We start from the raw sequence: 72089 nt of genomic DNA on the forward strand, positions 1-72089 counted from the left end.
TTGTACACCTTCCATTTCTCTCTGTTGATTCCTTCGGGTACCGTATCGGTGAATGCCTGAGTCAGCTATCCTAATGGAAACACCAAACAATTGAGAACACTGCGGCAGTACCTGTTATGCAAGACATGCTATGGATATGCAAATGCAATGACATGTTTATCAAATCCAAAAGGTATTCTACCCCCTTGGTTCCAGTCTCTCATCAGATAAAATATCCCTTTTAAAAAGTACCAGAAAAACCCTGACTAGAATCAAGAAGAAGATATAAACCCCACAGAAATGGATAAACATGTGTTAAATGATATGAATGCTGAATGATGTGATGCAATGATGTGAATGCAATGCAATGGCATGGAAATCAGGATTGCAGGATCCGCTTGAACATCTGTCAGGTTGCACTGTCTGAAGAGAAACCCACTAAAGAATATAATACAAGATCAAAGCTTTGCTCCAGGAAACCGGGTTGGTTGGAGGTTAAGGTTTCCTGAATTTAGCCCGCCCCTCACTGGTAGGTTCTAAGAACAGAAGTTCGTCAGCTTCAGCCCTTCAGTCGCGAATAATACGTTTACCACTGAAGGTTTGGCATTATTACGGGACAAAAGACCTTCATTGACTCCCCTCAACAGGACATCCTAAAGCAAGTTCCCAGTCTCGGGGTCCTCGGATTGAGCAGCGAGAATGCGCCCACCAGAGCTAACATAATCACGTCTCGGAGGAGAGGCCTCGACTGAGTTCTCGGGAAATGGTCACCAGAGTCGACGATTTCTAGAGGAACATCCTGCCGTTACGGAACACCCGTAGGACATAATATATCCAAAAGAAACCTCGTCTGGGTGTGGTTCTTCACGAACGACTTAACGTATCAACACGCCACGCAAGCCTCATGATTATCCACTCTAAAACCTGTGTGTACACTCAAGCCTGGGTAATGGGCTTATCTCTCATAGAACACCCCATCCCAACAAACAAACAAACAGATCCAACAGATACAACAGATGCATGCAAGCAGGTAAGTAAATAAATGTACAAAAGCATGAACACCCAATAAACAAGAAAACACACAAGCTAGGAGGGACTCGCTTAGGGAAGATGGACCAGCAAGAGGTCAACTTCTTAGTGTCCCCAGCAGAGTCGCCAGCTGTCGCAACCTGAAAAATACAGTGCGCGAAAAAACAACCGGCGAAAGAAAATGACAGAAGAGTCGCCACCGTGCGTTATTCATCCCAAAGGAGGGAAAGGAAACGCTCGAAGTAAACTTGAAAAAGGAAAGGACAAGACGGGGTCTCGCAACCAAATCTTGGGTTCGGGAGTCGGTTATGCGAAGGGAAGGTATTAGCACCCCTACGCGTCGGTAGTACTCTACGGGATCCACTTTTGTAGTTCTTGTCTAAAGGGTGTGAGTTTATCTTGTGTTGTTTACCAAAAAAGGTTAAATGAAAATGACTCGCGCGGATGTCGCATCCACTGCATACGTATCTCATCTGAATATGAGAATCAGAGTCTTCGTAGCTCGGCTGACCTATGGGTTGGGGGGATGTGTGCTCGCTAAGACATCGCGTCTTATGCCTACGTATCTCATCTAGAATGAGAATCAGAGCAAGCCGTAGTTCGGCTAACTACGGTGTTATGGAGTGGGTTTTGGACGAACGACGTTACTACGCAATCTACCGGATGCTCGACCTTTGGAGACTTACTCACCTGTAGTAGAAGGAGTAAACGTGTGTTTAGGAGAAGAAAAATCAATGAAGGGTTAGGGTTTGGTGAACTCATGCAAAAAGGCAGTCCTTGACGAAGGAACCTGTAAAAAAAAAACACACAAAAACATTGCCTCCTATCGAGGTCTTCCAGCTAGGAAAGCAGTAAAATGCGGGAAAAATATAAAAGTACCACGCGGATAAAGATCCGAAGTAACAACAGTTAGAGGAATGGGAAACCCAGGGATCCTTCCAAGCTAAACACCATCAAAGAAAGTGAGTCAGTACAGGTAATCGGAATGAAACTTCCAGGGGGTATCCCACAAATAAAGTGGAAAACCACGCAAGTTATACCTGCAAAAGTCATGTGAGCCCTCACAAAAACTCAACAAACAGGTTAGAGACAAAAAAATAGGGTAATCAAGGGTTGCCCCCAAATCAAAATGTAACCACATGAATCATGCCATTAAAATTCACAAAAAAGACATGCATCAAAAGGGTATCAAATTCACCCATAATAACTCATACATTTAGAGCATTCAAATTAAAGGCATAAAGATGATGGATATATGGCAAACCTAATTGGAGAGCTTGATTGAAATTGAGTTGCACCCGTGAGGTTTACAAAACAATCTTTAGGGTTTATGTGAGGCAGAGGTGATTCTGTGCAGTTGAGTTCCCTTCAGGGTTTGGAGGCTGCTCTGAACTCTGTTAGCTCTTCTCTCACTATCTTTTTCCTCAGGGTAATAGGAATAGAATCAATCTTTGTTTCACTGAAACTCGAGTATTTATAGCCTAATATTGATAGCTTAGTGGGCTTTTGAGAGAGGTCCAAGTCTGAGATTTTTTTTCTTTTATTTATTTATTTATTATTATTTTTATTTATTTATTTATTTATTTATTTATTTTTTATTTTTTTTATAAATAAAGCTTCTTGGATCTAATTCTGATTGACATGATGAAATGCAATGTATCTAATGTTAAATGACCTAAAAATGAATGCATGCATGAGGTGTAAAGCGTATGCTTCCAGGAAAAATGAAGGGTAAATTTTGGGGTATTACAGATACCAGATGCCAATCTATGGACTTATACTAGTCTCACAAAACAAAGAAACATGGATACCAGATGTCAATCAATGGACTTATACTAGTCTCCTACCATATCACAGGAAACAAACTGCCAATCAATGGACTTATGTTTGACTCCTCAATGGACAAAACAAAAGGTCACAAAGAAATGAGCAATGTTTATGAAATGATATACAAGTAACGAAGATACATGCACAAAGGCACACTCAAGCAAATATGCACAGATGAATCAAGTAAGCAAACAAACAAGTCAATTAGCACACACTATACACAATCAATTAGGCTCAATCAGGGTTAGGCTTTACAGCCAACTGGAATAGGGTATTTTGAGCTCTTAACCCTAACATTGAGAGTTAGGGTGAAGCAGATGAAATGGAGATGAGGGGTGTGCCTCATAGCTCTTATCCCTGGTCAGGGAGAGCTTTGATCAATGGAAAGTGTGGGAGTTCAGAAAGTAGGAACTCTTCTCCACAAATGATTGACTCTATAAGATCTTGGGTTCTTATTCACAATGCATCAACACATGGTGTGAGCAAGGTGAATGACACACTGAGTAGCAGAAGATGGATTACACATCTCTTTTATCTGCCAATTGCCTCTTAAGAGGACTTTACCTGCTTGGCACAAAGTTAAACAAACACAAGCATTGCCTCTTAAGGAGGGCTTTAGACAGGTGCCTGTCAAAGTAACATGGCAGGTCTTCCAGACTACATGAAGATTAGGGATTATACCTAAGTGGTTAAGCAACCAAGCAAAGCAAAGTTCAAATGAACTTAAAGCAACTTAGGTACCTGTGGAAACAACTAAACAAATCAGCACAATGCTCAGACAAACAGATAACAGTCAATAAGCAACAGATAATCCTAATGTACAATATGTGTAAACCATAAGGCAAAACTCAAATGAGTTAGCATCAACCTACAAAACACACAATGTTAGTAATCAAAAGCAAATATCAATATTCACATGATGAAGCATCATCAACTATGGAACTTGGATGCTTAAACCTGAAATCAAAGATCAAATGTAAGCAACAAACCACTAGGTCAAAGCCTAGGGTCAAAGATTGAGAAAAAATTCAAAACAGGGACTGAAATTTAACACAAAGTAACTTCAAACACATATTGACACATCCTAAAAAGGCTCACATCAAAATCAATCATCAAAGGCATTTCATGATCAAAAGAAGTTCAAGGCAATTTCAAAGCTCATATGTGACCATCATGAATGAAAAATTCAAATCAAAACAGAAATGATTCAAATAAATCTGGAAAAATTCATGAACATTCAAGACATCTAACATGATCAACATACAAAAAATCAGAAGCATCCAAGATCATTTAGCATGGAAATTAAATGGTACAAGTTGGACAATCAAAGGTGTGACACAAATTGTCACACCAAGTTAACACAAGCATAAAACAGAAATGGTAATTGAGAAAAATGTCAAACCAAAACCAAAATGTCCAGCAATGTGTCTAGAATCAACATGCAAAATTTCACATTCATTGGATTAAAAACAAGCATTTCACAAAGAGATAAGCAAGGCAAGGTCACAATTAGACATATGATCACATAACCTAGCACCAAATAATATCCAGCCAAGCACTATTTTGGAAATTATCATGATAAAAAACTAGATAGAACAAGGATCAAGATGCAAAAAATTGGAGATGAATTGATGCATTTTTCCATTTATTATGATTTTTCTAAGTTGAGGAAAAAATTAAAAATCAAAATAGACATGGCATTGGAAAATAGGAGGGAAAACATAAAAATGATGAAGCATTTGAAATAATCCCCTCGCTGGGAATCGAACTCAGTGTGAGTTCAAAATGAAATGCACGCCTCATAGTGAAACACGGTCATTTCATTAAACGACGTGGAGGTCAGCGCTTGGTCAAACAGCATGGACCAATGAAAATGCAAGCATGGCGAAGACGTGGATCAATCAACAACAAACCCTAGGCCAGCATGGAAGAACCAGGAAAAGCGTGGCCAATGCAGCAAAATCGTGGCCTGAACATGAACTTCATCTTCTTCATGAGGAAGAAGATGAATAGTGAACAATCTTCATGCGTTTCCAGAATATTTTTCCAGAAAATCAAAACGAGGACATCAACATGTTGCATTTTTCATGGAGATCATGGATCAAACAAGAACTAAGCCTAATTCCATGTATTAAGAGAGAATCGAACAAGATAAAGTTCATGCATGAAACTTGAATTAACCCTAACTCAGTCAATAGTGCATCAAATTACATGATTCTTTCACCAGATTCATCAGGAGAACAAGATCTACAATAATATAGCAATGGATTTCAGAATTAAAAGATTCGAATTATGACCTCTTGAAGTGCAGAGCCTTTGAATTCACACGATCCACAGCTTTGAAGTGTTCAAATCCACTCTACAATGCTTGAAATGAAGTTTAATGAAGCAATTGAAGCTTGAATGGTACTAGATCTAGCTCAAAACAGAAACTCCATTGTCATCTTCATGAACTTCCACCACTTGATCCTTGCACGAATTCTACAAAACAGCACTTGATCTACACTAAATCCAAGCTAGGGAACAAGAATATGAAGTCAAAATGCAATGCTATTTGGAAGAAAATTGAATTATGAATGAGAGAAAAATTTGAAGTGAGAGAGAATTTGGATCTTGAAATGTGAAAATATGATTAACCTCTTCAATTCTGTTAGGGTTTAGGTATTTATATGAAGTCCTAATCACTTTGCTAATCCATAATTAGTTTGATTAATGATAATAAGGTGTTTTGCAAAAATATCCAAATTTGCATGGTGCATGTACCATTTACACGTGAACAGTACCAATTGCTTCATCATTTTCACTTAAAATCATTTTTTAAAACCAATGGCAATGGTAGAAAGTCCATACAATGCACCATTTTTGAATTTTGCAATTTCCCTCCAAAAAAGGCATGGATTAACAAGTGATTATGTGATGAGATTTTATGTAATGTGATGCATGATTTGGAAATTAGAGGTCAAGAGGAGAATATTGCAAAAAGAACCACTCATTTTGGAGCTTTGAATCAAAAGATATGGCCATTTGAAGTCCCATGCATACTTGGCAATGATTTGATCATATCTCCTCAACCACACATCATATGCTCATGATCTTTGACATTTTGGAAATGGGAGAGAAAGATCTACAACTTTCATGTTCAACAAAATTTCATTTGAAGCTTTTTTGATAATGTAATATTGAGTTGAAGTTGGTCCAAAACCCTTCCATTTTTGGAAAGTTCAAATTATGGGTCACTTTCTATTTTGGGAAATTTTTGACTGGACCTCAAATTCTTCAATGTGGGTGTTTGAAATGTCAAATGAGACTTGTTTGAACATGAATTAAGTATTTCCAATCACTTCCCACCTCCAAATCCACAGTTGACTTTGCAGTTGACTTTCTAGGTCTTCAGTTGACTTGGAAGTGTTCTGATGAAATTCAAGCCTCTACCACTTGGGATTTTGCTTCAAAATGACATCATAATTCATATGAACTCTTGTGAATGATTATGGGGTCCAAATCTCAAGAATGACCACCATCTATTGCTCAATGAATGCCTTTGATGTGTTTGACCTGTTATTGCTTCATCTGCAAGACAAAGGTTAGTGACATATTTTTGTACATTTGGTTAGTGATTAAAAGAAAAGCAATGACATATGAATGCAAGGAATTCTTGGTGATCAAGAACCACTCAAAAGAGGATATCCCACCCACAAGGAGGAAACAAGGTGTCCAATGATCCTTGAGGCAATGCAATGATATGATATGATGCCATGAGGGATCTTAGGGACAAAATTAGGGTCTTACACCCTTTTGCTCTCTCTCAGTAAAATTAAAACAATTTTGTGAATAAACTCGAAAACAATTAACAATACGATTAGAATTGTATGCTATGAGCCTTAAGCAATGGAGAAGGGGTGGGAGTAGAGAATTCTTATCCTCATTTTGAATATCTTTAGGTGTGGGACGAATGACTCCGTTTCTCATTGTATTCACCTTCATTCATAGACTTTAGTATGATTCAAATGATGACTCTCTTTTCGGAATATAAACAAACTCACCTCATTAAACTCAGTTTTTCCTTTGGGCTTCATTTTCAGTTTAAAACCTTTTTAGAAATGACGTCTTACTTCCGTTCTACCATGAATGAAGCTTAAGCATCCATGTGTGAGCAAATAATGTTTAACTACTAGAGTGCAATCCAAGTTCATCTATTTTATCGCAAACAAATAGATGCTTAAGACTCCCATACTTGAGCATACAAGCAAGTTGACAGTAGAACGCGAACGTTAACACTGTTCATTAAAAATAACTAACACATTAGTCTTAGTTCCACGAAATACTGAGCTCTGATTGTACGAATGAGGATACGTAGGCACAAGAGCTCAAATCCTTGGTGAACACAATTATTTATTACCTTTTTTCACATTTTATTATTAACCCCTTTTTCCCCTTTTGCGAGTAATCCTTATATAGTAACATTCGTTCTTGCAAAGAACATTCAAAACGGTTTCCGTTGAGTATAACGGATGTGAGGGATGCTAATACCTTCCCCTTGTATAACCGACTTCCTTATCCTTTTTCTTTAGTCCTCGGATTTTATCGATATTTTCCCCTTTCCTCGGAAATAAATAAAGTTTGATGGTGACTTTGTTGTATCTTTGAGCCTGCGATGTGCTCGGGTATATTTCGCGTAGCTTCAGCAGGTTCTTGCATGAGATGTATGTCGAAAGGAATTTAAGAAAGTATGGTTTCATAGATCCATGGCACATTAGCCTTCATGGTGGTATGATATCAAACAATATTACGCTTTACGTATAAGAGAAGTTGCTAAACGAGAATAATGAATGTTATTTGGCCCCGTTTTTCCGCCTGTAAGTATATATTAATTTATGTTTTCAATTATAAATCAATTTTATATATATTATTAATTATTCTGAACGTTTATGCAGTAATCATTGGCAAATAATATTATATGTCTGAAGCAAAATGTTATTGTTATGTTTTGCTCGTTGCACAAGAAACTTGAAGAAGTCATGATTAACGCTTTGAGTGAGTAAGTGGTATTATTTTTAATACTCAAATTTTACCTTTAGTTTTGAATAGTTTTTATTCAAGTTTAGTTTTAACCGACATGTGTAGAGCGACGGAAAGATACAATATAATCAAACGTAATGTACTTGGTAGAAAGTCAAGGTTCTATTACTCAAAAATAAGTATATTACTTGTGTTTTTTGACATTATTTTATTTGTATGTATTAGTGATATAAATATATGAAATCATTTGTAGTCGTGAAAACAACCTGACAATCATTCTTGCGGATACTATGTTATAAGACAAATGTTTGATATTGTCTTCAGAGGCATTATAAATGGATGGACTAAGCATAAGGTATTGGCTTAATCTATATACATGTAATTTATGTATATTTCTTAAGTTAATATTGTTGTTGTTAGTTTATCGTAATTTAAATTTTGTTTTGATTATAGGAGTTTAGCGACAGATCACCATTCTCACAAGAGTTTTTTTTAAATATAGATGACATCCGATCACGTTAGGCCGGTGCCTTCTTATCTTGTTATGAAGCTCAACAGCAATAGTTTTTTTATAAGTTTAATATATATATATTGTTGTTATTACCTCGGATTTTAAATAAAATCGAGAGGTAAAGTGGCGCGCTTCACAGTTTTGAAAATAAAAATATATTGTTGTTAGAGATCGATCCAATGACCATTTTCATTATAACCTTGGTTTTTCCAAAACCGAGAGATAAAATGACAAGTTTTCATGTCACTCTTTATTACTTCAACATTATAACCGAGATAAATATAATTATACGTCGTCCAAGGTAAAATATGATATTTGTAATTATGATATAATATGTTTCCAAGAGACACATAATTGCAAACACTATAGAAAAATACACGTGTTAAAAGGTCTACATGAACTAAATGTGAAGCATTATACACTAAAGTCATGTCCAGCAAAAAAAATTGTAAGGAAACAAAAAAACACCAATTCCAAAAGAGTGGAAACTTTAAAAAAGAATGATCATATCCTTACCTTCATAAGTAATTTTTTTCATACAGAAAATAAATTAAATTTATGAGATTTATATAATTAATAAGCTGGTAATTTTTAAGGCTTTTAATAGGGATGATGTCAAAAATGTACTCATATTTGGCCAAAGATTGTAAAGTGTATGATTATGAGAAAGGAATGGACTTAACACTTCATAAATCTGATCTGTGGCTTTTTCTTCCTATCCTTTAGTCTGTTAGATTTGAGTATAATGCTTAAATGTTCAACTAACTCATTTGAATTGAAACTTCATCCTTAATAATTCCATCAAACAAGTAGACATTTTTTCAAGTTTGATCATCAAACATATTATATAGGTTGTAGTGCATAGTTTGGTCTAGTTTAGAAATTTCATATGTCAAATATGGGGATGCAGTAGCATGATGACTATTGAACTGACATATAACGTATTTTCCATATTTCCATCTCTTTTTATTTGAAAGATCATTAATAATATATCACTATGGAAACATGTTATGTTCTGACATTTTCTGCTTATTTACAATGATGTAGTTTGAATGGTGAATGTTGGAAGAATCTGCCTAAAATTGAACAAGACTGTGAAGTTTTATCATATGGTTTAGAGGATGCTTGGGACAAAGCTGAGCAATGATGGATTTATGAAACTTCCTTAGATGCAGGGGGGTCATCAATTCTTCAGAATAATCCAAGCACAACTTTTGAGCATGACTATCAATGTAAATCTAGTAAAGAGCTTTAGCCCACAGTTTCAAGCACTAAATTTCAGAACTATAGTGACATTGTTGTGGTTCACAACATCATACATTCTAAAGGAGATGGAAAATTACACGAAAGTAAATATCTTGAGTTATGGGAAACAAAAAAACTTCACTTACTGTTATGTACCCTACATTTATCAAAATGAAGAATTAAAAAGAAAATTGAAAGTAATTAGTAGACATCGTTGTTTTACTCTTTTGAAAAATTGTCACGGAAGAAATGATTTGGTCGAGTCGCGGATAAAGGCGTTCTCTTTAAGATCTTTTGCGGTATTCCCTAAAATTGTGTAAAGCTCAATATTGTACGATTACTTCTTGCACGGTACATAATCGATATAGAATTGAAGATCGAGATTGAGGTTCGAGAAACTGTATACCGTACAATTGAGAATCGAAAAGTGAAGCAATTAAAGGATAAAGATATTCCTTTTAGTGAAACTTGTGTGGGAAGTGAATCAGTGTATGTATTAGGTTCGAAATGACGAGTGTTAGCCTTAACTAACTCTGATATCCAGGACTCGATCCAATGTTTAGGACTTCGGTCAAGTGATAGGATTGGTACTTGATAACTGGCGTAGGAGGTTCGGATGGAGATTGTTTGCATTTGTCTGTAGCATCATGCATTCATGTATATCGAAGATTAGCTTAGGACTTCAGTCCAATGTTGTAGGACTTCGGTCTAGTGTTCAGGATCACTAAGTTAAATAACTCTGATATTCAAGACTTCGGTCTAGTGTTCGGGATCACTCAATTAAATACTCTGATATTCAAGACTTTGATTCAATGTTGTAGGACTTTGATTCAGTGTTGTAGATGTTGTAAATTATTAAGAATTAATAATCTTGAGTGTGTTCCATAATGACAAGAAAATATGCAAGTGAAGATTAATTTTAAATTCAAAAATAAGATTTGAATTCAGAAATAGACAACACTTGTAAAGTGTTGCAGTAGGTATGAATTCAAAAATAGGCAACAGAATGAAAGTATGCAACTCTTGAAGAATGTTTCAGTAGGTGAAGCAATGTAACTTTTGATAAAAGTATGTAACTTTTGGTAAACGTATGTGATTTTTTGTAGAAGAAAGTTGTTTCACCAAGGGTCGCAACGTTGTGAAACAACACCAATATAACTTATAAATATTTCATTGTGGATTAAGAAAAACAAAAAAACCAAAAAAAACATACATCATCTTCACTAAAATTCTAGATACTCTTCCCTACATTCGAGTTTTCATCGGTCTTGTACAAACTCGAGTATAGACTGAATTATCCCGAGTATTAATATTCTTGCGTTCAAACTCTAAGACATTTGAGAGTATTTGAAATACTTATAAAGAAAGTGATTTTGTTCACGATTTTAGTCTCAATCTATTTTATTTAAATTAATTTTCAAACAATCTTATAAGTACTTCAAGCAATAGCAACTGAGGCTTCTGTTTCAAGTATCAAAAGATGAACTCTTGTGCAATCGATATATTCTGAACACAAACAAAGAATCGTTATCATAAATCCGAATATGTTTTTATTATCTTTTATAGAAATTAGAGCATTATGATAATCAAGATATTAAATTATTGTTTTTAAATTGATATCAAAGTAAATGATTATCAATATTATAATTTTTTGATAATTATTAATTAATTGATATGTATTATAGTTAATAAGAAATGATAATAAATTCTCTGATTATTTACTATATATGTTATTCATTTTCCATAGTAAAAATTGTTTAACACACTTAACTGTGTTTATTTTCAATCTGAATAGACATATATATTTAGTAAGTAATTGTTAATATACAATAATTACCGTGGTTGCCGAAATACATAGTGATTACAGTAATAGACATGTCAATGATGGAAAAGAGAATATATAATCGGTATTAAGTTGAAGTTGTATGATAGTAATATAGTGGTATTATTTTATATTGGTGAAGATACGTACTTAGTATGTAATATGATATGTGTGCATAATTGAAGCAATGCATTGTTATATAATGTATAAAAGTCTCGTTTCATGTTGAATGATATATATATAATTTAATGGTCTATGTTCTCACTATAATCAATGATATAATAAATAGTAATATTTGTACATGCTTTTGTAATATAATGATCATGGTACTTGTCATACTACATAAACAGTAACTATTATTCATGAACTATATGTTAGTGCAGGTGTGATGTATTTATTATGTGGTAGATTCATTTTGTAAATACTATCTATGTAAACCTGATTAAATATTTTAATTTATTTATTGAATTATGAGTAAAATGTTACACTTATAGTTTGAAATTCTTTAAAGTAGAGTTTTTTATTCTCTAAAATGGTCAAAATATATTAAAGTTGATGATTTCAAATTATACAATTGAGTTTTGATTTATATTTTATGTGAATAATATGTTTGTGTTCAATGAGACTTATTATTATAGAACATACAAGGATCATTCAAAGATAGGTCATGACTTACATAGACCTCTGAATTTGGAATCTATTGTAATTATTAAATTCTGAGATGTGAAATTATTTGAGGACCTTATCACGAAGGATAAGGAATCAGAGGTTCCCGCAAATGAAGAACCTCATGATAAAGGTTTTTCATGGATTGCTGAAATACATGACCGAAAGTTCTCCACGGATTGTTGAAAAACAATCAGAACTTAGGATAAGGAAGAGAGTCCGAAAGACTAAAGATCAATGACCGAACAAAATTGATAATCAGTTTATGTCTTTTATCTAATAGAAGGAAATAGTGAGAACTTTATTCGTAAGGTTCATATTCTTCAAGTGGAAGACGATCCTAAGACTTATAAGGAAGCAATAGCTTCAAATGACTCCGTTTTTTGAAAGGATGTTATCCAAGACGAAATGGATTCAACAATGTCAAATCATACTTGAATACTCGTTGATCTACCTAAAGGATCAAGACCTATTGGATGCAAGTGGATGTTTAGAATGAAGTATCATGGTGATGATACACTAAACACCTACAATGATAGATTAATAGCCAAGGGTTTTAGACAAAAAGAAAGTGTTGATTATTTCAACACATATGCACTAGTAGCAAGCACAATGAAAACTAGAGTATCGTTTGCATTAGCTTATTTGCACGATTTTATAATTCATTTAAACGACATTACTAAATGGAGATCTTGATGGGGAGATTTACAAGGAGAAACTGGGAGGTTATGTGCTTCTTGGTAATGAACAAACAGCATGCAAACTTGTCAAATCCTTCTACGGATTAAAAGAAGCACCGAAACAATTACAACAAAAAAATGATTTCGTCATTGCAAGATTCATCAATTAAGAGGGAGACACACAACTTAGGAGGAGACAATAATTTGTCATCATCAAAAGGAGAGGATTGTGAGGATGACATCTTATATCTAGTCCAATTTTGATGAAGACAAAGATTATCAAAGAATAAAAGGATCAAAAGTGTCATGCACATCAATGATGAAGTTGATCAAGAAGGTTGAACATAGAAATTCAAGTAAAAATTTGAGACAAATGAACATAACTAAGATACTCATTGCAATTCATACTATATTACTTTAAATTTCTCAGAATTTTATCTCTCACTTCATCTAAAAACCTTCTTGCATAATTATCTAAAAACTTTTTTCATCTAATTTTTGTGATAAGTCTTTGTATACAAAGTTGTGTGAGAACAATGTGATATTACTTTGTCTCTATGTTGATTACATACTAATCATTAGCAATAAGATGAATGAAATTTTAGAAACAAAGTGATTGTTAACTTCCACATTCAAGATGAATGATCTTGGACTAGTTGGCACACTTTTGGGGATCAAAGTAAACTGAAATAATGGGGGTTATGAACTTGGTCAAACACATTATGTTGAGAAAGTACTTAATAAGTTCAAACACTTACATTTCAAGAAAATGAGTACTTCATTTGATCCTAGTGTCAAACTTTAAAATAATGATGGAAGAATTATGGCTCAATTGTAATATGCAAGTGCAATTGGTTGTCTAATGTATTTGATACAATGTATCTGACATAGCATTTGCAATTATTAAAATGAGTAAATTTACTAGAAATTCTAATTATGATCATTGGAAGGCTATCACAAAGAATTTTGGTTATCTTTCGAAAAACAACAATTTTGGCCTCCATTACGATAGGATTCCTGTCATATTAGAAGGATATATCAATGTGAGTTGGATATCGAGTGTTGAATATCATAAATCTGCATTTGGTTGGATATTTACACTAGTTGTGGATGCAATTTCTTGGAAGAGCAAGAAACAAATATGGATCACTCTCTCAATCATAGAATCAGAGTTTGAGGCTCTTGCTTCCGCTAGTGAAGAAGTTGAATGGTTGTGGGACCTTCTGTTGGAAGTTCCATATGCTAAAGACAATATTTCAAAGATGTTGATACATTGAGGTAGTCAAGTCATTTTACCTAGAGCAAACAAAGATTGTATAAAATAAAGTTTAGGCAAGTAGGACTATTTATTAAGGGTGTAATCATTTCATACATATATGATCGAGCTATAATTTGTTTGATCCATTTACTATACCATTGGCCATATATTTAGTAAAGACTACCTCGAGAGGTATGGGATTTAAACTACTTGAATAAGGCTACCGACAACGGTAGCAACCAATCTGAAGTTAACAAATCTTAACCTAAAATTCAATGGGTAACAATAAGTTATTGATTTGGATGTTTGTGCAACATTATGTGACAATATTGACTATTACATATTGAGGGTTGAGTTTTTTAAAACTCTTAATGAAGTTCTATATCGACGATATGTATCTCAAGAAGTAGATACAAAATGAACTTCACCTATGAATTTCGAGATGGTGTCGTCTCAAAGTAAGAGTTGGAGTTTCTCTCATGAAAAATTCACGAAAATAGGAAAAGCACATGGCAATAAATAGTGTTAGGCGAGAGATGTGGGCGAAGAATCATTAAAGAATTTGTGTAAGATAACGCCGGTATAATCACAAGGGATAATGGTTCAGAGCATAGCTACCTAACATTTCGATTAAACTTTACATTATCCTTACTAAGGTTAAGTTCAAATCGAAAGATACTTAACTATATTAACAATCTATGTTTCTCTTTTATGGAATTGGTCTTGTCATTATTAGAACAAGTGGGGGATTATTGTAAATTATTAAGAATTAGTAATCTTGAGTGTGTTCCAAAATGACAAGAAAATATACAAGTGAAGATTAATTTTGAATTCAGAAATAGATAACACTTGTGAAGTGTTACAGTAGGTTTGAATTCAGAAATAGACAACACTTGTAAAGTTTTGCAGTAGGTTTAAATTCGAAAATAGGAAACACTTCGTGAAGTATTGTAGAATGAAAGTATGCAACTCTTGAAGAATCTTGCAGTAGGCGAAACAATGTAACTTTTGGAAAAAGCTTGTAACTCTTGGTAAACGGAAGTTGTTTCACCAAGGATCGCAACCTTGTGAAACAATACCAATATAACCTATAAATACTTCATTCCGGATTCAAAAACAATATACTTCACTACGCCAAATAAGGGAAAAGAGGGCGCTTATTTTGGCCTATAATGTAACACCCTTCTAAAATACCCCAAATATTTAATTAAAATAATAAACATATATCAGAGTAATTATGCAGTTAAGGGTGTCACACAATCATTCACACCATGTTCCAAAATAACTGTCATGCTCTTTATTTACCCAATTAAACATTTGCATAAATCGCAGCGGATATAAATCAAATTAATCAAAACATGTAACATACTACATGTAAACTGGTTCAACAATCTTTAACAACATAATTAAAAAGGTTCCCTCCCGATGTTACATCTATCAGAGCATGACCCACTAGGGAGACTACACTAGACTCCAAGCATTCGCTTCTACTCAACTCATTTCTCGTTACCTGAAAAATAGTTGTAAGGGTGAGTTCCTCAATCGATATAATAAGCATTATAAAATCTCATGTCATGTTAAGTAATTTGACACATTAATCACCCTAATCACAACATACAATCAGTAACAGCACATCAGCTCAACGTCATACTCAACACCAACATAAAACACAAGAAAATCTCAAATCATACTCCATAACAACACAAACACACGTATAATATTGGAATACATCCATTCATATTATACGCCATACATAATTTATGCAATGAGACTCCACACATGCGGTACCGACTATTCTTGAACATATAGTTCAAGCTCACCGATCAAATCCAGATACGGCTACTAAGCTCACTAGTCCCACTCATTTGAGATCTAATGACTCACTCACTAATTCCTCACCATGGGAATTAGCTACAGCCCCGAAGGCTATGCTATGCACACTAATCATCTAGCATGCAGACATCAACAACAAATCCACAATGATTCACTCACTAATTCCTCACCATGGGAATTAGCTACAGCCCCACAGGCTATGCTATGCACGCTAATCATCTAGCAATGCAACATCAACAACAATTCACAAGGGACATATGCTCACACTCTAAGCCATACAACAGTCCATTCACAAATACATGCAATATATATACATTCACAGCATTATGCATTTCATCATACATCATCAACACATGTATCAACACATCATATCATGTCAAATAATTAAACACAGTATTAGCACACTCTACTAATACCTATACTGCTCAAAACAACGGGAAATGATCCCTACTACGTCATACATCAGCTAAGTTACATCACTCAGCCTAAACAACCAAAAACTGCACAACAACAGTTCAGGAAAACCACAAGTCTGCCCATACGCGTATTGCCTATGCCCATACGCGTATGGCGCATTTCCTCGCCCAACCCATACGCGTATCATCTGTCTCATACGCGTATGCTACGCGTACCACTCTCCCATACGCGTACCAACAGAGACAAAATCTACGTTCAAAATATCATTTTCCTCACCCATACGCGTAAGGCCTCCTCCATACGCGTACCAGCCATATCATACGCGTATTGCCTAGTGCCATACGCGTATGACCAGAAACCAGAATTTCCAGATCTGCAATGGCTTTCTCTGCTACGAGATCTATCCAATTCAACCTTCCACAGTCCAAATTTTACACACAATTCATTCATCTCATCTAACACGAATTATCCGCTTTCGATTTCACAAATTTCTAACGTTTCTACCTCTAATTCCTACGAATTTCTTCAATTTTAATCCAAATTTCGTTCATCCCAAAAGTTCACAAATTCATCATACATCATTCAATCAGAGGCATATCAATGGTTTCTCACTACCCATCACATATTATCCCATAATACCCATTAATCGATGATAAACCCCCCTTACCTGAGTTAATCCGGCGAATCTTTAAGCTTCAAGCTTTCCTTCCTTCAACCCTTGTTCCTTTGCTCTTTTCCACTTTCTGTCTCTTTTCCCTTTTCACGTGAAAATAACCTTTTTACCAAAAAAATGGGATTTTCTAAATTCCAACTTATATATTTTCCAATAATTATTATCCCAATAATAATAATAATAATTCAATAATTCCAAAATAATAATAATAATAATCCAATTATCTAATTAAATTAATAAATATTATTAACTTAGTTTAAATAATTATCATATTATTATCGGGGTGTTACAACTCTCCCCCACTAAAAGAGTTTTCGTCCTCGAAAACATACCTCAAGTGAACAACTCTGGGTAAGACTCCTTCATCTTACTCTCCAGTTCCCAAGTCACATTGCCACCTGCTGGTCCTCCCCAAGCTACCTTCACCAAGGCAATCTCTTTACCCCGCAACTGCTTCAACTCTCGATCCTCAATCCTCATAGGTGATGTCTCAACAGTCAGGTTATCTCTCACCTGTACATCATCTACTTGGACTACATGCGACGGATCATGAATGTACCTCCTCAACTGAGACACATGAAAAACCTTATGCAAATTCGCAAGCGACGGCGGTAAAGCGATACGATAGGCTACCTCTCCTATCCTCTCCAAAATCTGATAAGGACCAATAAATCGAGGTGTCAACTTCCTTGACTTCAAAGCTCGACCAACACCAGTTATTGGAGTAACACGAAGAAACACATGATCTCCCTCTTGGAACTCAAGTGACTTCCTCCTCTTGTCGTGATAACTCTTCTGACGACTCTGAGCAATTTTCATCTTCTCCTGAATCATCTTAATCTTTTCCGTAGTTTGTTGAACAATCTCCGGTCCAACCACAGCACTCTCACCGGACTCATACCAACATAAAGGTGTCCGACATCTCCTACCATACAAAGCTTCAAACGGTGCCATACCAATGCTCGAATGAAAACTATTGTTGTAGGTAAACTCAATCAAAGGCAAATGACAATCCCAAGCACCTCCCTTTTCCAAAACACAAGCCCTCAAAAGATCCTCTAGTGACTGAATCGTCCTCTCAGTCTGACCATCAGTCTGCGGATGATATGCAGAACTCAATCTCAGCTTAGTTCCCAAAGCCTTCTGCAAACCTTCCCAAAACTTCGATGTAAATCTAGGATCTCTGTCCGAAACAATACTCGACGGAATACCATGAAAACTTACAATCTTCTCAATATACAACTCGGCTAATCTCTCTAACGGGTAATCCATTCTGATCGGAATAAAATGAGCCGATTTTGTCAATCTGTCAACAATTACCCAAATAGCTTCAAAATTCTTATTTGTCCTCGGCAACCCAGACACAAAATCCATACTGATACTATCCCACTTCCACTCTGGAATAGCCAACGGTTGCATTAGCCCAGACGGCTTCTGATGCTCAATCTTTGACTTCTGACAAGTCAAACAGGAATAAACAAAACTCGCAATTTCTCTTTTCATTCCCGGCCACCAAAATAACTTTTTCAAATCATGATACATCTTCGTAGCTCCAGGATGAATACTCAAGCCACTACGATCTCCTTCCTCCAGAATACTCTTCTTAAGTTCGGTAACATCCGGAATACACACTCGATTACCAAATTTCAAAACACCATTCTCATCAACTCTGAATTCACCACCTTGGCCTTGATTCAATAAAGTCAACTTATCAACCAAAAACACATCGGATTTCTGACCCTCTCTGATCTCATCCAGAATACCACTTGTTAACTTCAACATTCCCAATTTAACACTATTGTGAGTACTCTCACACACCAAACTCAAGTCTCTAAACTGCTCAATTAAATCCAATTCTTTAACCATTAACATAGACATATGCAATGATTTCTGACTCAATGCATCAGCCACTACGTTTGCTTTACCCGGATGGTAATTCAAACCAAAGTCATAATCCTTCAGAAATTCTAACCATCTCCTCTGTCTCATATTCAGCTCTCTCTGATCAAACAAATACTTCAAACTTTTATGGTCACTGAAAACCTCAAATCTTGACCCGTACAAATAATGCCTCCATAACTTCAGAACAAATACAACAGCTGCCAACTCTAAATCGTGTGTCGGATAGTTCCTCTCATGAACCCTCAATTGTCTCGAAGCATAAGCTATAACCTGCTTGTTCTGCATCAACACACCACCCAAACCCAACAATGAAGCATCACAGTAAACCTCAAATGATTCCGACGGACTCGGTAATATCAGAATAGGAGCAGTAGTCAACCTTCTCTTTAACTCTTGGAAACCTTCTTCACATTTTGAATCCCAAACAAACGCTTGCCCCTTTCTAGTCAACATCGTCAACGGTAACGCCAACTTAGAAAATCCCTCAATGAACTTCCTATAATAACCAGCCAAACCAAGAAAACTTTGAATCTCAGCAACAGACTTCGGAGCTTCCCACTTAGACACCGCTTCTATCTTAGAAGGATCAACAGCAACACCACCTCTTGAAATCACATGACCAAGAAAACTAACCTCTTCTAACCAAAATTCACATTTAGAGAGTTTAGCAAATAACTTCTTTTCTCGGAGAACTTCTAAAACCACTCTCAAATGCTCAGCATGCTCTTCTTCAGATTTCGAATACACCAAAATGTCATCAATAAACACCACAACAAACTTATCTAGGTACGGATGGAAAATCCTATTCATATACTCCATAAATACTCCAGGCGCATTAGTCACACCAAAAGGCATTACAGAATACTCATAATGTCCATACCTTGTCCTGAAAGCAGTCTTCTGAATATCCTCAGTTTTCACACGTATCTGATGATACCCGGATCTCAAATCTATTTTACTGAACACACTCGCACCAACCAACTGATCCATCAAATCATCAATCCTCGGCAGAGGATACCGATTCTTGATCGTCACTTTATTCAGTTGCCTGTAGTCCACACACAACCTCATAGTACCTTCTTTCTTCTTAACCAATAACACTGGTGCACCCCACGGTGACACACTCGGACGAATAAATTTCTTATCCAACAGATCTTCCAACTGACTCTTCAATTCAGCTAACTCAACAGCAGACATACGGTACGGAGCCATCGATATCGGTCTAGTACCAGGTACTAAATCAATCGAGAACTCAACTTCACGCTCTGGTGGCAATTCATTCACCTCTTCCGGAAACACATCAGGAAAATCACACACCACGGCTAGATCACCAATCACCAGTTTATTTTTAGCTTCCAAAGTCGCTAACAGCATAAACAACTCTGCCCCATCTGCTACTTCCTCATTCACCTGCCTTGCAGATAGAAACAAACTCTTTCCTTCCTCAATCTTAGGAAAAATCACAGTCTTATCAAAACAGTTGATATAGACTCGGTTAAACACCAACCAGTTCATACCCAGGATAACATCAACCTGTACTAGTGGAAGACACACAAGGTCTATCCCAAAATCTCTACCAAAAATACTCAAAGGACAACCCAAGCAAACTGAAGTAGTAGTCACTGAACCCTTTGCAGGAGTATCAATCACCATACTACCATACATCTCAGATATCTCTAACTTAAGTTTCACAGCACAATCCAAAGATATAAAGGAATGAGTAGCACCGGTGTCAATAATAGCTACAAGAGGAAAGCCATTAATATAACACGTACCTCGGATCAAACGATCATCTGCAGAAGTCTCAGAACCCGATAAAGCAAAGACCTTGCCTCCCGACTGGTTCTCTCTCTTCGGCTTAGGACACTGTGGACTGATATGACCCAACTCTCCACAGTTGAAACAAGTTACAGTCTTCAACCGACACTCTGCAGCCAAATGACCACCTTTTCCACACTTGAAACACTTCATCTCAGCACTGGTACACTCATGGACACGATGTCCAGCCCGACCACATCTATAACACTTAGCAGGGGCGCTAGAGTCTCCCCCACTAGGCCTCTTCATCCCACTCTGCTTCTGGAAACCTTTGCCAGCTGCATACGGTTTTCCACGATCATTCTGATTCTTGCCTTTCCTATCAATTCTCTGTTGATAGCTCTCTGCTCTGGCTTTGGAATCCTGTTCAAAAATCCTGCAACAGTCAACCAAGTCAGAAAACACTCTGATCCGCTGATATCCAATAGCCTGCTTGATCTCAGGACGCAACCCGTTCTCAAACTTCACACATTTCGAAAATTCTCCAGCAGCCTCATTATAGGGAGTATAATACTTTGACAGCTCTGTGAACTTAGCAGCATACTCCGTAACAGACTTGTTACCCTGCTTCAACTCTAAGAACTCTATCTCTTTCTTTCCTCTGACATCCTCTGGAAAATACTTTCTCAGAAATCTCTCTCTGAACACAGCCCAAGTGATCTCAGCATTTCCAGCAGATTCCAACTCAGTGCGGGTAGCAACCCACCAATCATCTGCTTCCTCTGACAGCATATGCGTACCGAACCTGACCTTCTGGTTTTCGGCACACTCAGTCACTCGGAAGATCCTCTCAATCTCCTTCAACCACTTCTGAGCACCATCTGGATCGTATGCTCCCTTGAACATTGGAGGATTGTTCTTCTGGAACTCACTCAGCTGACGAGCAGCTCCCATTCCCACAACATTCGGATTCCCTCCAAGTACTCCAGCTAGCATACCCAGAGCCTCAGCAATCGCAGCATCATCTCTACCTCTTCCAGCCATCTCTATTCTGAAAACCCAAACAACTAAAACAATGAGTACTGATAGGGTTACACAACACCTATCCCGTACAGGGAAAACAGAATAATTACGACTCGACTCGACCGACTATGCTCTGATACCACTAATGTAACACCCTTCTAAAATACCCCAAATATTTAATTAAAATAATAAACATATATCAGAGTAATTATGCAGTTAAGGGTGTCACACAATCATTCACACCATGTTCCAAAATAACTGTCATGCTCTTTATTTACCCAATTAAACATTTGCATAAATCGCAGCGGATATAAATCAAATTAATCAAAACATGTAACATACTACATGTAAACTGGTTCAACAATCTTTAACAACATAATTAAAAAGGTTCCCTCCCGATGTTACATCTATCAGAGCATGACCCACTAGGGAGACTACACTAGACTCCAAGCATTCGCTTCTACTCAACTCATTTCTCGTTACCTGAAAAATAGTTGTAAGGGTGAGTTCCTCAATCGATATAATAAGCATTATAAAATCTCATGTCATGTTAAGTAATTTGACACATTAATCACCCTAATCACAACATACAATCAGTAACAGCACATCAGCTCAACGTCATACTCAACACCAACATAAAACACAAGAAAATCTCAAATCATACTCCATAACAACACAAACACACGTATAATATTGGAATACATCCATTCATATTATACGCCATACATAATTTATGCAATGAGACTCCACACATGCGGTACCGACTATTCTTGAACATATAGTTCAAGCTCACCGATCAAATCCAGATACGGCTACTAAGCTCACTAGTCCCACTCATTTGAGATCTAATGACTCACTCACTAATTCCTCACCATGGGAATTAGCTACAGCCCCGAAGGCTATGCGATGCACACTAATCATCTAGCATGCAGACATCAACAACAAATCCACAATGATTCACTCACTAATTCCTCACCATGGGAATTAGCTACAGCCCCACAGGCTATGCTATGCACGTTAATCATCTAGCAATGCAACATCAACAACAATTCACAAGGGACATATGCTCACACTCTAAGCCATACAACAGTCCATTCACAAATACATGCAATATATATACATTCACAGCATTATGCATTTCATCATACATCATCAACACATGTATCAACACATCATATCATGTCAAATAATTAAACACAGTATTAGCACACTCTACTAATACCTATACTGCTCAAAACAACGGGAAATGATCCCTACTACGTCATACATCAGCTAAGTTACATCACTCAGCCTAAACAACCAAAAACTGCACAACAACAGTTCAGGAAAACCACAAGTCTGCCCATACGCGTATTGCCTATGCCCATACGCGTATGGCGCATTTCCTCGCCCAACCCATACGCGTATCATCTGTCTCATACGCGTATGCTACGCGTACCACTCTCCCATACGCGTACCAACAGAGACAAAATCTACGTTCAAAATATCATTTTCCTCACCCATACGCGTACCAGCCATATCATACGCGTATTGCCTAGTGCCATACGCGTATGACCAGAAACCAGAATTTCCAGATCTGCAATGGCTTTCTCTGCTACGAGATCTATCCAATTCAACCTTCCACAGTCCAAATTTTACACATAATTCATTCATCTCATCTAACACGAATTATCCGCTTTCGATTTCACAAATTTCTAACGTTTCTACCTCTAATTCCTACGAATTTCTTCAATTTTAATCCAAATTTCGTTCATCCCAAAAGTTCACAAATTCATCATACATCATTCAATCAGAGGCATATCAATGGTTTCTCACTACCCATCACATATTATCCCATAATACCCATTAATCGATGATAAACCCCCCTTACCTGAGTTAATCCGGCGAATCTTTAAGCTTCAAGCTTTCCTTCCTTCAACCCCTGTTCCTTTGCTCTTTTCCACTTTCTGTCTCTTTTCCCTTTTCACGTGAAAATAACCTTTTTACCAAAAAAATGGGATTTTCTAAATTCCAACTTATATATTTTCCAATAATTATTATCCCAATAATAATAATAATAATTCAATAATTCCAAAATAATAATAATAATAATCCAATTATCTAATTAAATTAATAAATATATTATTAACTTAGTTTAAATAATTATCATATTATTATCGGGGTGTTACAACTCTCCCCCACTAAAAGAGTTTTCGTCCTCGAAAACATACCTCAAGTGAACAACTCTGGGTAAGACTCCTTCATCTTACTCTCCAGTTCCCAAGTCACATTGCCACCTGCTGGTCCTCCCCAAGCTACCTTCACCAAGGCAATCTCTTTACCCCGCAACTGCTTCAACTCTCGATCCTCAATCCTCATAGGTGATGTCTCAACAGTCAGGTTATCTCTCACCTGTACATCATCTACTTGGACTACATGCGACGGATCATGAATGTACCTCCTCAACTGAGACACATGAAAAACCTTATGCAAATTCGCAAGCGACGGCGGTAAAGCGATACGATAGGCTACCTCTCCTATCCTCTCCAAAATCTGATAAGGACCAATAAATCGAGGTGTCAACTTCCTTGACTTCAAAGCTCGACCAACACCAGTTATTGGGAGTAACACGAAGAAACACATGATCTCCCTCTTGGAACTCAAGTGACTTCCTCCTCTTGTCGTGATAACTCTTCTGACGACTCTGAGCAATTTTCATCTTCTCCTGAATCATCTTAATCTTTTCCGTAGTTTGTTGAACAATCTCCGGTCCAACCACAGCACTCTCACCGGACTCATACCAACATAAAGGTGTCCGACATCTCCTACCATACAAAGCTTCAAACGGTGCCATACCAATGCTCGAATGAAAACTATTGTTGTAGGTAAACTCAATCAAAGGCAAATGACAATCCCAAGCACCTCCCTTTTCCAAAACACAAGCCCTCAAAAGATCCTCTAGTGACTGAATCGTCCTCTCAGTCTGACCATCAGTCTGCGGATGATATGCAGAACTCAATCTCAGCTTAGTTCCCAAAGCCTTCTGCAAACCTTCCCAAAACTTCGATGTAAATCTAGGATCTCTGTCCGAAACAATACTCGACGGAATACCATGAAAACTTACAATCTTCTCAATATACAACTCGGCTAATCTCTCTAACGGGTAATCCATTCTGATCGGAATAAAATGAGCCGATTTTGTCAATCTGTCAACAATTACCCAAATAGCTTCAAAATTCTTATTTGTCCTCGGCAACCCAGACACAAAATCCATACTGATACTATCCCACTTCCACTCTGGAATAGCCAACGGTTGCATTAGCCCAGACGGCTTCTGATGCTCAATCTTTGACTTCTGACAAGTCAAACAGGAATAAACAAAACTCGCAATTTCTCTTTTCATTTCCGGCCACCAAAATAACTTTTTCAAATCATGATACATCTTCGTAGCTCCAGGATGAATACTCAAGCCACTACGATCTCCTTCCTCCAGAATACTCTTCTTAAGTTCGGTAACATCCGGAATACACACTCGATTACCAAATTTCAAAACACCATTCTCATCAACTCTGAATTCACCACCTTGGCCTTGATTCAATAAAGTCAACTTATCAACCAAAAACACATCGGATTTCTGACCCTCTCTGATCTCATCCAGAATACCACTTGTTAACTTCAACATTCCCAATTTAACACTATTGTGAGTACTCTCACACACCAAACTCAAGTCTCTAAACTGCTCAATTAAATCCAATTCTTAACCATTAACATAGACATATGCAATGATTTCTGACTCAATGCATCAGCCACTACGTTTGCTTTACCCGGATGGTAATTCAAACCAAAGTCATAATCCTTCAGAAATTCTAACCATCTCCTCTGTCTCATATTCAGCTCTCTCTGATCAAACAAATACTTCAAACTTTTATGGTCACTGAAAACCTCAAATCTTGACCCGTACAAATAATGCCTCCATAACTTCAGAACAAATACAACAGCTGCCAACTCTAAATCGTGTGTCGGATAGTTCCTCTCATGAACCCTCAATTGTCTCGAAGCATAAGCTATAACCTGCTTGTTCTGCATCAACACACCACCCAAACCCAACAATGAAGCATCACAGTAAACCTCAAATGATTCCGACGGACTCGGTAATATCAGAATAGGAGCAGTAGTCAACCTTCTCTTTAACTCTTGGAAACCTTCTTCACATTTTGAATCCCAAACAAACGCTTGCCCCTTTCTAGTCAACATCGTCAACGGTAACGCCAACTTAGAAAATCCCTCAATGAACTTCCTATAATAACCAGCCAAACCAAGAAAACTTTGAATCTCAGCAACAGACTTCGGAGCTTCCCACTTAGACACCGCTTCTATCTTAGAAGGATCAACAGCAACACCACCTCTTGAAATCACATGACCAAGAAAACTAACCTCTTCTAACCAAAATTCACATTTAGAGAGTTTAGCAAATAACTTCTTTTCTTGGAGAACTTCTAAAACCACTCTCAAATGCTCAGCATGCTCTTCTTCAGATTTCGAATACACCAAAATGTCATCAATAAACACCACAACAAACTTATCTAGGTACGGATGGAAAATCCTATTCATATACTCCATAAATACTCCAGGCGCATTAGTCACACCAAAAGGCATTACAGAATACTCATAATGTCCATACCTTGTCCTGAAAGCAGTCTTCTGAATATCCTCAGTTTTCACACGTATCTGATGATACCCGGATCTCAAATCTATTTTACTGAACACACTCGCACCAACCAACTGATCCATCAAATCATCAATCCTCGGCAAAGGATACCGATTCTTGATCGTCACTTTATTCAGTTGCCTGTAGTCCACACACAACCTCATAGTACCTTCTTTCTTCTTAACCAATAACACTGGTGCACCCCACGGTGACACACTCGGACGAATAAATTTCTTATCCAACAGATCTTCCAACTGACTCTTCAATTCAGCTAACTCAACAGCAGACATACGGTATGGAGCCATCGATATCGGTCTAGTACCAGGTACTAAATCAATCGAGAACTCAACTTCACGCTCTGGTGGCAATTCATTCACCTCTTCCGGAAACACATCAGGAAAATCACACACCACGGCTAGATCACCAATCACCAGTTTATTTTTAGCTTCCAAAGTCGCTAACAGCATAAACAACTCTGCCCCATCTGCTACTTCCTCATTCACCTGCCTTGCAGATAGAAACAAACTCTTTCCTTCCTCAATCTTAGGAAAAATCACAGTCTTATCAAAACAGTTGATATAGACTCGGTTAAACACCAACCAGTTCATACCCAGGATAACATCAACCTGTACTAGTGGAAGACACACAAGGTCTATCCCAAAATCTCTACCAAAAATACTCAAAGGACAACCCAAGCAAACTGAAGTAGTAGTCACTGAACCCTTTGCAGGAGTATCAATCACCATACTACCATACATCTCAGATATCTCTAACTTAAGTTTCACAGCACAATCCAAAGATATAAAGGAATGAGTAGCACCGGTGTCAATAATAGCTACAAGAGGAAAGCCATTAATATAACACGTACCTCGGATCAAACGATCATCTGCAGAAGTCTCAGAACCCGATAAAGCAAAGACCTTGCCTCCCGACTGGTTCTCTCTCTTCGGCTTAGGACACTGTGGACTGATATGACCCAACTCTCCACAGTTGAAACAAGTTACAGTCTTCAACCGACACTCTGCAGCCAAATGACCACCTTTTCCACACTTGAAACACTTCATCTCAGCACTGGTACACTCATGGACACGATGTCCAGCCCGACCACATCTATAACACTTAGCAGGGGCGCTAGAGTCTCCCCCACTAGGCCTCTTCATCCCACTCTGCTTCTGGAAACCTTTGCCAGCTGCATACGGTTTTCCACGATCATTCTGATTCTTGCCTTTCCTATCAATTCTCTGTTGATAGCTCTCTGCTCTGGCTTTGGAATCCTGTTCAAAAATCCTGCAACAGTCAACCAAGTCAGAAAACACTCTGATCCGCTGATATCCAATAGCCTGCTTGATCTCAGGACGCAACCCGTTCTCAAACTTCACACATTTCGAAAATTCTCCAGCAGCCTCATTATAGGGAGTATAATACTTTGACAGCTCTGTGAACTTAGCAGCATACTCCGTAACAGACTTGTTACCCTGCTTCAACTCTAAGAACTCTATCTCTTTCTTTCCTCTGACATCCTCTGGAAAATACTTTCTCAGAAATCTCTCTCTGAACACAGCCCAAGTGATCTCAGCATTTCCAGCAGATTCCAACTCAGTGCGGGTAGCAACCCACCAATCATCTGCTTCCTCTGACAGCATATGCGTACCGAACCTGACCTTCTGGTTTTCGGCACACTCAGTCACTCGGAAGATCCTCTCAATCTCCTTCAACCACTTCTGAGCACCATCTGGATCGTATGCTCCCTTGAACATTGGAGGATTGTTCTTCTGGAACTCACTCAGCTGACGAGCAGCTCCCATTCCCACAACATTCGGATTCCCTCCAAGTACTCCAGCTAGCATACCCAGAGCCTCAGCAATCGCAGCATCATCTCTACCTCTTCCAGCCATCTCTATTCTGAAAACCCAAACAACTAAAACAATGAGTACTGATAGGGTTACACAACACCTATCCCGTACAGGGAAAATAGAATAATTACGACTCGACTCGACCGACTATGCTCTGATACCACTAATGTAACACCCTTCTAAAATACCCCAAATATTTAATTAAAATAATAAACATATATCAGAGTAATTATGCAGTTAAGGGTGTCACACAATCATTCACACCATGTTCCAAAATAACTGTCATGCTCTTTATTTACCCAATTAAACATTTGCATAAATCGCAGCGGATATAAATCAAATTAATCAAAACATGTAACATACTACATGTAAACTGGTTCAACAATCTTTAACAACATAATTAAAAAGGTTCCCTCCCGATGTTACATCTATCAGAGCATGACCCACTAGGGAGACTACACTAGACTCCAAGCATTCGCTTCTACTCAACTCATTTCTCGTTACCTGAAAAATAGTTGTAAGGGTGAGTTCCTCAATCGATATAATAAGCATTATAAAATCTCATGTCATGTTAAGTAATTTGACACATTAATCACCCTAATCACAACATACAATCAGTAACAGCACATCAGCTCAACGTCATACTCAACACCAACATAAAACACAAGAAAATCTCAAATCATACTCCATAACAACACAAACACACGTATAATATTGGAATACATCCATTCATATTATACGCCATACATAATTTATGCAATGAGACTCCACACATGCGGTACCGACTATTCTTGAACATATAGTTCAAGCTCACCGATCAAATCCAGATACGGCTACTAAGCTCACTAGTCCCACTCATTTGAGATCTAATGACTCACTCACTAATTCCTCACCATGGGAATTAGCTACAGCCCCGAAGGCTATGCTATGCACACTAATCATCTAGCATGCAGACATCAACAACAAATCCACAATGATTCACTCACTAATTCCTCACCATGGGAATTAGCTACAGCCCCACAGGCTATGCTATGCACGCTAATCATCTAGCAATGCAACATCAACAACAATTCACAAGGGACATATGCTCACACTCTAAGCCATACAACAGTCCATTCACAAATACATGCAATATATATACATTCACAGCATTATGCATTTCATCATACATCATCAACACATGTATCAACACATCATATCATGTCAAATAATTAAACACAGTATTAGCACACTCTACTAATACCTATACTGCTCAAAACAACGGGAAATGATCCCTACTACGTCATACATCAGCTAAGTTACATCACTCAGCCTAAACAACCAAAAACTGCACAACACAACAGTTCAGGAAAACCACAAGTCTGCCCATACGCGTATTGCCTATGCCCATACGCGTATGGCGCATTTCCTCGCCCAACCCATACGCGTATCATCTGTCTCATACGCGTATGCTACGCGTACCACTCTCCCATACGCGTACCAACAGAGACAAAATCTACGTTCAAAATATCATTTTCCTCACCCATACGCGTACCAGCCATATCATACGCGTATTGCCTAGTGCCATACGCGTATGACCAGAAACCAGAATTTCCAGATCTGCAATGGCTTTCTCTGCTACGAGATCTATCCAATTCAACCTTCCACAGTCCAAATTTTACACACAATTCATTCATCTCATCTAACACGAATTATCCGCTTTCGATTTCACAAATTTCTAACGTTTCTACCTCTAATTCCTACGAATTTCTTCAATTTTAATCCAAATTTCGTTCATCCCAAAAGTTCACAAATTCATCATACATCATTCAATCAGAGGCATATCAATGGTTTCTCACTACCCATCACATATTATCCCATAATACCCATTAATCGATGATAAACCCCCCTTACCTGAGTTAATCCGGCGAATCTTTAAGCTTCAAGCTTTCCTTCCTTCAACCCTTGTTCCTTTGCTCTTTTCCACTTTCTGTCTCTTTTCCCTTTTCACGTGAAAATAACCTTTTTACCAAAAAAATGGGATTTTCTAAATTCCAACTTATATATTTTCCAATAATTATTATCCCAATAATAATAATAATAATTCAATAATTCCAAAATAATAATAATAATAATCCAATTATCTAATTAAATTAATAAATATATTATTAACTTAGTTTAAATAATTATCATATTATTATCGGGGTGTTACATATAACAGCGCTTTTAAGCGCCCTCTAAAGTGGCGCTGGCATAGGTAAAGACAGCGCTTTGTTTTCCTAGAGAAAGCGTTGTCTAAAGTGGCCCTTTAAGGGCCACATTATAGTGCGCTTTCAGAAAAAAGCGCCCTCTGGAGTGGTCCATAAAGGGACACCTTAGAAGGCGCTTTCTGGAAAAAGCGCCCTCTAAAGTTGTCAATGTAAAGTGTTTAGAGGGCGCTTTCTGGACTAAGCGCCCTCTAAAGTTGTCAATGTAAAGTGTTTAGAGGGCGCTTCCTACAGAAAGCGCCCTCTAAAGTGTTAGTTATTTTAAAAAAATTTGTTTGAAAAACAGTGCATATTTAATTGGTAACCTGTTCGCATGCTGCAAAAGTGTAAAATTCATATTGATTTCATCCTTTAATCCAATGTTATACACCATTAATCCATTGATATATACAACATGAATCCATTTATATACAACATTAATCCTCCATATATACAACATTAATATATGATTCTTTGATCAACAATATACAACAACATATTCATGATTTAGTAAAAGTACAACAACAATATACAACATATATACAACAACAGCATACAACACAACATTCCATACATATATGTACAACAATATACAACCTAGCTATATGATTCTTTGATCAACAATGAATTGACACAATTCATCCTTCATTTCATCCAAATGAGCTCTTGAGTAAGATTTGTATTCCTCAAAGTACTACAATTAAGAGAATAAAACATATTCATGATTTAGTAACAAATTAGATGAAATATCCGATAATATTAAAATAAACCCTAAGTTATTATTCCATACCATTTTTGGGATGTCTATACGATTCAACGCAATGATATCTCTCATAAATCTCAATACAAAAAATCCGCAATCGACCGAATTGTTTTGCTGAGGACACTACACAGAAAAACAAACAATATATATATAGTTAATTTCTTACAAACACTACTATAAGCAAAAAAACAAACACTATTATAAGCAAAAATAAGATACTTAATATATACCTGAATCTGATCCAGGTAATGTCCTTCCTATTACGGTAATTCTTTTTCGATCTAAATTTTAGTATTGCCCTAACAAAATAAAAACGTATATTGAGATCAATCTGACAGACATAATTAAATATACAAATACACACGAATATTTAGGGGAATTTCACTTATGCGTCAACCGTCTTCTTCATACTCGGATATTTACTCCAATCACCCGATAACGAATCGAGATAATACACCATTAGTCTCGAAAGATCCATAGCAACCAACACCCAGTGACCACTGTAAAATAAAACAAAAATTTAGATGCATGAAAATTTTCTACGTAAAAGATATACATAGATTAGAATGAAATTATTAGAAAGAAAATCTAACCCGTTGCCAAAATTAAACGGTAAAAAATACAAACTGGGTGTAGTATTATCGCCGGCCGCCATGAATCTATCGACTAGTTCATTCTTTACGGATGTTGGATTTTTCGTTATAAACGTTGTGTTGATACGGGAAGCAGCAATAAAATTGAATCGGTTACACAATTCAGTTCCCCGCATCAATGTTACATACATATACCTTAAATAGAAACATAATAAACATTAGACTACTCATTGAAATGTGTAAATAAATTGTTCAACTAAGTAAATAATAGATTGATCGGAGTACCATATGTATGTATGAATGACAACGATGCCCAATTCTTCGTGTTCAAAAAGTTGTTGCATGTCCTCCTTTGCAATTATTTCGGAATGAGCAAATCCGAAAACACCTTCATCAAAATCTACACTACGGATGGCGTCGTGCATAATATCGGACTCTTCCACCATTTTCTCAAGACGCATCATAATTTGAGATTTTGTCCCGGACGTCGTTGGAATATCGTTACCAGCTTTTTTCAACTTTCGACCGGGAACCTAAAAATTCATATAAACTAAATCATGACTTTTTGTGATGCAACAGAATCGTTGCGTATATAATTCAATGGGTATATATATTTGTACCTCTTTTTGAGATGCAACCGACTCGATGCGTCTTGAAATCCCTTTACCAACTTTATGTGTGGGTCTTGTAGGAGTCTAACATTACCATGTAATAAGGATTGATTAAATATCATAATTATAGCTGAATTGAAATGTGAATACTAAATATTCATAATCATTTAGAACATATATACCTCGGCATCTGGGAAAATTAGATCTGACGGTCATCCAACAAAGGATCCGACTGCTTCTCGCATCAACGTTGTCTCTGAAATAACGTCAGGTAATGGTAGAAGCGCGTCGGTATCTAATACAAGGTCAATCGAAACTTTCATATATCCCACCGGGAGGGGATTATGGTGAAGTAATTCACCCGAAGTGTTGTGCACTTTTCCCTTGCCAACCATGCGATAAGTTGGTGACGATAGATACAGCTGACAAGGTGTAATGCCCTAAACCAATAATAAATGTTATTGTTAACGTGTATATGTGTCAAGTAAAAAAGTGCTATTTTAATTTCATAATAACATATATAATTACCTCGGGAAATTTCGGTTGACAATTGATACTAGCTCGGTCACTAGTATCTTTTGCCTCGGAGCCGCACTTTTCCTCTCTATACCTTGCATTCTCCTTTTGCAGTTCGAGTACTTGTGCCCTTAACTCCGCCAAGGTGTCCATCACCTCTTTGTTGGTAGGATTTTTTGTTTTTGGTTTTTTATAAAATGACGACGGAGTCACACCAAAACCCTTACCCCTCACACGACCGGAATACTCAGGAACATTTAGTACTCGACTAAGTACGCTCCTGCAATCCTGGACCTCGGTTGAAGGTAAGGTTTGGGATAAAGTCTCCTGAAATATTATTAGAGGAGATTAAAAATGAATTATATGTCTAACAAAATTTTCGATATAATTAAAGAAATAATGTTTCATATACTTACACATTCGTCATAAACATTTTGAACCGCTTCAACGACAGCCCCATCCTTCCCAACCCGAGCAGCCTTCTACAATATGTGCTCCGGAAGAGATGTTGCGTCACTTTTCTCCTCGGTTAGCTACAAATTGAATCAGATTATAAGATCAACAATTATAACATATTGTAACAATGTATAAGCTCATAGCATTTGAATATACTCACAATTCTTTGTTGTAACCGTGCATATCCCGTACGCCATTTTTTGTACGGATACGCGGGTTTTGATGCCCTTTTCCGATTTTTGTCGCTTACTTCCTGGATAAAAAAGTTTAAGGCATATTAGAACCAAGTAACTTAACAATTGTATAATACCATAATTAATAGACATTACATGGAATTTTTCGTTTCTTCGTTTGGCGACAAAGTTATCCCATTCTTCGGCTGAAATAATCTCTGCATACTTCATTGGCCGTTCTGCTTCAACAAAGTTTCCTTCCTCATCCTTGAGAAATTTGTTGGACAAAAAGGATCGAAATCCTCGGAGTCTTTTTCCGGCCAATTGAATACAATATTTTTGCCGGCTTTCATCGATGTGAAAGGATCTCTAAAAAACATACAAATGGAGTGTGTTATTATAAGTAATATTATAACAATATATGGTCAACAAATAGTCAACAAAAAACATATAATAATATATGGTAAGTACCTGTATCTCGGACCATATTTTTTCTTTGCCAACCTTCAATTCCGGACTTCTCCAATTATCACATGTAATCGGAATATGTTGTCGAACAAGGGAACCAATGTAACTTGCCAACATTGAACCGTTAGGCTCAATTAGTTGGTCTTCAGCACTCCAATGTACTTCGAATTTTTCACCCCTGTCTCTTGCACGAATGATTGACTTCATAACAGTCAATCCTCGTTTGATTTCTTTTTCAACATTGTTACGTGATCCACTCGCGTCATGGGTATCGTCTTGGTTAGCCATTTTATCTGTAATATAGAAATGATTCAATAAGACCCAAGTAAGACAATGACCATATTCGTGAAGCTACACAAAAAACACATTCATATACCTTCCATTTCTCTCATGTTACAACAATCTAAACTCTCTCTTTTTTTTATCATTATTGAATACAAACTCACACACACCTACTGCATACAAAAGACCAATGCAAACTTATGGTGTTTGGAACATGAACAAACTTGCATCCATAATCATCAAACTTCCAAGCACAAGCTCAAACACACTCCAAATGACATCCGTTTTCAATCAGAAATAAAAAACCTTACAACAAGGTGCTCATGAACACCATATAGTGCTCGTTTGCCCTAAACAACATTAATCAACATAATGCACAAAATGTAAAACTCAGTTTAGAAAATGCCCTGATCAAACACCTGAAGAAAGTGAACGGTAACGATGGAGAAGAGAAATACCTTCAAGGTGACGGTAACGATGGAGAAGAAAGTGAACAGCGACGGTGGACGCAGATAACTCAGTGAACGTGAACGCAGCAGCAGAAACAGGCGACGGCGACGACGACGGTGAGGGAGGGAGAACGAACGGAGGACGAGAGTAATCGCAGTAGAGAGAAAACCCAGTTACGTAAACGAAATAGCATATAGAGAGGGAAAATAAAGAGACATGCAGTATATATGTTATAATTTTAATGTTTAATAAAGGGGACCTTAGAGGGCGCTTGTGTAAAAAAAGCGTCCTCTAAAGGGGGTCTAAGAGGGCGCTTCTAAAAGCGCTCTCTAAGGCTTTCCAAAAGCGCTTTATAAACTGGAAATGTACATGGACTTAGAGAGCGCTTTTTTAAAAGCGCCCTCTAAGGGTACCCTTAGAGGGCGCTTTAATAAACGCGCCCTCTATTGGTGTCCCTCCATTTCCTTATTATTTTTTCGCTTCACTTTAGAGGGCGCTTTGTTACAAAAGCGCCCTCTAAAGTGCGCTGTCTATTCCTCCTTATTTTTCTCTTCACTTTAGAGTGCGCTTCTTTAAAAAAGCGCTCTCTAAGGCTTTTCAAAAGCGCCTTATAAACTGAAATGTACATGGACTTAGAGAGCGCTTTTTTAAAAGCGCCCTCTAAGGGTACCCTTAGAGGGCGCTTTCATAAACGCGCCCTCTATTGGTGTCCCTCCATTTCCTCATTATTTTTTCGTTTCACTTTAGAGGGCGCTTTGTTGCAAAAGCGCCCTCTAAAGTGCGCTGTCTATTCCTCCTTATTTTTCTCTTCACTTTAGAGTGCGCTTCTTTAAGAAAGCGCTCTCTAAGGTGCGCTGTCTATTTCAGTTTTTGGCGTAGTGCTTCCTCTTCACTAAAATTCCAGATACACTTCCCTACATTCGAGTTTTCATCGGTCTTGTGCAAACTCGAGTATAGGCTGAATTATCCTGAGTATTCATGCGTTCAAACTCTAAGACGTTTGAGAGTGCTTGAAATACTTATAAGAAAAGTGATTTCGTTCACGATTCTAGCCTTGATCTAGTTTATTTATATTAATTTTCAAATAGTAGAATGGTACCACATGCATGGGAGTAGAGGAAATATGCATTGCATAATGACTTTGTATATTATGCATATGTGTTGACTGAATATGTTTGATATGAACTATTCTTGTTGTTTATAAACAGTTTAAATCGTGGAATGTATTCTCACTACTTCCATGTCTCTATGTTTCCACCATTATACTTTATAAAGATAATTCTCATATTGAGACTGAGGAGTGATAGATATGTGTTTTGTAGAGGATAGCGTAATTGGCGTCTTTAGTAGTTTTATTTCTACATTATGTTCGTCATACCTTTTATCGACCTTGTAATATTCATTTCGATTTCGCTCTAATATTGTAAAATCGGGAAGGAATACTTTTTCTATGTCTTTTAAGTTGTTTTGAACTAATTGCTTATATTATGTTTTTGAATTAAAATTTCACCTTTTGGGAATTAAAGTTGAAGTTGTCAATGTGACACCCTTGTTTTAGTGTATGTTTAGTGGAGTTTTTTTTGCAGGGGAGGAAATGAAGTGTTTAAAATGAAGAGTGTTTGGTTCAATATTTTAGGAGAGGAGTGGTCTAGAATTCCTTGTAGAGTGATTTTTTGTTCCACTGAATCTATGATTTTTTTTTATGGGAGGGGAAAGATGTTAGAATATAATTTATTATATTAACAAAATTAACCCCTATTTTTTTATAAAAATTATAATTTATCTCTATAAAAATATTAAAAATTTACGTTTTCTATCAAATTTCTTTTTTTTCCTTTTTTGATTTTCTCTTGTGTTTAAAAATCACACACTTATCTCGTGCCAATCTCATATTTTATTTTTAAAAAAATTTATGTCAATTGTTAACATTTTTCTTTATATTAATTTTCTTTAAATTTTATTATATTCGATAATTTTTTTAAATTATATATTATTAGGGTTATATTTTTAAAATTATTTTATTATACTCTCTGGTTAAATACTTATATTTCAATTATGAATTTGTGATTAAACTAGAAACTATACACATAATGAGTCTTATAATAAAATTACAAAGATAAAAAATAAATTAATTTAAAATGTCTCTCTCACCCTTATGAATCAAATATATTTGTAATTAAAATTCAATTTCTCCTTTTCTCTTTCATATTTTAAACCAAATACAACTTTAATAATTAAAAATGACACACACCAAGGATTGAACAAAGTACAGTTTAACAAATATGCTATCAAAACCTTACTACCACTCCGCTAGTGATGACTACATAATTTATCAATCTTTAATTTTTTAATATAATTTTAATTATAGATTTTATTTTTTGTTAGTGGTAGTTAGAAGAATACCAAGAAAACAAAATCCTACAATAGAGTGAAATTTCAACTATTCAAATTGGAAGCTATGAAAATAACTACTCTCGTACTTTCTAGATTTCTTACTGCACAGTTCATGCAAGACTTAATCAAATGCTACAATGGCAGTAACACTGTGTTTCTGCTTTAAGTACATAAGTTTACAAATTGTCACAAAAGTTTGTCCTAAGTTTCTCATCTTTTTCAATAATTTCATTCAACAATCTTGGAACAAATAATAATGGTAAAAGTGGAATAGACAATCCATAAAATATATTCAAATATGCAAGGTTGATAGGTAACGTTCAAACAAAAGTAAAAACATGTAGTCGTAGTAGTAATTGTGGAGACCGTGGAATCTGATGCGACGATACATTATGATATTATCTCAGTATTCAAGTGAGCCTAATGATGGTAGTCCAGAAACAATGTCATGAGATTCTGCACCAGTGTTATTCAGCCTTTGTCCTTGTCCAGAACTTGGACCAAGGGATTCTATGGCTTGTTCTCCCATTTTCTGAATATCTTCAGGAGAAAGTATTTTGATGTACCAAACATTATTGACAAATGATCTACAAGGTTATCCACACAACAAAAAACATGTCAAAAATCTTTAGTCAAGTGAAATAAATAGTTGCCTATAGTATATTAGAATATCAATATTCAGTATATAGCAATGTTTAAAAACCAAACCGCCGGATGGTTTGATTTCGACTATACTGCAACATAGTTTGATTATATCGCCAGTTTGACTTTAGTCCGATTTTTAAGATATTAGTGTATACTATTGTGTCAATTTGAAATTTATACTTACTCCCACGGATCGTCTCCAAGGAGAAGAACATCGTTCTCCCTGTCGACAAATACAAGCTGCCAGCCTGATCTAAGAGGATCTTCAAATTTCCCCTCGATTCCAAACATCTGAGCCAACTCCTCCCGCAGTTCGTGATAGCTGCTGAACCGCGAAATGTCAAGGGAGCGCCCTACTGAACCTGATTTGTATACCTGTGAAAAAGACAAAAAAGTAAGCAATCATTTTAGCCTTCAATAAAAGAAAGGCTCAAAAAACTGTGGCTACGAGCCTAAGATTATATATATATGAATGAGACCTTCACAAATGTCGGCATCTGGTTTTGAGCATCAATTTGCCCCACACTTTGCAACAGCTCTGATGAATCCTGCATGCAATGATATGGAGAACCCTGGAAACCAGACTCTCCTAATGGCATTGTCGATGTATCGGCATCAGCTGACGCAGAAGTATAACGAGGAACAGTGGTAGGGAGCAGAAGACCAGACGAATCGATATTGACCCCAAACAGAACAGAATTTTGGGCATCTGAGTTGCAATGTGGTGGTGCGAGTGATGTATCTCTTCCAGAATACTGCACGTGCGACATTGAGTTACCAATGCCATCGACCTGCGAAGGCGAATACTTTGAGGCCCATGTTTGTTGAGGTAACTGTTCAGTCAGCACAGAATGACCACTTGATAAATTCAAGAGATTGCCACTCCCTTCAGAACAAAGTGAACCAAGCATGTTTTGACCCGGCGAAACCGAAGCAGCAAACTTCATGCCTGAATCTAAGAAATCCGGTTTCGAATATGACGGTGAAGGCAAACTAGCGTGTTGCTTCTGATGAAGTGGATCACCTTGAATTAAAAGTGTATCTTGATAAGTTTGTTGCTGTTGCGGTTGCTGTGTCTGGTTTTCTCGATTGTTGTGTGGTTTCTGAAGGATGTGCTGAGACAGGTTCTCTGCCAATACTTGGCTTTGTGGTTGCATGATATTATTTGTCGATGCGAATTGTTGAATTGTTTGCTGTTGCTGAAGTTGCAAAGGACTGAGGTTTCCTGATTGTTGAAGATAATTGAAAGGTTGTTGAAAACTCATCATCTGTTGCCTTAACAGATCAGTAGCATTGCCTTGATTCTGCAAACCACCACCAGCAGCTAACATGGCTTGATATTGCTGATTATGATCATTTCCAAGTAAAGCGGGATCAAGTCTTTGCTGCATCCAGGGCATCAAACCAGCACCTTGAAAGTTCATGGAATTAAGACCATGGTCTCCGGGACCGCCTCGCAGCCACATTAGTCCATTTGTTGCTTCGTCTCTGCCATCTGTAACAACATCCTTTGTAAAGAAAGGAGACAAGAGAAGTGTCCTCAAAACCACCACAGCCAATTTTCATAATGATATTAACTCCTCTTGTGTTTTGGACAACAACGAAAGGAGGACATATGATCCGTTAAAATATTCATGCAACAAACTTAAATTGCGTTCAAATTAAGTTGCTAGAAAACATGTTAAAGAATATTCTTCTTCTGTTAATGTGACGCTCAATATGGGATGGAAGAGAATTTTATTGTGAGAAAGAAAACTAAGGGTATAGAGGAAATTTTGTACAAATAAATAATTATTCTTTCTATGGAATAAGGGAAAAGTATGGGAGACAATTACAAAATATTTTCTTTAATCCAAGTATCACTGTGAGAAGAATTTATAATGGAGGTCACAATTAAAGGGAGATAACCAAATAAAAAAGTACTAAAAATATGTACCAAGAAAAGAAGAAGTGCCGGGATGCCATGGTCGTTTCAATCTAAGGGGAAATAGCGATGGGTACATCGGAAATGTAGTTAAAGGCTCAATTTCCCATAATGAGACTCGAGGCTGTCTCTCTCCAGCTGTGGATTCATCCCAACCGACCTATGCAGAATGGATGAAACAAGATAAACAAACAGGTTAAGAATCATTATAAAAACATTGAATGAAATTCATCGAAACCTTTCTAATGCATGATATGCAAATAGTGATGAAACTTTGAACCTATTAGAACTAAGTCATGCTATCACTATCTCTCAGCACAATCTTATAGAAACATATTGTAGCAACCCAACTATTTTTTATGTGCATGTCAATATTACTCCCTCGGTTCCTTTTTAAGTGTCTCTTTTGTATAAAAAATTTGTTTCATTTTAAGTGTCATTTTCAAAGTTCAAGATAACATCAATTGTCTTTTTGTCAAAATTGTCCCTAATTATTTATTAAAGAGAGAGAAAAAGTTAAATATATAAATAAATAGATAGGAGTATTATAGGTAAAAAAAACAATTATTACTTGAAAAATAGTAAACTTGATTAGTTTCATTGGTATGTGTAAAAAGTCAAAGAAAGACAGATAAAAAGGAACGGAGGGAGTAATAATAAATGGCTGCAGAAACAAAAGCTGTAGAAAAAAGGATAATTTCTGCTATCGCACTTTAGTATGGGAAGATTAAGACCTCTATTGGCATGCGGATCAAGCTAAAATAAATTTCGATATGATTCGCGTCGTGTATTGCAGTTTATGTTAACAAAAAATTAGCTAGTTGATCAAGGGCAACAAAAATCACAAAAGTGATGCAGATTGTTATCAATAGACATTGCAAAATTCTTATGGCTTAATGAAGAAAAAGGAATACAAAGGTATACTTCATGAAACATGTTGAGAAATTTCAAGTATTATTGTAAGGTTTTAAGTAATCAAACAAGGATTCGAGAATATCTTCATCTTCATGCACAATCCACATAACAGGAGTGTAATTGCAGCCACAAAAACAAGGCTGCAAGTTTCCACCCATCCAGTTATGGCCTCTACACATTTTTACCTATGGATATAGAGCTAGACAAACCATTTCATGACTTAAAGCCTGTTTGGATTAGCTTATTTGAGCTTATCTACTAGCATAAGCACTTGTGAGACTGTTTCCGAGATCTTATGGAAACAGCTTATGAGATTTCCATATGTTGTTTTCAGCTTATTTCCATAAAATATCTAGAATAGCTTATGAAAACAGCTTATAGCTAATATTAAAACTTCAGATTTTATTTTATCTTTTGTTATAAAAAACAGCTTATACATAAGTACTGATCTGATATGATAAACATTTATACTATAAGCGCCTAGCTTAGTTATTTATCCAAACAGGGCCTAGAAATCACAACGCCGAGACATGAAACTTGCCATTGTACTAAGGTTCCCCATCTTTTAGTCGTATGTTTCAAAGGAACATTTGCATATAAACTGCTAGCTAATTTTATGCATTACATTGTGATGATCTTACTTACCTTGACAGACCTCCAATGAGAATTCTGCCACCGAACAGGATCCATGTCACTTATGCTAGTTATAGTACCCATGTACCTTCAAACCAAATAGACTTGTGTATAAGTAAAGGTAACATACAACAATCCTCATAAAATTATGTGTCCAATTTAAAACAAAATCAATAATTGATGACAACAAGTACCTGCGCACACTAGATTCTTCGGTCTCAAAAAGCATCCTAAAACGCATACCAACAGAAACACGTGTATGGTACACAGCTTTGATATATTTTGAAAGTTGTATGACAAACTCGGAAGGACTAGCCCTGAACATGATGTAGGTTTCAAAAGATATGTTATAATTTCTAATAAATAAGTGTGTTGGAATTTCTGCCTTAATTGCGGTCCGTCCCTAGTCGCCTTAATTGCGGCATTTGGCTTGCCTTCATTGCAGCCCCCAACACCTTCATTGTGTTGGGTTTGAAGGGGTGGATTTAGTCTCACATTGCTTAGAGTTATGGTATGTGTTGTATATATAAGTGGGGGCAATCCTCACCTTACAAGCCGGTTTTGTAGGGATGAGTTAGGCCTAACCCAAAATCTAAGATGGTATCCGAGCCTATCCTAGATCCATTCTTGGGCTTCCCGCATTGTCCACGCTTCGGACTCATTGAGGCCCAAGCGTGGGGGGTGGGTTGAAATTTCTGCCTTAATTGCGGCCCGCCCCTAGTCGCCTTAATTGGGGCATTTGGCTTGCCTTCGTTGCAGCCCCCAACACCTTCATTATGTTGGGATTGAAGAGGTGGATTTAGTCCCACATTGCTTAGAGATATGGTTTGTGTCGTGTTTATAACGGGGGACAATCCTCACCTTACAAGCCAGTTTTGTAGGGATGAGTAAGGCTCATCCCAAAATCTAAGAAAGTGTCAAACAAAAGTATAAATTTGGAAAAGAAACACAACCTTGGATTAAAGAACACCGTAAAACAGCTATTAGTTGCGGAAGCATGGGCTGCAGCTGCAAGAAGACCAATGTGCATACTATCACTGGAAAGAACTGACGACGGCATAACAGTTTGCGGCCGACTCGCACGACGTATCCCCAAAAGAAGCTGATTTTTTTCATTCCTATTAATAAAGAAAATATACGTCAAAAACAATAAACAAGCCGTTTGCAGCATCCAAGGGGAATAAAAGGTATCCAAAAAGGTGAAACGAAACTAATACCAAATGAAAAGCACAGAATCTCCAGCTACAAGTCTTTTGGCACTAACAAATACACTCCAGCCTGTGGTAAGAAGGTGCCGTTTTGGCTGTCCTGAAATGATAAGGGTAGCAATACACGTATCATGTTTCGCATAAATTACAATTACAATCAAGTTAACAATCTGATGTCAAATAAGAGTGTGATTCATAATGACTTTGGCACATCACCTATAAGTTTAAAAAGAAAAATACACCTAGAGTTGTGTTTCTGTTTTAAAATGGAAACATCAACTTTGAAACCAGAATAATGGAAAATTCATTTTATAGTAAATCTGTTATATGCTAGAAACCATAGTAAGAAAATCAAAAGGTTCTTTTTCAAGTAAGCAGTTATCACTGCAGATAGCTGATTTCTTTCCTCCAATATTACAAATTACATGCAACTATATTTTTTAGATGATTGATATAAACAAGTTATGCTGAAAAGATACAAAATAAAATCTAACATCACTAACAAAGAAGACAAGTGAACAATAAAGACTCGAGTTTTAGAACTTCCTCCACAGAAGCAGATGCTCCTTGGAAAAAGAAATTTTAACTTGTCACCGTGTTTGTAAATTGTCTAGTTTTGATTTGGACAGAAGCAGATGCAATTGAACTAATATTAGAGATTCATTAGCACATTTGGAAAATTAATGAAATTAGTTGTATTTACTAAAGTAATGATCAGGCAATTTGGAAGTTTGCTTGACATTTCGTGAAATACTATTCAACTTTCACATACAATTATCAATTCAGTCGGCATCAAAGAAAGATTATTGGCAATGTAAGGGGGTATCCAATAAGTGGCAGAGCTAGAAACTCAATTATCTTGAGTTTTTTTATTCAGCAAATCTTCTTACTCCAAAAGGATTCAAATAAATCTCTTTAAATATGACCAACTTCCTAAAAAGCCCAATTCACTAATATACTTTATTAACAGAACTATTACACTTTTTATCAGATAATATTCAGTTCAAACGATTCTAAAGTTTGTTAAAACCTTCGTCAATAATGTAGTGAGAGGTAATTGGTCCCAAAAGACTTGGTGCATGATTGGATTCTCAGTGAGTTCGGCAGAATCATGGTGTGCCACCATAGTTATAGCAAAACCTACACTTTGAACTTCAAAAGAATCATGGTGCCACTGATTTCACCAAACTAACTATCAATCCAAACATACACTAATTTCTTACACTAGCATTATGTTTTCAAATTATAACGATAAAGTGCCATATTAAGCTTATTAATTTGGATATAAACCATGTTCAGGTCACTTATGTTTAAGTATTATTCATGTTTCTCAAAAGTGTACAAAACTTGAAAGATGTGATCATTTCACTCCATCAACTATTTGTAACAGCTAAATTGATGATATTTGGTGTAGCAGATGACAGCCACTATTAGAAATAGTCAGAAATTTAAGAACGGATGATAATGAGTTAGCTAATAACTTGCTATAGTTATAATTTTGAAGTTAAGAATTTTCCTTACACGTCCATAATATTAGCGATGGGCATAAAAAGAAAATTGCTAATGAGTACTACCTTTGTCCCTTTATATAAGCCCATTGAGCAATTTCCACATATATTAGGAAAATTAGATAGTGTACTAACATGTTCATTTAGTGTACAGATGTTCCTAAAATAGATTTTTCTATAGAAAGGTGATTAACTTCACTTCTCATACACAAAACTAACAAGATAACATGAATGGAGCAATCAAAGAACTAGAAACTCACCTCGAAAAATATGTCGAAACTTCCACTCAACATCATGGAGATCCCTAGCAATTAGTTCTTGTGCAGGAGGTTGCTGTGTGAAATCCTATACAGCCCAAATAAAAGAGAAATGTATCCATATCAAACCAGAATCAAACACAAATGAAAAATAATTATGGAGACTACCAATGGAGGAAAAACTTTCTCAGCTGCACGACGAGGAACAGAGAACCCTCCATGTGTGCTGGTATCACTCGCAGTCAATGTCTTGCAAAAATAATTTGAAGGCTGCTTACTTGGAATCCCCAATTCCATAGGAAGAAACGTATCTTTCTGCTCTTGCTACAACAGTTACAAACACATTTTCAAACTCCATAACCAAAAAAATAAAACATTCAGTTACATTACAAACAAAAACAAGCTGTCAAAGATTAAAAGGATACCGGAGTCAGCGGCTGTAACGTCATTTGAGCATACACTTCATCTGTTTCAACATCTGCCTGAAAATTAACACAGCCTCTGGTTAACTGAATTCGTTCACTTTGATGGAAGATAAAACTAACTCAACCACCATAACTACGTTGAAGATATAACCACAATGAAGAAGCACTCACACAAACAAAGACACCGGTAATAATTTGATAAAATGCAATATTTGAATGTAACTAACTACAAGTATCAGAAGCCGAGCACGCCTTTGATGTCAAGTATCGGTGCTATATAGTAACAATATAATACTCACATGCATTGTAACATTATGAAGTTGGCATATCAACTGCGGTGGCAAGCTCGGGTAATTCGGTATTTGACCATCAATTTCTCGGTTAGTTGTGGCAGAAACCTAGAATCATTGTTCAGCAAAAGATAAGTTCAACCTCCAACTAAGAACAACAACAACAACAAAAACTACCACATTTGAGTCTCAATCCAAAGCTTGCAAGAAAAGCTATGTATCCTCCAAACCATGCAAAACTAGACAAAATCGAAACCATAAGGAGTGTAGTAGGGAATGGAGTTCAAAAAAAGAAGCACCTGCTCACTATGACCCTGAGGGAAGTAAACCACACGAGTCCCTGCAGTTGGTAGGGAAACCAAGGGACCCGCACATGCATGCCATAGCTCAGAATTCAAACACTTCTTCTCCCCTCCTAGTACAATAAGTCCACACATCAAATTATCTCAAACAAATAAGGAAACAATACTCACAATCATCATAAGAATGATGTTGAAGTATAAACAAAAGGTTTTTTTTGAAAGTGACACATAGTCACATACAATTCAATATTCATACTTGCAGTTGACCCCCACAACAAAGAGGTCAGAATAGGATGCAAAATATTGTTTTTTTAAGACAATAGAAAAGAAAATGATACCTTCATTTCCCTGCTGACTCATTCCTGATGTTGAAAGCTTCATAACAAGCTTTACCCCTTTTTTGTTTCTCTTCTTTTTAAATACACAATTTTTGGCAATCACACAGACACATTGAACCCTAACTCATAGTCCCCATCCTCAATTTCCTCAAACCCATTATTGCATTCACTCATTCCTCTCTCCCACTTTCCAATGCACTCCATCCCAACAGCAACAAAAAACACTAATTTCAAAAATCAAACATTACCTTAAAAAACCAACAACATGGGATCCATGTGAATAGTTACAAAATCATGAAGAAACAAACAACCCCACCACAAGAAAATAAAAGTAAGGACCCTTGTTTGCAAAAAGGGCTTTTGTTAACTTTGTTTTATTGAATATAAGATTTAAGCTGAAGAAAAGCAGAAGAAGAAAAACAAGAACAGAGAAGCAGGGTCAAGCAAAGGTATGACCCAAAAGTAGAAACCAATTGAAAAAACCAAGTAACAACAACATAAACAAAAACAACAACAAAGGTGGCACGTGAATCAAGATCGCCATGAAAGGAACAGAAGAGAATGAAATTGAAGAATGTGAATGAAGCAGAAAAGAAAAAAAAAATATACAAAGTGAGTGTAGAAGTAAAGTCCTTCTTTTGTGGCCAATCACTTTCTGATTGAGACACAAGTGAGGGATTTTTGGGTTTGAAATGCACAGTGGAAAAAAAGAGAGAGAAAAAAAAAGTTAAAAGATGAGTCTTTGCCATATATAAAGGGGGTCCCGACCAAAATGGGACATGGTGCAGAGGTGAGAAGAGAGAGAAAGTGAGTGTTGGAGTGAATTGAGATGAGCCGTTGGATCTTCCGTACGGGTTGATCTGAAGCGTTGGTTTGAAGTTGATGTGACAGCAGGCATGTGCCACCATCCTCCAGTGGTCGTTGTCAGAGTACGGAGTGTGAGAAAAAATATGAGAAAAATCTTTTTTGGATTTCATTATTATGATTTTTGGTGTATAATCAAAATCACAATACACACATTCAAAATTGTCATAAATATATTTATATAAAAATTCATTCAAAATAAAAATAAAAAATTGGCAAAATGAAATTTTTAATTTTAGGAATAATTTAATATATGGAAGAAAATGATAGTGAGTGAGAGTGTGAGAGAGAAAGCATGCCACGTAAATGGATGGGTAGAGATTGTGTGTGAGGTGTAATAAGTAGGAAGAAAAAGTTAAAAGCAAATAGATACTTATTGATTGCAATGTGTATAATACTATATTAATACATGAAAATACCATTTTTTCCTTATTTTGCACTTGTTACCTATTTTATATACTAAATTTGCGGAGGAATATTGCCCGAAATATTAAGCACAATGGAGAAAATTAGTCTAAATGACTCGTCTCAACCTAAACATGGGTGGGTTAATTATTCATTCATAAAAATATAATCTATTTAAATTTATAATCAATAATCTATTTATATATATAACATTTGTTATTTTATTAAAAATGATTCTCTACAACTCTAAATTATACTAGTACAGTACTAGTACTAACTTTCTTTTTCTTTTTACATTTTAATTTCTCCGCGAAATGGATTCTAATAATCTAGAGTTTGTGCCAAAAGATTATGATATTGGTTAAACATTATTTTTATCAAAAAAAATCAAATTCGGTATTCTCCAAACCCTATTCCTTAACAAAAAGATTATTTATCACCCAAATCCATGAGTTTGGTGTAAAAAAATATGTGAAAACATACATGTGACATATTTCCTCTCATAATTAAAGTACTTTAAAAATTAAAACTTAGGTTTAATAACCAATTAATTCAAATAAGACTGGTATAATTTTAGAATTCAATTCAATCTCATTCTCATTTAAGTTGGCAATCAAGTGTGTTTCAAGTCATTGTTCCATCTAAATTGTTGGACTCCTCCAAACAATTTAAATACAAGATGTTGTATCCATCGGAGATGATTATAATGTAAGCACAAATTGTAATTTAAGAGGATGTGAATTAGAGTATCCGATATTTTTGAATTTTTCTCGATCAAGAGTGATAGCAATGAAGTTTTTATTTTTCTATGAACTTTTAAAACTAAAGTGCAAAAAAATAAATGTTAGAAATTATATAGTCACGCCTTGAGACTTTCTTTTAATCTCTAACAAAATCAATAAGGCACGTTTTACACTTGAATAGAAGGCATACTACTTTCTAATATAACACCATGATCACTAAACACTTTGTGATAAAAAAATAGAATTTGAATAAGATATGAAGTTTTTGCACTTGAATCAATTATGGAGGAATTGATGTTCCCTTCCAAATGTTAAAATTCACAATGTATAAGACTTTAAGTGCTATGAACTAAATATGAAACTTTATGTAATAAGTTTTACAAAGTTTAGTCACAAAGAATATTTAATGATGAAAATGAGAAAGATTTGATATTTGAATTGATTGGAAGAGGTGAATTTGAAATTCAGAATCCATGTGTATTTATACTCAAATTGTACCTTTTGGAATGAGTACATTGTCATAAAGCATTGTCATGATTCATGATCAAGTTTTGGATCGTTAGATTCAAAATGAGTTATGAAAATGTATTGTTACTTCAGTGGTAATCGGTTACCATAATGTTGTAATTGGTTACAGCGGTAATGTTTTAAAAATAAAAGCATTTGTTTTAGTTTTTGTAATCGGTTACAAGTTTTGTGTAACTGGTTACATGTGTTTGAAAATGCTTGAATACGACTTGTAACAGCATGACTTGGTTTCAAATGTTTTTAAAAGATGCATAGAAGATTAGATATGAAATATGCATGATTTGTTCTGAGCTTTATAAAGTGGTATACATAGGTACTTAATATCAAATCATATATGTCCAATATCTTGAGGGTTACTTGAGTATCAAGCTTTGACATAATCAATTTCTTAAAACTTTGAGCTTTTGCCTTCTTTGATAATGCATATGAACCATATCCTTTGTCTTCATCAAAACATAAGATAATAGTGGAAGCTTGTCTTCACAATCTCCTCATATTTGATTATGACAACAATTTCTTGTCGTAGAATCGTTTGAAGTTGGTTCTTTAACAAATAATTTCCCTTACTTTGATAGCTCCCCCTTAATTGATAAATGGTGTACTAATGTAACTTGTGTTCATTCTATCACCTACCGACAAATTTGCAAAGTACAAAATGTGACGGTTAGAAGTTGAACCTTAATTTTTTGCTCTCTAATGATATATTTTTTGCTCAATCAACCTGCTAATAATGTAATAGTATTCATTTCTCATATCCATGTCAATCACAAGTAAAATCTTGCAGAATTCTTCCACCCTCATAAGGAACTTTCAGGGATGTGCCTAAATATTCCAAAGTTAGTTCAAAGGGCTTGCCTTTGACACGGGATTTCAACACATATCCATTAACAATAGATAAATTGCAGTAAAAAGTGCAGATTAAATCAGGAAAGTATGGATTGAAATAAGAAATAAGCACTTTTAACCCTTGATGATGTAAGAGATCAAGATAATAAAATAACCCTTGATGACGTAAGAGGTCACGAAAATTAAAGCTTGAAGCAAGGAAAGATGAGAGGTTACCATACTTAGGAGCAATCAAATGTCTATTTTTGAAGACGAGTGTGAACTCAATCTCTTGAGAAGGAGTGGAGAGTAGTCATCCCAAATCTAACGTGTTTGGCATGTTAGGTTCAGTATAAGTTGAATTGTTATATGCCTTTCCTTTGCCTTTGTCTTTCTTGGAAGGAACCATTAATGCTCTGAGTTGAGTTGAAAGAGAGAAAATGGGGTTGTATGGTTTGGATATGGTGAATGGAGTTTGATGGGGTTTGGTACTATAAATGAACTTTAAGTGGATATTGAATATTTTTGTGGGAATTTGGTGGAAGATGAATGGAGAGTTTAAGAGGTGAGGATTTCCAAGAGAGAAAGAGAGGATGAACCTTGACTGACTTTAAAAGATATTTTTAAAAGTGATTATGTCTCAGGTGTAACTGGTTACAAGAACGTTGTAATCAATTACAGCATAGCGCCATAAATTTTTATTTTAAAAAAAAATCAAATTTTTTAAGGTGTGACCGGTTACAACCATATAGTAATCAATTACACTTAGAAAAAATTTGAATTTTTTTAAAAAAATTGGCAGTATGGCTGAGGCAAAGCATATAAAAACACCAACAAACATACACACACATAATATAAACAAGTTACAATTAAACATAACACACATTAGAGAACATACATGAAAGATCATCAATCTTGTTAATTCATAAATGGAATTGTGAATTAACCAATAAAAAGAACAAAAAACATATGCCTTTGATATAAGTTTGAAAAAAGCCATGATTTTGATATTATATATGTATATGCAGTGATGACTCAGCATCTGATTAGACGTCATTCTCATCCAAAATCTCGAGCTCTCTTCAAATCTTATAAAAGGATTTATTTGCCATAGATATTTTAAAAATATCCACCAATTGGTTATGCGTATCCATAAAAGTAACTTCTACATTGATGTATTCTTAAAGTCTTCAAAACTGGGAGGTTTTTTGACAGTGTTCTTCATTGATGTATCCATTCAAGAAAACACTATTGACATCCATTTGGAATAACTGAAAGTTTAGTGAATAATCATAATCAAGTAATAATTGAATAGCTTTTAACCTTGCAATTGGAGAAATGTTTCTTCAAAGTCGATTCCTTCTTCTTGATTGTATCCTTGGGCCACCAATCTTGCCTTATTTCGAACAATTATACCACTATCATCAAGTTTATTCTTAAAGACTCGTTTAGTACCAGTGATGTGTTTACCATTTGGTCTAGGAACAAGTTCACAAACTTGGTTTCTTTCGAATTAATTTAATTTTTCTTGCATGACCAGTATCCATTGGTCATCCTCTAAGGCTTAATTAATCTTTTAAGGTTTTATTTGAGAAACGAATGCCATGTTCAAGAAATCATCCTTGAGATTTGTTCTTGTTGAAACTCCTTTGCTAATGTCACCAATAGTGTTGTTGATTGGGTGATCATGATGGGTTCTTTATTCTTGAGGAATTTCACTTTGATCTTGCTCTTATTAAATAATTTCACCTTTGTGCCTGGAGTGTTCACTATTATCATTTTTGGCAATGTCTTACGTAGGCATTTCTAAAATACCATCATCATCACAAACAATTACATCCTCCTTTGAGGGGTTGGATTCATCGAGTGATGCATGCATAGATTCTTCAATAGTTAAAGTTATTTTATTATAAATTCTATATGTCTTACTTGTGAGAGAGTAACCAAGAAAGATATCTTCGTCAGAGTTTTTGTCAAACTTATCGAGATTGTCTTTGTCATTATTGAGGATAAAATACTTGCATCCAAAAATATGAAAATGAGCATTGTTTGGCTTTCTTCCCTTGAAGAGTTCATATGGATTCTTTTTCAAGATTGGCCTAATGATTACTCAATTTCTTACATAAATGTTGTGCTTAACGTATCCACCCAAAAGTATTTTGGTATATTATAGTCACTTAGTGTGGTTCTTACAAGTTCAATTAGGGATCAATTCTTTATTTCAACCGCTCCATTTTGTTGAGGAGTCCTTGGTGCTGAAAAATTATGAAACATGCCATGTTCCTCACAAAACTCTTCAAATGGTGTATTTTGGAATTATCCACAATGGTCACTTCTATTTGATGCAATCTTCATGGACTTTTCATTTTGTACTTGCTTTGTGTACTTCTTAAATGCCTTGAAAGTGTCTCTTTTCTGCACTAAAAATAATATCTAGAAAAATCATTGATAATAACTAAAGTATATACGTTACCTCCAAAGCTTATTGTCCTTGATGGACCAAATAAGTCCATATGAAACAATTAAAGTGGCCTTGTAGTTGTTATTATAGTAGAATGTTTCTACCATCCAGTTATTTTGTTACTTGTTTTATCACTTTCATCTTTGATTTTATTTCAATTTGTTGAGCCTCATTTATGATTGCACTTCTCGGAATCGAGTTTGATTTGATGTGTTTTTAGCATGCATAAAACTTTGATTAGATTTAATCTTGATCTAAATGTTCTTTGATCAATATCATATGTGAATGGAGTGAAATAATTTTGGTTTTTTTGGTTAAAGTTGATTCAAAAGTAAAATCTCAAATGCTTTTGAAATTTTGAGATTTTACAAGATTGGTTCGAATCACTCATTTTTACACGTAATTTTGTATCCTGTTCATTTTCCTGGGAAGGATTTTGTTTGATTTGATTCAAATCAATATTTATACATGATTCAAAATAGTTTCATTTTTCAAAATTCCTTTTTAGTTATGTGTCATTTGATCTGAATCAAATTTTAAACATGATTTGAATCACATGTCATTTAATTCGAATCACACTTTCTTTGATCCGAATCAAATGGCATTTTTTTGAAAATCTGCTATTTCTTCCATTTCACTTCATTTGCTCATTTGATTCAAATTATATTTTTCTCTTGATTCAAATCTAACTACTTTTTTCAACCATTTTGTATGCTTAACCTCAAGCATATATAAAACATTTTTGTCATCATATCTCTCACATCATCTATCATTTTGAACATATTTTTTATTGTGATTTTTAGTGAAAATCAATTACCCCTATTTTAAGTGTTCATAGTCTTGCTACGAAATTCGTGCAATCTTTAACTTCAATTGAGTTTAGATCTTGAGAATGAGAGTTCTGAGATTGATTTAAGGATGCGTGTACTTGAAACTAATCGTTCCTGGAGATCTTGTTGAGTTTTCTCAGGTTTTTAGCAAGATTGAGGGATTGCCGGTGGTGGTGAAAAATTCTATTGAAAAGAAGTAGGTCCTTCTCTCTAGAATTATCTTAGTAGTAATTGTGTGGAAGGCTATAGATAAGGCGGAGTTCTTCTCAAATCTTCGAACAATTTTACCGCCCAAGGAATCGGTAGGATCAAGGGATTGATTTTTACACACGAAAGCTTGGAGCAGAATTGGTGTTATTGGAAGATTCAAGACGTATTCAGGTAAATATTACGTAGAAAAGTTTGGCAATTTTGTTGTATACAAGTCAATATCCAAATTAGGATATTTATTTTCTCATATGTATTATGGATTGGACATTGTATGAACTCTTGGAAATATTTGTCAAGTAACAAGGAATTATGTAGGTTCCAATGAGAAACCATTGAAGAGTGCACGTAGGCAAAGTGATGACGAACACCGAAGCATTATAAATCTCGGTGTCATCTCTCTAAATCTTACTCTTGCATTTTAAATTCGTAGTGATTGCATGTTTAGGTTTTTCAATTAATTCATATTATATTGTTTGTTCTTGGTAGCAATTTATTATGCAAAGCTTTAGGTTTTGTTGGAATTGGATAACTAGTCAGGCTAGTCTTATGATTGATAAATCTGAAAAACAAATTGAATTTAGAACTCAACGAATTGAATCATTGTGTACACATCTTATGACTTCACAAATTGAACCAATGCATATCAAGCGTTTCATTATTATAATCTTTGATATTTATTAAACGAACTATTTTGGCTTGATAAATATTCAATTGTATAATTTTCATTTTCGCATCAAACCTTCTGCTCACAACTCATTTTTGAAAACACTATAATTTCTGAAAACGACAGTTGTATTTTTTATTTTGGGTCCATTCACCCCCCTCTAGACTGTTTCTCTACTTCCATATTCACACCCAACAATTGGCATCAAGAGCTAGTTTTTTATTATGTTTAATCAACATCAAAAGTTTGTGAATATGTCAGAAGATAATGATCCTAATGGAGCATATAATATAGCACCAGTTTTCAATAGTGAAAAGTATACATATTGGAGATTGATCATGCATGTACAGTTGTTATCGTTTGACACAAATATGTGGCGTGTTGTATTCCCAAGGGTGGTAACGATGTTGTTAAACATCCAAAAGATTGGAATGATGATGAAACCAAAAAGGCTTCATATGATTTGAAAGCAAGGAACATAATTATTTTAGCACTAAGTGTTAAATTGTTCAATTAGATTTCACATCATACGAGTGCTAAAGATATGTGGGATGCTTTCCAAACTCTCTATGAGGCAATAGAGGACGTCAAGGATTCTAAAATCAATATGTTTACAGGATATTTTGAACTATTTCGTATGGAACTCGGAGAATATGTGGATTTCATACAAACTAGATTCCTCCATTTAATTAGCAAATTGCAAGACTTGGGTAAAAACTTTTCCAACAAAGATTGTACTAATAAAATATTGAGATTCATATGCAGAGAGTGGCAACTAAAAGTAACTGCAATAAAAGAAGCAAATGATCTTAGTACTTTGGACATTTCAAAACTGTTTAGGAAGTTAGTCGGGCATGAGAATGAGCTGAAACTACTCGCCAATAGTGAAGTAAAGTCATAAAAGAAAGAGAAAGGAAAATAAGAGAAACAGGATCTTTCTTTGAGAGTTTCATCCTCAAAAGTGAAGAAGCCAGAGGAAGAAATTGATAACTTTGACGAAGAAGTTTTCAAAAAGGAAGAAATGGGTTTATTCGTCAGACGTTACAATAGATATCTTAAGATAAATAAACTCAAGCATACCGACAAAGGTCTAGTGAATTTCAGAAATATTCATCCACTTAAGAAGGATCACAAGAAAGAAGACGATGAGATTACGTGTTACGAATATGGAAAATTGGGACAATATATGACTACATGTCTAAATCTCACCAAACATCATAAAAGCAAAGATAGGGCTTTCTACGAGATGAAGGGAAAATCTTCCAAAGGTTGTAGAGCCTACATCACGTGGGAAGAAGAGGTCAAGAGTTGCTCCTCTGATTCCTACTAAAGTTCAGATGATAAGTGTGTCAAATTTTTCTTGATGGCACAAAAGAAAAGTAGAACTTCAAAGGTATATAATTCTGATTCTGAAAATGAGTATACTTACAGGGAATTGTTTAATGCGTTCAGTGACATGTATGTTGATTCCATTAAAGTGTTTAAGAAAATTTATATCCAAAAAGAAATCACTGATACACTTGAACAGGAGATAAATAATATTAATTGTGCTCATACATCTCTTATGGAAGAATGATGTATTGTTTCAGATACTTTAGCTGAAAAGATAGAAGTTGTCCAATTTTAAAACGTGAAATTGAAACTCTTGAGGGACAATTAACAAATATTGACACACTATCTAATACTTGTTCTAGTTCTTCAAGTGAAAGAGGTAAGGGTTTTAAGAAAAACCCTTAGGTCACTAGGATAAATAGAATGAGTGTTTCATCTAAATCTATTGGCCAATATTATGGAGAAAAGGGTCACATTAGGCCTCTTTGTCATGTTAGGAACATTCAAGTTTCTAATGGTAAAATGACATGGATTCCTAAATGTAGTACCTCAAATTTGCACCTACCTTTTGTACATACATTTTCATCATTAGGTCATTAACATAACATAGTCCACTGCATAGCATTGCATTGTCCTTTGCCCAAGTGCAAGTCATCTGACAAGATTAGGTCAAACTGATCAGGAGAATCAGTCAATCAAGCAAGCAAGTGCATTTCTCAAGGAAACAAAGCCCTAGGATTGGTTCATCAAGTTCATATGATTATGTGATCATTTTGAAGTGGATTGGCCAAAGATTGGATGCTCAGAAGTCATCAGTTAGGTTGAATTTCAGCTGAAACCCTAGAAAGTCAACTGTAGTCAACTGTGGTCAACTGTGCCAGAAATCAAGGATTTGAAGGAGGGAGTTGGTTTGAAAGGCTTCATTCATGTCCATACAAGTCTCATTTGACACATCAAAGATCAAGATTGAAGAATTTGAAGTCAGATGAAAAGTTTTCAGAAATAGCAGGTGACCTGTAATTGGAAACTGCCAAAAATGGAAAGTTCTTCTCCTCAAGTTTACATCATCATACAAGCTTCAAATGGAATTTTGTCCAGCATGAAAGTTGAAGATCTTGATCTCACCTTTCCAAAAAGTCCAAGAACACTCATTTCTCAGGTGTGGTTGGCAAGTTATGATCAAATCATTTTCAGAAAAAGTTGAAATTCAAAGTGCCATAACTTTTGAATGGAAAAGCCAAATTGGGTGATTCTTTTTTGAGCAAGTCACATTTGACATGTACTTTCCTAATGCATCATTACATTTCATCAAAAATCAACACATCAAAATGGCATTTTTCAAGTGATCCAATTTGTATTTTGGTGGGAAAAAAGGTGTTTTTGAAGAATACATGTAATTTTCACTCCAAATCACTTCCAACACATCATAAACAGCAAATTGGACTGGTTTCAAAAGCATTTTTACTGTTACATTGGCTGCATTTGGAAAAGGTCATTTTGGCCAAATCACATGAAAATTGCATTTTGCTAATTCACCTTGTTTTTGCTAATCTTGATTAACAAAGTGATTAGTACATCATATAAAGCCTTAAGCATAACAGAAACAGATAATCACAATCACTTTTTCAGATCCAAACCAAAATTCATCCAAATTCTCTCAATTTTGTTCAAGCTTTTTCCTCATTTTTCATCAAATCGCACCATTCTTTTTGCTTTCTTTTACATCAATCCTCATCTGCATATGCTAGTGAAGAACTGTTGCACAAGATCGTGGCCAAAACTGGAAGAAATCGCAACTGTTGCATCCAAGCATTCACATGGCATCTTGATAATTCTTGGAGCTGGAGCTGTGTTGAGCTAAAAGACTTACTCTATTCATCTTCCTAAGCATCATTCAACATCTGTTTTTGCAATTGGAACCTTGAAACCACCAAATCGAGCAACTGCATCTTCAAGAGGTTGGATCTCAAACTTTCTAATTCTTCAAATTGTGATATGGATTGTCTAGATCTTAGATCGTAGAGTATCATGCAACTTGTAGTTTTGAATTTCATTGAATATTGATGAAGAAATCTGGATTTGAAGTTTGATGTTCCAACTTTCTTTTGATCGATTCATGCTGTGTGGTTAGAATTAGGGAAAAACATGTTGATATTGTTGTTGTGCTTGGTTAGACGCTTCCATTGATATATGATTTGCCAAGTTTCATGAACTTTTGTTCTTGATGAATTTCTGGAATGATGAACTGTATGAACATCTCAAGAACACGTCCAGCTCATGTTTTGATCCGTTTTGCTTGGCTTCATTTTCAAATTCGTGTTTACCGCGTCTTTGGACCAATCACGCGCTGCCGGACACTTAAGTGAAACGCAGCGTTTCACTTAAGTGGTTACATAATTACGCTTTTGCCATTTTCTGATTTAAATTCATTTAATTTCATTTTGATTTCATTTTTGATTTCATTTTGTACATCAATCTTAGAAAATTCATAAGTTCTTCAATATTTGTCCAAATTGGCTGGGATTTTTTGTGAAATGCTCCTCATGATCTCTAGTTTTTTATGGTGACTTTTCCAGAATTTATGCACGTGTGGATTTTTAAATTGCCTAGGGTTTGTTCATGTGTGTTCAATTTGTACCTTCCATGCCATTTTGCTTGTGAAATATTGATGATTAATTGGATGAGGCTGAAATATTTTGTGCTTGATCTTGACATCTTAAGGAGCATTTTGATATGTGGTTTGTAATTTTTGAGTTCCTGGATTGAGAGTTATGACATGATCTTTGGAGGTGTTACATTTTATGCCATGCCATGCTTTGTGCATCTTCTTGATTTTATTTTCTATGCTTGTTGAACTTGAATTGAGCTGGATTTTTGCATGAGAATACTTGTGAATGTTGAGAGTACATGTGAATTTTTGTGGATTTGTTGAGTGCATTTCCTATTTGATTGGGATTTTATTTGCTGTTTAGTCATTTGTTGACTTTTTGTGATACATGTTCCCATTTGATTTGTGAAATTCTGGTTATTAATTGGATGGATGTGAAATTTGGCATGATTATTGTAGACATCTTGAGGTTTGCCATGGTTTTAGTCCCATTCATTTATCATGTTTGATTGCTGTTTTATGATTGGTTGAAGTGGATGCATGTTTTGATGCCATGTATGAGCTTGTATAAACTTGTATGGACTTTATGAATTTCATTGACTTACTTCCCTTGGTCCAAATGAGCTGAAATTTGGTATGTAGGTCATGTTGTGAATGCTGTTTGATCATGAATTGTTTGAGGATTTATTGAAATGTTTTGGTATTGATTTGATTGTGATCATTCTGTTTGGTCCTTTGAGGTTCTACATTGCATGTTTTGTGCCTTTTCCTTCATGAAATGATAATGATGAATGATATGAATGTGAAACCACTTGGATTTGTTTCTTAATTGATTGATCTTGACTTTTGATAAGTTTCATGTTCTGTTTTGACTTTTTGATATCATTTTGACCCTAGTCTTGTACTAGTGGTCTTGTGTTCTCACATTTGAGATTTGTTTCAGGTTAAAAGCACAAATTGCTTATGCTTGATGATGTGCACTCAATTGGAGTTGGCTTGTAGCTTGTTTATGACTAACTTTGAGTTTCTTTTGTAGGTTTTGAAACTTGAGTTTGTGCCATGTGGCTTGCACCTTTGTGCATTGACTGTTGTTTGACTGTATAGTTAACTGTTGACCATTGTCTGTTTGCTTATTGTTTGAGCTGAGTACTGATTATATTGGATTGATCTCAGGTGCCTTAGTTGCTATAGTTCCTCTGTGAACTTTATTGTGCTTTGCTTGCTAGCTTGAGCACTGAGGTATAATGATCTCTTCTCCATGTAGTCTGGAAGACCTGGCCTGTTACTTGGCCAGGCACCTGTCTGAAGTCCTCCTTAAGAGGCAATGTTTGTGCTTGTTTATTTTTGTCCCCAAGCAGGAAAGACCTTTGTTAAGGCAATTGGCAGACACAAGAGGTGCGTAGTCCACCTCCTGCTATTCTGTTGAGTCGTCCCTTGGCTCACATCACATGTTGATGCCTTGTGGACATTAACCCAAGATCAGTTGAGTCAGTGTCATAAGTGTAGAAGGGTTCCCACTTTCTGGACCCACACTTCATTGTCTGAAGCTCTCCCTGACCAGGGATAAGAGCTGTGAAGTCTAATCTTCACTCACCTTTTATCTGGCTTCACCTTGGCTCTCAATGTCAAGGTTAAGAGCTAACATCACCCAGATACAGATGGCTTGCTCTTGCAGCCTGACCCTTTGTTTGAGCCCCACTTGTGTGTATATAGTGTGTGCTATTTGTGATTGTTTGCTTTGTTGTTTGTGCTGATTAAGATAGGCTTGCTCCCTGTGCAAGTTAGGTAGCAACCTTGACTTAGGGATGATTTTGCATGATAACATCTAGGCTCGAGTTAGTCTCCCTAGTTGTGTCTCCCTCTGTTATCTGGTTAGGCCAGCCTTGTGTCCCTTCGTAGGGGAACTACGTCGCCCTGATCCTCATACCAGATGAGGTACGTAGGCAGGAGATGAGCTGATCTCTCCGAGCGCCCGTTTTTTTTGTCTTGTGTGTGTCAGGAGATGGATGTAAGACCAGCGATTGGCATTCCGTATCCTCTTGTTGTGTGCTTGGAGTCCGGTATAAGTCCATCAAGTGGCATCTGGTTTCCAGTGTGGGTGTGTTTGGTTCGGAAGCTGATGTAAGTCCAGCGATTGGCATTCGGGTTCCATGTTTGCCCGTGTTTTGTGTAGGAGTTTGACGTAAGCCCAGCGATTGGCAGTCGATTTCCTGTGTTGTTTTGTTTGTGTGCGTGAGCCGAGCTACGGATGGTCTGATTCTTCTTAGTCCAAGAAGATACGTATGCATAGGATGCGACATCCTAGCGAGCATGTGTTTTCCCCCAGTCTGAACTACTTAGACTCTGATGTCTATGCCTGATAGACTAAGTAGGCCCAGGATGCGATATCCTGCCGAGTCAGTCTTGTTTGTTTCCTTGTGTCTCTTTCAGCCAGTATTTGTTTGTTTGTGAGCAGTGTTTTAGCAACCATTTTCCTTCCTATTGTACGTGGATCCCGTCGAGTACGACGGATGCGTAGGGGTGCTAATACCTTCCCTTCGCATAACCGACTCCCGATCCCATTCTCTTTGGTCGCGAGACCATGTCTTTTCCAGGTTTACTTCGAGCGTTTCCTTTCCCTCTTTTGGGATAAATAACGCACGGTGGCGGCTCTGTTGTTCTTGTTTTCCCGCCGGTTTTTCGCGTAATGCGACAGCTGGCGACTCTGCTGGGGACATTGAGAAGTTGACCTCTTGCTGGTCCATCTTCCCTAAGCGAGTCAGTCCTAGCGCTCTCTAGGTTAGGGTTTTGGTTGCTGTTTGCTGCTTTATTTATTGCATTCATTCATTTATTGTTTGCATTTAATGTGTACATTAATGTTTGCGTTCATTCATATTCATATGCTGGTTGTGCTGTGTTCTCTCTGTTTGGGGTGGGAGTTACTCGAGGTAAAAGGCCCAATACCCAGGCTATGAGTGAAATCTAGGAAACCTAGAAATAGAGTGATTCATGGGAAGCGGGTGGTATGCGCCACTTAGCGGAACATTGATATCACAAGCAGTTCAGACCCTGGTGGGATATTATCGTTACATACTTCGGGTGTGTATATGATGATATTCTGCGAAAGGTTATTTATGTTGCGTTTCTTTCGACCTTACCCTGGCCTAGATGACACCCGTGAGTGGGGAGGGAATGATCATTTTTACAGGTACTGTTGCTGACTTGATGGTGACTTGTTGGTGACTCTTGGTACTGATGGTGACTATGGATTATGGACATTTATTTCTGGGACGCCGAAGTTCTGTCCGTGGTTTATCAGCGGGTTCCGTTTATTTCGGATCCCCGGGTTGAATTTGAGAGTACCTGTTCGGAGGATCTGGCTGTCATCCGTTCAGCGGATGTTTCTGTGATGATGATGTAATCTCCGGTTCCGTTTATTTCGGAACTCCCCAAGTTGGATTTATGGTGACTTAGTCCCACAGATGATTGTGATTGATCCAGAGGAGTAATGGGTCTTCAGATGACTTGGTGGCCCAGTGACCTGCATTCATGCATTTGCATCATCCCATTTTGCATTCATCTGCATTCAACCCATGTCGATCCGTACTCAGGGTCCATTGTTGATTGAGATTCTGGTTGAGGGACATCCAGATGTCAGATTGTTATTGATGAAAAATTCTCTGTCTCAGTGATGCTAGAATCAAAGGACGGAATATTCCTGGTACGGATAGACATTGCATGTGTGGGTCATACTAACCCATTTGCTGTTTTGTAGGTGTCAACCAGTGTGTATAGCTCGTTTGCTCAGATATCCTGCTAGGGGCAACAAATCCAAACTGATGGATCCTCCCAACGCCGACATCCTTGAACTGAAAGAGATGGTGAGGGATTTGTTCAGTGTTGTGCAAGGGCTTGCCTTGGGGCAGAAAGCCATGTCTGAGAGATTGGACAAGATTGAGAAGTGGCTGATAGTGGAGAAAGTTCAGGGGAAGGCTTCGTTCTCCGAAGTGAACAAACCCTCTGGCACTGTAGCCAAGAAACCCTCTGACAGTGGTCCGTTCAAGAAGGAGGTTGAGTCAGTTGGTATGCCGGTAAAAAGGGAACGCAATCAGGATTGTTATCACCCTTATGCTGCCACTGTAACCACTCTTGTTGGTAATCCACCTGTACCGCAGCAACAACCACCACCTCAACAGAAGGCACCGAGAGCTAAGAGCCAGGTGAAGAAGAAAAAGGAGGATCGTCAGTTTGAAGAGCCGCCTGTGACTTATACCCTTCTGTTTAGGAGATTGAGGGATTTGGGGTTAGTCCGGACAAGGATATTGATTCCCATAGAACGACAGCGGAGGCCTGCACACTATGACGAGAATGCCAGGTGCGAGTTCCATTCTGAGGCACCCGGGCACAGCATTGCGGGCTGTAGAGCTTTTAAGCATGTCGTCCAAGACATGGTGGATTCCAAGACCATCAGCTTGGCACAGATAATGAATGGGGAAGCCAACCCTGTACCCAGGCGGGGTCATGTAAAGATGAAGATGGTGAAAAAGGTCAAGAGAGGAATGGGGGTGACTGAGGAAGATCAGTTAAAGAGTCGTCTAGACATCAGACCCTTTAACTCCATCCTGCATGTAGTCTAGGCATCAGACCCAAAACTTCTGATGCAGGATGGAGTTCTCCCTGTTGTTGATATTTGTTGTGCGGCTGCCACCACAGAGGGATTGATGAGAGACACGGCCCAGAAGATGGTGGAAATGGACAGTGAAAATTTTGAAACACCCAGTCAAGCAATCGAAACCGTCAAGGTGGAGAATGCTGTTGTTACTGAGAAGGAGAAGAAGTTGTCCATTTCTTCTTATAAACAAGCTTTGGAGGTGGTGAAGAACCAAGGGGCCCAAGGCTGGGGCAGGATCATTGACATAGTGGTAAAGGCAGACATGTTCGGGATTGGTTATCCAGATCAAGAGTCGTCTAGACCAAACAGAGGACGTCGTCCGCCGTACATCTTTGTCAGTGCAGGAATGTTGGATTCTGATCATGCTTGTTCAGTGAGTGAAGAGACCGACCGTGACCGCGAGCTCGAGTTGTGGATAAAGTCGTGCGTACCAGGCAACTCGAAGGCCTCCAAAATCACCACTGTCACTCATCCTGAGGTGTAGGATTTCTAGTTTTATTTTGTTTGCATGAAAGCCATGCGTTTTGCCCGAAACGTAATGGTCCATTGTAAGGGCCATCTCATGTGTTTCATTGGGCAACATTTTGCATCAGTAATAAATGGATGTTTTTGTGATTAAAAGCGGTGTTCCCTGTTTTTCATTTATTTTTGCAGTGTTAAAAAATAAAAATGGCAATGTTTTTATTCTCTTTCCTTTTGATTCATTTGGTCCCGACCACAAAAGCGATTACTTTCCTGATCTCATCGGCAACAATTTGGTTACACCTCTGTATGACTTCGACAATCCGATCTATCATGCCGAAGAAGAAGGCGAATAAGATTGTGATCTGCTGGAATTAGCCAGGTTGTTGAAACAAGAGGAGAATCCTCCAGTGAGGCGGAAACCGGTGCTAAAAGATGAGAATGTGTGTGGACTGGCGAGACGTGAATAGAGCTAGTTCGAGAGAGGAATTCCCGGTACTTCACATTAATGTATTGGTTGATAGTACAACTCAATTCTCGGTGTTTACCTCCAGGGATGGCTTTCTGGCCAAAATCAAGTGGAATTGTCGCCAGATGATGTGGAGTAAACAATGTCCTTCACACCAAGGAGTACCTTCTTGTTATAAGGTGAAGAAGAAGGCCGGTGCCACGGATCAAAGGGCTACGGTGACTTTGTTTCATGATATGACTCATCGTGGAAGCGAATGCCATGTTGATGACATGATGGAAAAGTCCCAAGCAGAAGAGGGGCATCCGGTGGATCAAGTTGTTTGACAGGTAGAGATAACTCATACTGTTGAGTTCGAAGTCGCGCACTTATGGAATGCTGTCCGGTAAGTTGCCGAGACTTATTGTGAACGAAAGAGGAATCGAGGTCGATCCTGCAAAAAAAAACAACAAAAAAAAGGAAAAAACAAAGAGAAAGAAAGGAAGAGAAGAAAAGAAGAAGAAAAAGCAATGCAAGAAATGCCCGAACCGAAAACAAGAGAGCAAACGGTCAGGTGGATAATGGTTGCCAAGGGGCATTGAAAAATAAGTTGCAGGAACCTCTGATTCTGATGACTCTGGTAGAGAAACGGTCATTAAATCTGTAAGTGACAGCCCTCGAGGGGTCTATGAGGTGCGTATTGGGTCAGCATGACGAGTCTTGTCGAAAAGAGCATGCAATTTACCTAAGCAAAAAGTTTATCGACTGTGAAACAATACACTCACTGCTCGAGAAAACTTGATGTACTTTGGTATAGGCTGCTCGCCGACTGAGACAGTACGCTGATTCATACCCCTTTGTGGATGCCCAAAATGGATCATATCAAGTATGTGCTTGAGGGGCTAGCATTGAACGGACGGGTTGCGAGAGGGCAAATGGTGTCGACTGAATACGATATTCAGTATACCTCCCAGAAAGCAACCAAGAGGAGGGTATTGTATGGTTATCTCGCCCAACAACCCATTGATGATTCTCAACCCAGGAAGTCTGAATTCCCTGATGAGGATATCTCGAGGTGCTCGAATCGAAAGATTGAGAGTGACCGATCCCGGAGGAGGGGCCTGACCCTGAATCCGAACGGATTCTGATGTCTGATGGGGAGAATTTAAAGTGAATGAGCTAGTGCTTCCCCGATAACATTTGAACACACCAACGATGGTGGCTGAGTACGAAGTTGGTATCCTGAGTGTCGTACTTCGGTACGTGCATCTACTGGGGCAACGCCTTTCTCACTCAGGTTTGAGATGAAAGTTGTATTACCAGTTGATACTCAGGTTTCGTCATGGAGTCCCGTTGGACGTAGACTTGAAAAAGGCTGAGTGGATAAGGACTCGGTATGACACGTTGAGTCTGACTAAGGAAAAGAGGCTGGCAGTTACTTGTCATGGGGCAGTTATACCCAGTAAATGAAGCGTGTGGTTGACCGAAAAGTGCGACCTCGTGCGTATCACGTGGGAGATGTGGTGTTGAAAAGGATCCTTCCTCCTCAAGACGATCGTAGGGGCAAGTGGACATACAGTCATGAATCCCCAGCATGGTCAAGAAGGCGTTCTCTGACAGAGCCTTGTTGCTGACGACCATGAGTGGCGAAGATTTTCCACCCCCTGTGAATGCGGACGCAGTTAAAAGATACTTCGTGAAAAAGAGACCCGCTGGACAAAAAGAATAAAAGAGTCCAGGCAAAAAAGGGCATCCCGGCGAACCAACAAAAAAAAAGAGAAAAGGTTCGGGCAAAAGTTAGGGATAATAAAAGAAAAGAACTGTACACCCGGCAAGTCGAAAACCCCACAAGGGCGACTTGGGCAAAAATGGGTATCCTAGTGGACTGAAACCCGAAAGGGCGGTCCAGGCAAAAGAGGGATTGAAACGAACAACTGCGTCTAGCATGATCGTTTGAGCTTTAGATGACTCGGCTAATCTCCGACAGAGATCGATCGGAAGTGTCTGGTTCAGAAGGCCGAAAGTGCGGAAAGTCTTGAGGACATATGGGGTGTAACCGAGTTGGAACCCGATGAGATCACGGTTTCACATTTCCATTAGGATAGATTTTTCCTTTTGTGCGCAATCACCTCTTTCCAGGGTTTGCTTCCTGTGTGTTGCTCGATTCTGAGCCACCCTTTTTCAGTTAATAAATGCGTGCTCAGTCAAATAGTTTTGTTTTTGTTTTCATTACCGCTTTGATTACGAAAACATCCGTTCGTTTTGATAAGAATATTTGCATTGTGAAACATAGAGGTCCCTTCCGATGTGTGCTTATAAGATTGAAATCTGGAAATCTTATTCGGAGGTTTGAGTGACCCAGATGTTGAAGTGTTGGCACGCCTGGGGCACGCTTTTATCTAACAATATCTTGTGCAGGTACTGTTAGATATCTTCATTCGCTGGCAGGTAGTGGTATGAAACCTTTTGACAAAGGAGATCCCTGCAGAGCCTGACCAGGGGCAATGGACAAACGAACGGTGAAAAGCCCGTGACAGAGTTGTGACGACGATCCCTGAAAGCTAATCAAGAAGACTCTTCAAAGCCTAAGGACTGGAAAGTTTGTATGAATCCCAAGAATTCGATCTTCGTGGGATGAATCAGAAGAGTCTAGGCGAGTCTGGGAGTTCTCAAAAGTGGAAAGCCGACACTGTGGGTGGACGATGGATGCCGCTGTTCGACGACTCAACAGGTGTTCCGTGTCCAATAGGCTGTATTTCCCCAGTGGGTGTGAGAGGGTTATCTCCCTAACAGATTTGAGATCAGTGTCTCCTCAGCAAGTCTGAAGGTTACTGCTTTCCCGGCAGAGTTTGTGTTGATGGTTTTTCCTCAGCGAGGTCCCTAAGCGGATCGGGTTCGGAGAAAATCATCCCCAGTAGAGATAAGCATGGGTTGCCTCCCCTAGCAGGGTAATCTCCAAGCGGATCGGGTTCGATGGAGGTCATCCCCAGCGAAGTTTGTCTTTTCCCAGCAGGGTGGAAATTGACGTGGAAATGAAAGCCTCAGCACAGTTCCTGAAGCTCCCCGGTGTTGTCTCTGGAGGGGACGTGTGTTTATGCATTCATCATTTAGATAAGCATAGCATATTGCATCATTAGTGCGTAGCATTTCCATGTTCATGGGGCATTGCGCTAAAAAACTTATGCATTTGCATTGCAAGCATATTCATTAGCCCCGAGCCGTGGTGACCATCCGAGAATGGATTGTTGGAAGGAGTTTAGCCTCGCGCCTTTGGATTGATTTCGGAATTGGGTTCCCCAGCAGGGTTGAGAGAGGTGTTTCCCCAACAAGTGACTCTTTAGTCGAGTGGGTATCCCCGACAGTGTTACTCCCCAGAATTGGTAGCATTTGGCATGCTTGGATCCATTCCCCCAGCAAATGTGGGTGTGTCTGATCTCTCCATATAGAGTCGACCCCTTAGGCCGAAAGTGTCTGTCATTTCCTTCTGCATCTCCCCACTGAGTTATATCCTCGTGGATGACGGTTGTTTCCGTTCCCTCCCCTTGGGATGGGTTTTCCCTATTGCGTTCTTTCCTCATTAGGATGTCTTGATTCAGTTTGCCTCTTTGGATTGATCCTAAATTGGCTTCCTTGTGGCTGTCTCTTGTGCTTCCCTGTGGTACATATGAGTAGTTGCTCACTAACCGACACTCATTCATCTTATCCTCAGCGGAATTTGTAGGCTTCTACCTACAAACCGGTAGTTGTAAGTCCTATCTTTGTGGTTTTCTACCTAATAACTGGTAGTTGTAAAATCCCACTTTCATCCCCTAGCAGAGGTAACCTTTGTGGTTCATTTTGATTGTTGGCGGATTTTGCGGTATTCTACCCACTACCCGGTAGCTGTAAATCCTTTTTTCTCACTCTGTCTCTCAGCAGACTGTTTGTTGGCTTCTACCTACAAACCGGTAGATGTAATCCCCTCTTTATGGTTATCATTATTCAGTCTCGGTATTGATATTCCTTTCACCTTTCGGATATTTGCTCTGAGTCAGCAACTTTATCCCCAATGGGTCCTCTTTCATTCACCGTTTGCTGGTAATGTTTGTAGTTTCCCCTTTTTTTGATTGGTCATCTTTTGCATACCTAGTCTGGTACCCCGATGTATTTCTTTTCGGTCGTTTATCCATTTAACAACCTACAAACCGGTTATGGATAATCTTCCATGCGAGTGTATTATCTACGTTTTGACGGCTATAGATAATATATCTCATGCGCTCTTTGGTCAATCTGTTGATTGTTTTCACCATCAGAGTAAGATTCGTATTCCTTGTGGAATCGAATGTCCATCCTTTAACAAGTTTGCCTTTGCTCTCTTCAGGATGATGTCGGTCGATTTATCCATCTAACAACCTTAACCCGGTTATGGATAATCTTCCTTGCGAGTGTATTATCTACGCTTTGACGGCTATAGATAATATATCTCATGCGCTCTTGGGTCGAAGTCGTCCTCCCCAGCTGAGTAGGATTCATATTCCTTTGTTCGGAATCGAATGTCCATCCTTTAACAAGACTGCTTTTCTAGCCCTCTTCAGGATGATGAGTGTTTTAGAATACAAACCAATTCACGCTTTGGTCGGTCACCCGTTTCATACCTACAACCCGGTATCCTTGGTGTTCCCTCCCGTTTGCTCGCTGTCGTGACCTTGATCCCCAGTGAGATCCCCTGCAAGTGTTTAGCCTTGCCCTGACATGTAGATGTCGTCCTGTCAGCACCCGTGTGTGTTCTTTCTTTGGTGTCGGTAAACACCATCTTTCGGTGCTTTCCCAGTCATGCGTAAGTGTCTGGTCTTCTTTGGTGTCGGTAAACATCATCTTTCGATGTTCGTAACGTCGTTCTCCTTCCCTAGCGAAGCATTCCTCCTCTCCGTTGGTGTCGATAAACGTCGAGTTTTTCCCGATCATCCGTTGATGATTTGGTTGTATTTTTTTCCCCCGCAGATTTACCTCTCCGTTGGTTTCGATAAACGTCGAGTTTTTCCTATGCGTCCGATGACGTATAGTTGTTTGTCCCCCACAGATCATTCATTAATGGCTGTTGATCCCCTCAGAGTTACCTCTCCGTTGGTTTTGGTAAACGTCGAGTTTTTCCTATTCGTCCGATGACGTCTAGTTGTACTTTTCCCCATGCGGATTGACCTCTCCGTTGGTTTCGGTAAACGTTGAGTTTTTCTCATTCGTCCGTTAACGTCTGAATGTGTATCCTATTCTCCAGTCACTCGTTAATGTCTGGTTGCTTAGCCAGAATCCCCAGTAGAGTCGTCGGTTGACGTCCTATTCAGTTTCCGGTTGCAAAAACCTTGTTCCTTCCCCAGTGAAGTGTTCTCCTCTCCGTTGGTGTCGATAAACGTCGAGTTTTTCCTAGTTATCCGTTGATATCTAGTTGTATTTTTCCCCAGTTCATCCGTCGTCCGTTGATGTCTGGTCTCCTTCTCCGTTGGTGTCGATAAACGTCGAGCTTCTCCCGTTCGTCCGTTGACGTCTGGTCGAGTCTTCCCAGTTCATCCGTCGTCCGTTGATGTCTGGTCTCCTTCTCCGTTGGTGTCGATAAATGTCGAGCTTCTCCCTTTCGTCCGATGACGTCTGGTCGAGTCCTTCCCAGTTCATCCGTCGTCCGTTGATGTCTGGTTACCTCTCCGTTGGTCTTGGTAAACGTCGAGTTTTTCCTGGTCGTCCCCAGTAGAGTTACCTCTCCGTTGGTCTTGGTAAACATCGAATTTTTCCTGGTCGTCCCCAGTTGATTTACCTCTCCGTTGGTCTTGGTAAACGTTGAGTTTTTCCTAGTTGTCCGTTGGCATCTAGTTGTGATTTCTATTCCCATTCATCGTCTTGAGATGTCTGGAGGTGGTTGTACCCTTTTGAGAAGAAAAATCAGCAAAATCAAAATTCCCAATAATAAATATCAGATCCCAGTGGACGTTTCCGTTGGTGGATCCCCGCATAGTGCAAATTTCTACGGTTCTTGGTATTCAATCCCTGTTTACCCTGAAAGTCTGACAGCCGTTGCTCTCATCCGTTCGGGTTCCTAGTTGATTGAATAGGGGCAGCTGTAGTACCTCAAATTTTCACCTACCTTTTGTACATACATTTTCATCATTAGGTCATTAACATAACATAGTCCACTGCATAGCATTGCATTGTCCTTTGCCCAAGTGCAAGTCATCTGACAAGATTAGGTCAAACTGATCAGGAGAATCAGTCAATCAAGCAAGCAAGTGCATTTCTCAAGGAAACAAAGCCCTAGGATTGGTTCATCAAGTTTATATGATTATGTGATCATTTTGAAGTGGATTGGCCAAAGATTGGATGCTTAGAAGTCATCAGTTAGGCTGAATTTCAGCTGAAACCCTAGAAAGTCAACTGTAGTCAACTGTGGTCAACTGTGCCAGAAATCAAGGATTTGAAGGAGGGAGTTGGTTTGAAAGGCTTCATTCATGTCCATACAAGTCTCATTTGACACATCAAAGATCAAGATTGAAGAATTTGAAGTCAGATGAAAAGTTTTCAGAAATAGCAGGTGACCTGTAATTGGAAACTGCCAAAAATGGAAAGTTCTTCTCCTCAAGTTTACATCATCATACAAGCTTCAAATGGAATTTTGTCCAACATGAAAGTTGAAGATCTTGATCTCACCTTTCCAAAAAGTCCAAGAACACTCATTTCTCAGGTGTGGTTGGCAAGTTATGATCAAATCATTTTCAGAAAAAGTTGAAATTCAAAGTGCCATAACTTTTGAATGGAAAAGCCAAATTGGGTGATTCTTTTTTGAGCAAGTCACATTTGACATGTACTTTCCTAATGCATCATTACATTTCATCAAAAATCAACACATCAAAATGGCATTTTTCAAGTGATCCAATTTGTATTTTGGTGGGAAAAAAGGTGTTTTTGAAGAATACATGTAATTTTCACTCCAAATCACTTCCAACACATCATAAACAGCAAATTGGACTGGTTTCAAAAGCATTTTTACTGTTACATTGGCTGCATTTGGAAAAGGTCATTTTGGCCAAATCACATGAAAATTGCATTTTGCTAATTCACCTTGTTTTTGCTAATCTTGATTAACAAAGTGATTAGTACATCATATAAAGCCTTAAGCATAACAGAAACAGATAATCACAATCACTTTTTCAGATCCAAACCAAAATTCATCCAAATTCTCTCAATTTTGTTCAAGCTTTTTCCTCATTTTTCATCAAATCGCACCATTCTTTTTGCTTTCTTTTACATCAATCCTCATCTGCATATGCTAGTGAAGAACTGTTGCACAAGATCGTGGCCAAAACTGGAAGAAATCGCAACTGTTGCATCCAAGCATTCACATGGCATCTTGATAATTCTTGGAGCTGGAGCTGTGTTGAGCTAAAAGACTTACTCTATTCATCTTCCTAAGCATCATTCAACATCTGTTTTTGCAATTGGAACCTTGAAACCACCAAATCGAGCAACTGCATCTTCAAGAGGTTGGATCTCAAACTTTCTAATTCTTCAAATTGTGATATGGATTGTCTAGATCTTAGATCGTAGAGTATCATGCAACTTGTAGTTTTGAATTTCATTGAATATTGATGAAGAAATCTGGATTTGAAGTTTGATGTTCCAACTTTCTTTTGATCGATTCATGCTGTGTGGTTAGAATTAGGGAAAAACATGTTGATATTGTTGTTGTGCTTGGTTAGACGCTTCCATTGATATATGATTTGCCAAGTTTCATGAACTTTTGTTCTTGATGAATTTCTGGAATGATGAACTGTATGAACATCTCAAGAACACGTCCAGCTCATGTTTTGATCCGTTTTGCTTGGCTTCATTTTCAAATTCGTGTTTACCGCGTCTTTGGACCAATCACGCGCTGCCGGACACTTAAGTGAAACGCAGCGTTTCACTTAAGTGGTTACATAATTACGCTTTTGCCATTTTCTGATTTAAATTCATTTAATTTCATTTTGATTTCATTTTTGATTTCATTTTGTACATCAATCTTAGAAAATTCATAAGTTCTTCAATATTTGTCCAAATTGGCTGGGATTTTTTGTGAAATGCTCCTCATGATCTCTAGTTTTTTATGGTGATTTTTCCAGAATTTATGCACGTGTGGATTTTTAAATTGCCTAGGGTTTGTTCATGTGTGTTCAATTTGTACCTTCCATGCCATTTTGCTTGTGAAATATTGATGATTAATTGGATGAGGCTGAAATATTTTGTGCTTGATCTTGACATCTTAAGGAGCATTTTGATATGTGGTTTGTAATTTTTGAGTTCCTGGATTGAGAGTTATGACATGATCTTTGGAGGTGTTACATTTTATGCCATGCCATGCTTTGTGCATCTTTTTGATTTTATTTTCTATGCTTGTTGAACTTGAATTGAGCTGGATTTTTGCATGAGAATACTTGTGAATGTTGAGAATACATGTGAATTTGTGTGGATTTGTTGAGTGCATTTCCTATTTGATTGGGATTTTATTTGCTGTTTAGTCATTTGTTGACTTTTTGTGATACATGTTCCCATTTGATTTGTGAAATTCTGGTTATTAATTGGATGGATGTGAAATTTGGCATGAGTATTGTAGACATTTTGAGGATTTATTGAAATGTTTTGGTATTGATTTGATTGTGATCATTCTGTTTGGTCCTTTGAGGTTCTACATTGCATGTTTTGTGCCTTTTCCTTCATGAAATGATAATGATGAATGATATGAATGTGAAACCACTTGGATTTGTTTCTTAATTGATTGATCTTGACTTTTGATAAGTTTCATGTTCTGTTTTGACTTTTTGATATCATTTTGACCCTAGTCTTGTACTAGTGGTCTTGTGTTCTCACATTTGAGATTTGTTTCAGGTTAAAAGCACAAATTGCTTATGCTTGATGATGTGCACTCAATTGGAGTTGGCTTGTAGCTTGTTTATGACTAACTTTGAGTTTCTTTTGTAGGTTTTGAAACTTGAGTTTGTGCCATGTGGCTTGCACCTTTGTGCATTGACTGTTGTTTGACTGTATAGTTAACTGTTGACCATTGTGTGTTTGCTTATTGTTTGAGCTGAGTACTGATTATATTGGATTGATTTCAGGTGCCTTAGTTGCTATAGTTCCTCTGTGAACTTGATTGTGCTTTGCTTGCTAGCTTGAGCACTGAGGTATAATGATCTCTTCTCCATGTAGTCTGGAAGACCTGGCCTGTTACTTGGCTAGGCACCTGTCTGAAGTCCTCCTTAAAAGGCAATGTTTGTGCTTGTTTATTTTTGTCCCCAAGCAGGAAAGACCTTTGTTAAGACAATTGGCAGACACAAGAGGTGCGTAGTCCACCTCCTGCTATTCTGTTGAGTCGTCCCTTGGCTCACATCACATGTTGATGCCTTGTGGACATTAACCCAAGATCAGTTGAGTCAGTGTCATAAGTGTAGAAGGGTTCCCACTTTCTGGACCCACATTTCATTGTCTGAAGCTCTCCCTGA

General features: G+C 37.2%; 2 protein-coding genes across 2 annotated transcripts; both read right to left on the minus strand.

The window, feature by feature from the left end:
- Nucleotides 1-15453: 15453 nt before the first annotated feature.
- LOC127121187 (uncharacterized) lies at nt 15454-21193 on the minus strand. The gene is made up of 2 exons (XM_051051765.1): nt 20637-21193; nt 15454-15546 (listed from the first exon to the last, which is right to left on the minus strand). The coding sequence occupies exons 1-2, from the start codon at nt 20926-20928 to the stop codon at nt 15533-15535; spliced, it is 306 nt and encodes a 101-aa protein (XP_050907722.1). The 5' UTR covers nt 20929-21193; the 3' UTR covers nt 15454-15532.
- Nucleotides 21194-37234: 16041 nt separating this feature from the next.
- Nucleotides 37235-46268, minus strand: LOC127118316 (auxin response factor 8). Its single transcript, XM_051048490.1, has 14 exons — nt 45559-46268; nt 45218-45333; nt 44928-45026; nt 44629-44685; nt 44372-44527; nt 44207-44291; nt 42448-42538; nt 42184-42348; nt 41425-41547; nt 41243-41318; nt 39695-39842; nt 38238-39253; nt 37943-38133; nt 37235-37700 (listed from the first exon to the last, which is right to left on the minus strand). Exons 1-14 carry the CDS (start codon nt 45599-45601, stop codon nt 37517-37519), a joined length of 2550 nt encoding a protein of 849 aa, XP_050904447.1. The 5' UTR covers nt 45602-46268; the 3' UTR covers nt 37235-37516.
- Nucleotides 46269-72089: the final 25821 nt, after the last annotated feature.

The sequence above is a fragment of the Lathyrus oleraceus genome, chromosome 2 (assembly GCF_024323335.1).
Source record: "Lathyrus oleraceus cultivar Zhongwan6 chromosome 2, CAAS_Psat_ZW6_1.0, whole genome shotgun sequence".
In the NCBI taxonomy this organism is placed as follows: domain Eukaryota; kingdom Viridiplantae; phylum Streptophyta; class Magnoliopsida; order Fabales; family Fabaceae; genus Lathyrus; species Lathyrus oleraceus.

Excerpts from the sequence above, each read along its gene's own strand:
- LOC127118316 (XM_051048490.1), bottom strand. The coding sequence starts at position 45,601 with ATGAAGCTTTCAACATCAGGAATGAGTCAGCAGGGAAATGAAG. Across the intron at positions 45,027-45,217 it reads CTCAGGGTCATAGTGAGCAG|GTTTCTGCCACAACTAACCG; the intron begins GTGCTTCTTTTT and ends CAATGATTCTAG. Across the intron at positions 42,349-42,447 it reads GATTCTGTGCTTTTCATTTG|GAATGAAAAAAATCAGCTTC; the intron begins GTATTAGTTTCG and ends CTTTATTAATAG.
- LOC127121187 (XM_051051765.1), bottom strand. The coding sequence starts at position 20,928 with ATGAAGAGGCCTAGTGGGGGAGACTCTAGCGCCCCTGCTAAGTGTTAT.